The following is a 72,089-nucleotide window of genomic DNA, read 5'->3' on the forward strand; positions in this document are numbered from 1 at the left end:
TTGTTCCTTTAGTAAGGGTTACAAATAGAACACAATTTTTGTAGAATACTGTCATATCCTCAAGAATAACATTTTGCATTTGAATTTTAAAAAATAAAGCATTATGTTGTGAATATCCTTTCATGATGATAAATATTTTTTCTATATCACTTTCATGTAACAGTTTCCAAATAACATAACATATTGAACTTGGTTAGCTTGAAAAATAATGCCCATACTCCATTACAAGAAATTATTATTTAATTGATATGAAATATGACCTGGGCTTTGGAATTTTCAAAAGATCCTCAGGCGATTCTAAATTACAAATGTTTGGAAACACAATATTAATGGTTACAGTGTCATGGAATGGATGCACAATAACTTATTTAATAAATGGATATATTTCAAGCTTTTTGTTAAATTTTTACTGCTTTAAACATTAGAAAGAACTTCCTTTTAGCAAAAAAATTTAACATAATCATGGTTACTTACTTTGGACTAATTCCTACTTCTGTAATTATTGGATAAGAAAGTATGAATATATCCCAACTTCCCTCAAAAAGGATTCACCAATTTACACTTTTATAATTTAAGAATATTTTTCCTATTCCCACCTAACATTATTTGATTGTTATCATTTTTATCTTCGATAAGCAAACAATACTATGTTTTATTTTAATTTTATTTCTTGCATTACTTGGAAGGTTGAATTCTACCCATTCCTCAGTTTATCTTGCCCTTATATTTCTTCTTTGAATTATTTACACCTGGCTTTGTTGGTGTTGCTTTCTCTCCAATGTAATGATGTTCTGTTTGATTTATTTTTCCACCCATACTAAAATGATAGATCCTTTATCATATATGTTGTTCATATATTTGAGATGGCTGTTTGCCTTTCATTATTGCTTTTCCATGCATATTTTTTATGAAGTCAAATAATTCAGTCTTTTTTTATTGTTTTCATTTTTTGGTGACAGTTTCTCCACTTAAACAAACAAATACAAACTTCCATTATTTATTTCCTAGCCCTCAAAAAATAACCCTTATCAAGACTAAAATTGTCTATTATTTTTAATGGAAAAAAGGTTAGTAAATTGAGTGTTGTAGTCTGATCTTTATCACAATTAAATGAGACCATAAGCAATATAACTGGAGTGTGTTGTTGAACTATTAGTTGCATGTAAGTCTTACCAGAAATATAAGATAAAAAATACAAAACACCTGCAAAAGTGAAACCTGGCCTAACACGTTTTTCCTTTTTTGCAGCACTCCTTCAGTTGGAATTTTCTTAAATGTCCTGAAGTTTAGAGAAATGCTCATGGCAGAATAAAACCAGATGATGTCCATCCAAAGATCCATTTGCTCGTTTTATTTCATTATCAAATTCACAAATATGAAAAGTTTTAAAAAAAGTTGGTTCCTCATACTGATCCTCTGACATTTGTATTTGTAATGCAATCTGTAGATATAGCTCTCAAGTTCTGTGGAAAGTTAGCATTAAATTACTAGCTAATGTTACTCTGGAAGAATTGTGTTCATTACAGCATGTATTTGAACCAACTCAAATATCCTTATAGTTGTCCTTCAGTTTATGATGCTGAACGTATGGCACTCTAGCACTATAAGAAAATAGCAAAGATGAGATTGCCTTGTTGTCTCATTTAGACAGTTAATTTTATCTTTGTTTTCGTAAGTCACATTTCATTGTGTTTCTCGATCGTGCAAAACTAATTGGCTCTTATCACAGTTACATTACCTTCAAAGGCAGATAGAATTAATGCAAAGTAAAAGATCACTACAATCAGAGATATCTGGTTAAAAGGGAGACAGGCTTGCATAACGTGGCTGCACAATCCACAGCAGACTCTGGCAGAATAATAAATCATGACTTTCTCCAGGTTATCATCTTGTGCTCTAGTTCATTATTTTGTATCATTTGTTTTAACCTTGGATTGTCCCTACTACATCTGCTCTGCTGTGATTAATTCTGCTGATGGAAATAAACTGTCGAAGGGCAATGCTGTACTGCATGACTAATTTGCCTACCGAATTATGTTCATAAATTAACATTTTGTTTTTATTCATTTAAATAAATCAAAGTTGTCCAAAATTATTTTGTGTAGATTACTTTAATATCAATTTATAGTTATAACCTTTCAGCTGGGTTAGTTTACTTTCTTGTTGGTTAACTAATTCTTAAATGGCTTCTACCTTAACTTTTCTACATCTCATAGCGAGATTATTGTCTCTATTTATCCAAGTGGAAGAAAGACTTTTTTCAGTTAAGTTGTTAACTTTTCAGTTAAGTTAAGTTTTCTACCAGGCTCTCTGCTTTGACTTCTCCTTTTCCCCAGACTTGGCCTAAGCTCCTCATCCTCTGTTGCTATTGGTTATATGGAAATGGCTATTATTACAAAAAGCTAAATCATCTCATGAGTTTCTAGGGCCTCTACCAAAGGGAAGACTTTTTTAGATACTGAAGGCAGGGACCAAGCTGCATGTTTTTGTTTGTTTGTTTTATAATAGTAATAGTACAGGGAATTGAACCCAGAACTTGCACTTTCCAGGAAAGCATTCTATCATCCCTAACCCCTTTTATACTATTTTGAGACAGAGTCTCCAGTTTCTCAGGGTGGCTTTGAGTTTGTGATCCTCCTGCCTCAGACTCCTGAGTAGCTGGGATTATAGATGTGCACCACCACACCTTGCAAAGCCTTTCAATGTTTTTAATGCTTTCATCTTTAATAGTAGTTAGGACCAAGTAGGTTCTCAGTAAATTTTAAAAATCCTTTCAAGAAGTCTACATGAAAGAATAATATTAATTATAAAACTGACATTATTTCAAGATCAGAAAAAAAGTGATGATGATAAATGTTTCTACATATCCTGCAACATTGGGTTACTTGATTCCAAAGACTATTTGAAGAATAGCTCAGTCTTTCTGAGACTTTTCAAATAAGTGGCTCACTGTTTGTCCACTCACAAGACTAAATTATATGAGAGAAGTTACAAGACCTCAAGTTAATTTCAGAAAGTTTTCCAAGTGTCTGTCCTTAACTTTAAGTAGAAGTGTACTGGAGCCAACTCCTAGTGAGTCCCAGTTCTCAGGTGTGCACAGCTTTCCCAAGTCTGTGTTCAATGAGGGCATGTTGGTAACTGGATTGGCAATGGGAGTATTTAATTCCATGGAAATCTGCAAACTCTACAGATCAGGAATTTTGATTTCCAGAGAGATGTTTGTTAAACATTTACCAACACTTTATTTATATGCAAGGAACAGGATGCTAGGCATAGCTCTCTTCCATTACCTTCCTGATCTAAATCTTAGCTGGTTCTTAGAACAATCTTTACATTTATATTCTCTCTTTTTCTATCACTTTTTATTGGAATCACCCGTCACCTTTTCTTAGTCCTCTGCCCTATTTGAAATAAGCATTCTAGAAATTAATGTTTGAAATAAATATCCTAGAAAAACTCTCCAAGCGAAACAATGAGGAGGCAGTCCCTCCCAGGCCTTTAACTTAGCTGGTCACTTACCACTGCAGACAGGTTTCCACAATAACACCTGCTTCTGCTTTACAAAGGCCATAGTCACCTTATGTTTTCCCTGATACAGTGTCTTACCTGAGAAATGCACACATAATTGAATCATCATATCATATACAACTGAAGCACTCTTCAGTTTTGTGACCAATGTGTTTTCAATGGAAATAAAAACATTTTTTAAAACCAGTTGTACTTGTTTTTTTTTTTTTCAGTCTGTTTCATGCTTCCTATCACTGTACTAAGCATTGTAAGAGATAAAAGTGGTCATTTCTTTAGAAATTAAAAAAATAATTAAATACAAAACTGTTAAAAACATGGACAATGTATGGAAGAACTGAAGGAATCAAGAAAGACTTTATGTTGGAATTTCTACTGGAGCTTTGTCATGCAGAAGTTCACAGCCAGAAAACAAGGTTCAGGGCTTGGCAGGCAGAAAAAGATGCAAGATGTAGTTAGGGAAGTAGACATACTTTATTCAGAGGTGGCCACAGCCTGCAGCCTCCGACTTTAGTTTCAGCCCCCAGCCAGTTTCCTTTTAGTCCTTATTTTGCCCCATTTTGTTCCCATTAGCCCCTGAGTCTTTTCCAAAGGCCCTTTTTATGTTTAGGCCAAACAAAGAAGGCACACTGACAACAGGTTACATAGGGGGTACATGCTCACAAGTTAATGTTTATGACCTTGAGTATATATGCTGAATCAGAGTGTTTCTGACCTTGACTAACCATAACATAGCTAATTCTCAGCTCTGGCTGCACACTAAAAACATAATGTAACCTACCAAAAGTCTCAGTAAGGAAGCCTAACTGTAGACATTTTGGGCCTGGGCCAACAATCTCGTCTTTGAACAATGGCCAGGCCTGAGACATGCAGAGAGGAGGAAGGAAGACAGTTTATGTGGAACCAATAGCATGAACTTGACCTGTGAACAAGTCATATCAGACTCTTGGGAATTACTAAGCAATTTGACTGGATAGATCCTGTGAGGGTCTTAGAAGCCATGCAGAAGAACTTAATAAAGTTTAAACAGAATAATAAAATTAAAAGAGTGTCATTGAAGATCAATCTTTCAGCATTATGTAGGAAAAATTGTGCAGAAGAATAGGTAGAAATAATGGGTCAGCCTTGTTGGAAACCTTAAGGGAATTTTAGCAGGGACATGTCAGGACCAAAACTGATTGGAAAGCTGCTTATTGTGGCAGAGATCAGGGTATAGGAAGTAGAAATGTGACCTGGTGAGGTTAGATGGGAACTTCAAAAGCCGAGTGTCCAAAAGGTACAACAAACTTGTGTACGATACTGGCAAGTACTAACATTAAAAAAAATGTATTTGATAATCAGAACAAAAATATAGGAAATCTAGATGATGGTGCAAAAAAGCTGACAATGGTGTGACAATGTGGCAGATGTGAGAGAAACCATTTCAGGATTCTTCTCAGGAAAACATTACCAACACCAGGACTAATAAGCTTCTAGACTTGACATCACCTGGGTGCTCAGAGCAGGGACCAGAGCACAAAATAGAATAGTATACAGAGGAAAGACAGAATCAAAGGAACAACCTGGTCTAATGGCTAAGGAAAGAGGTGGGTCAGAGTGTGCCATGCCTGGGAATGTCTAGACACCCAAGGTTTGATTCTTATAATGCAGGCCTTGGGCTGAGCCATTTGGTGGTATAGGAGAAACAGGAGTACACAGGGACCCAACCTCTGTGAATAGCTGTTGCATTGCTGTGATTAATTCTAAACCTATACCAGATTAAAGATTCAAAACTTTTGTTAGGATTGGTTAAGAAACTTGCAGATCCTTGTGAGTGTAGCTGAAGGAGAGTTAAGAGACATAAAATAGGAGTTGGCCTTTGCAAATGAGGCAATTATACAGGTAATACCAGTCTGCAACTTAACTTTTTGATATTTTGTCCTACTGGCATGTTTTGAATAAGTGTACATGTCCATGGGGCAAAAGATAGGTAAGATAATCTGTTAGGAAAACTTGAGATGTATTTACATTCAACTTCAGAAAATTTTTGAATTATTATCAGGTTTAGGAATTGGATTGTTTTTATTCACTTAGGTTTCTAATTATTTGAGTTATTTAAAATTTTTAGGGACATACAAATTTATCTGTATTTTTAAAATTGTTAGCTTAACTTTCCTAGCTTAATGATAGTATAAATTCAATATTCCTTCAATAATTGAAATCTGAACATACCTCACAGTCATTACTTTTTACTGAAGAAACAACAAGCTTACTTTTAGACATTCTTTCTTAACTCCAGGACATACATATTTGTCAGAAGCCCCAATTTCAGCTTATTTTCTAACCATTTGCAGTAGAGTTCAGCACATTATACTAATGATGTTGAGATCCCACCTAACGTGAAGGGACTATGATTCTAAAGTTTACTTAAAATCTAGGGCATACACCCATTACCACAAAAAGATTAACTAAGGGTTTTGCTTGTCTCAATACATTAATTATTAAATTTTGAATATATAACCATTTAGAACATTTTTGTGCTATGGTACAAATTCCATTACCAAATAGAGAAACAGGAAATTTCATAAGCCAGTCCATTACTAGAGTGAGAGTTATGTTCGTAAAGGAGAGAAAGAAATCAAGGCCTTAGTTTAATGTACATGTCATGTGGCCAAACCTGTTCTAGCTGTTTCACACGTTCACATTAAATGTTCATATTATAGTAATTGTGCGAAGAATTTTATTTCTATAATGGAGATAAAGAATCAGAGGTTCAAAGGCATGTATTAACTGGTTAGTACTATAACTGGCAAGTAGCAGGATTAAAATTAAGGTCAATCTAATTATAGAGCTCACTGTTTTTGTTTCCATTGCCTCATCATAAGTATATTTGTATACATAAACTTAAAAATTTTTTTTAGCTGTAGGTGGACAAAATAACTTTATTTTATTTATTTGTTTTTATGTGATGCTGAGGATTGAACCCAGTGCCTCACATGTGCTAGGCATGCACTCTACCCCTGAGCTACAACCCCAACCCCATACATATGCTTTTAAAAAAGAAATTGTTGAAATTAATTTTTTCTGGATATTGCAGTTATGAAATCTCATCAATATATATTGGTGAATCAATAAAGTACAGTTAACCCTATAGATCAACCACAGACCTAAATACATTTTACTGGGTAATAATTCAATATATGCCCAAATACAAATTGACTGAAAATTTCCCCTGATCTAGTGATAACCCTGCAAGAGAAATGGCATTTTAGTTTCATGTCCTAGGAAATGATGGTTACTGGGACTCCTGCAAGGAGAAAGAATCTGTGGTCCTGGATAGAGTCAGCAGGAAAGAGTCGTGAGATTCATTAGAGATGAAGACCATAGTTATGAGAAGGGCAAGTGGTTACTCACATGCCCTGTACTGGCCAGAGCTACCAAAAACATCAGTAAAGTAGTAAGTGATTTGGGGAACTACTGCTCAAAATTGTCTTTTGCATTCAAAATTCTATTAAACTTGATTTTGAGGCTTAGAGTTTTCCTAAACTTGCCTGATCATAAGAATTATTAAAGGTAATTTCCCAAGTCTCTCATCTAGAGATTCAGGAGGTCAATGATGGGAGGCCAGATGTTTATAATCTTGCAAATTTTAGAATATGAGAGTTGTTATTGCATTCAGAAAACCTCATTGAAGGACAAGTAGTAACTTATTGAGTAAAAATTTAAGACATAATCTTCCTAATAGAGACTTGAGCATTTACTGGTAAGGGACAAGCAAAAGACAAACAATCAATATGATGATGACTGGTGATAAGAGCATGTGGTAGTTTACCTACCTTTTCTGACTCGGTCCATTTTTTTTTTTGTTGTTTGTTTTGGTACTGGGGATTGAACCCATGGGCACTGATCACTGAGAAACATCTCCAGTCCTTTTTTAAAATATTTTATTTAGAGACAGGTCTTGCTGAGTTGTTCCGGGCCTCACTAAGATGCTGAGGCTGACTTTGAATTTGCAATCCTCCTGCCTCAGCCTCCTGAGTAGCTGGGATTACAGGCACGCTCCACCATGCCCTGTAACTCTGACCATCTTGTTGATTTAATTACATTTGACTTTTTTGCTTGCTTACTCTGACCACAATGGTTTTCTTTCAGTTGCATTAACACGTGTATGATATAGCTCAAAGCCTTCACTGCTGCTATTCTTCCTGCATCTCATGCCATTTCTAAAGACCATGGGCTAGTTTCCTTTTTTCTCCCTTAAGTGGTAGGGCAATTAAGTAGAAAAGCCAAATAGTAAACAAGGAGAAAGAAGAAATGCACAATTTTCAGACTGTGACATTGACTCTACTCACTGATAAGCCCACAACCAGAAATTATTTAATATTGTGAAAGGGAGGTTCCTTTCCCTTGCACCAAGGGATGGGCTATACCAGTCATTACATGGCATTTCCAATGAAGTCAGGGTTAAAAATTAGTGGGTTTCTTAGAAAAGAAAGAAACAGAATGACAAGCATAAAAACAAGAGAACAAAGTCACTATTTGCATAATAATTAATCGGCATAAAATGTATTATTTAAAAACCATTCAATCACTGCCTTATCTTTTCTAATTCTTGCAGGGTACTCATAAGTATAATCATCTGACTGCATCTCTGAAATAACATTAGGATTTGGGAAGCATCTTAATAAACACTAACTGAAGCCACTCTGAAGAAAACATCATTAATCATGTCATCTGATAAGAGATACCATCAGTGTTACATTTAGAAATATATACTCATGCCAAATTCCCGTAAACAACCCTTGTGTGCCTGAGGGATTAGGAAAATGAAGTCTTCTTTGTTTGTGATACATTTTAAAACACTATCTTGTTTAGGCCTAATTTCTCAAAATGGAACCCACCCAGATACATTTGGTCTCCCAGTTGTAGACTCTTTCCAGTACAGTTCACTTTGCACATTGCTGCTGAAATCTCTCCAAAAAGTACTACTTTCATCACATCAGTGATCTGCTGAAAAACTACTGAGAAAGCTAGAGGGCTCCCCATTGCTTTTTTTTTTCCTCCCCAGTAAATGAAACATCCTCAGGTTAGTTAGTTTGGTATTTAAGACATTTAGTTATTTCTAGGCTTATCCTTCATTAGGTAAAATTTATGCCAACTTTTAAAAAGCAATCAAAGCATAACTGATTGTTTGGAACTATATTTAGTCTTTTTAGTCTCCATTCCTGCCTTGTGTTGAGATGGTTGATTGGCTCCAGGAGTCACACACCTAATTTCTTGAGCAATAGGTTATCCAGTCACACCTTTAGGCTTCTATGTAGAGCATGCTTTCTCAACAATGAATTTCCTAATTTTAGCATCCTTGGGATCTAGGTAGACTGAGAACCTCTCAAATTATCAAGTGCTAGCTCCTCTTTACTGTTCCTTTGACGATTTCTTACTTCCCTCTCCAATTTTACTATAAGCAGCAAGAAGGATCCAAGCCATATCCCCAACATTAAGCTTAGAAATATCTTCACCTAAATATTGGGGTTCATCATTTGAGAGTTCTGCTTTCCAACACAACACAATTCAACCATGAATTTCGTCACTTTGTAACAGTGGCTTTCCTTCAATTTATAATAACATGTTTCTCATTTCCTTTTGAGACCTCATAAGAACCTCATATCTCTGTTCAGGATGAAATTTGAATTCTCTAAAATGACAGAGGTATTCTTTATCATCCTCTTTCTTTTAAGTCCCTTTCGCAATCTCCCTTAACAGCTATATTTCTACCAATAGTCTCTTCAAAGCAATCTAGGCCTTTTCTATTATGTATTTCAAAATTCTTCCAGCCTGTACTCATTGCTCAATTTCAAATCCACTTCTGCACTCTTTAGTATTCATTAGGGCAGCAGCCCACCTCCTAGTCCCCAAATCTGCATTAGTTTTCTAGGGCTGCAGCAACACATTACCACAATCTAGATGGTTTAAACTGTTGTTTAAACCATCTCTCACATTTCTGGAGGCTAATTCCTTCTGGAGGGTCTGAGGCAGAATTTGCTGCACAATTCTTTACTAACTTCTGTTGGCTCCTGGCAATCCTGTTTGCATATCTTGATTTGTAGACACATTACTTCAATCTCTGCCTCCATCTTCAATCACCTTCTTATCTGTGTCTCTGTCTTTTTAACCTTTGTTATATTTAAGGCCCACCATAAATCTAGCATGATCTCATCTCAAAAGCCTAAACTTAATTACATCTGCAAAGATCCCAATGAGGTCATGTTCACAGGTTCTGTGAGATATTTCTTAGATATAACTTTTGGTTGACCACTATTCAACCCAACCAAATCTGCCATCCAGGCTCCCCCCTTCATGTCTGCCCACGTGTAGAACACATTCATCCTATGCCAGCATTTCCAAAAATCTTAGCCTACTCTAAGCTCTAAGTCCAAAATCTCATCTAACTATCATTAACTCAAAAGTCCTGTATCTCATCATCTAAATCAGGCATGGGTTTGACTAGTATATACCAGAATGGCATAAGCCATTCTGGGAAAAAAAGATATTCTCCATTTTGGACCTGTGAATATAGAACACAAGTTATCATCTTCCAAAATACAATGGAGGGGCTAAGCTACATATCCTTGTACTTGTCTATGATAGAAAGTGTATATCCTTATGCATTCACGTTCAAAAAGGAAGAAAGTGAAAGGAATAATGCTGTTTTGGATCTTAAATATTCTCCCAAAGGCTCATTAGTTGAAGACTTTTTCCATAGCTGATGAGGCTATGGGAGGTGGTAGAACCTTTAGGAGGTGGGGCCTATTGGAAGAAAGTTAGGTCTCTGGTGGACACGCCCATGAAGAGGTTATGAGAACCCTGGCTGTTGGCTCCTCTCTCTTTTTGCTTCCTGGTCACCAGGAGGTGTGCAGTTTTTTCCACCACATGCACCCTACCATGTCTTGCCAGTGGCCCAAAGATAACAAGGTCAAGTGACCCTGGACTGAAATCTCTAAAACCATGATCCAAAATAAATATTTCTTCCTTATCAGTTGATTTTGTCATAGCAATGGAAAGCTAATACAAATGAAGAGGTTGCTGGTCTCAACTTTGAAATTTAGTAGGAAAAAGTTGGGTTTCAAGATCCAAGAATAATCCTCTGTGGCTTAATGATTTCTATAGAAGGAATGCTCATATCTCCCCAAATTTCATGTATTGAAATCCTATATGTAGGATTTTTCATGTATTTCATGATTTTCATGTATTGAAAACCAATATGATGGTATTAGGAGGTAAAGCCTTTGGTAGGTGATTAGGAGCCCTCATGAATAGGACTAGTGCCCTCAAAAAAGAGATCCTGAGACCTCCCTCACCCCTCTGGCATGTGAACCTGTCCTCACATGTTATCTATGAATTGGAAATAATAAGTCCCTCTCCAGATATGGAATCCACAGCAACTGGATCTCGGACTTATCCTCCAGAATCGTAATAAAAGTTTCTGTTATTTATAAGCTATTCAATTAAGGTACTTTGTTATAGCAATCTGAATGGACTAGGATAATCCTCCACTTGCTTAAATCCCAACTCCAGCCTCCGGTTTTGCAGCAATGTCTCCATCAGTCTCTGTAGCCATGGAGGCAACTCAGTTTCTGGGCTACCTTTAGTGGCCTTGCTGGCCTCTGTACCAGTTCTATCTTAGGTGTCATTCTTCTTTTCTCTTAAAGGATAGCATGTATCTGCAGTTGTGTAGGTCTATAAGCCCATTTCTGCATGTAGAATTCCAGAAGTCATGTTTCATCTTTCTGAGTTCTGAATTTTTTTATCCTCCTTAAGGCAGACTTCTCCACTATAAAAGTGTAAAGGTTATTTCTCACTTTCTTACAGGGCTTGAAACTCTGTTTTATTGTAACCATTCCTTCTAAAATTTTCTTTGGTACATTGCTTAAAGACGAAAATTGGTTTCCCAATCAAAAGCCAGTTATTCAGTACCATTGATCAGGGCATCATTTACCTGTGATATACCAGTTTTGTCACATATGTACACATTTAATACCATTTTTACAACATTCTATGCCTCTGTCTCTGTGTATACACACACACACACACACACACACACACACACACACACGAGACTCTGAGAATATATATGTTCTTCCAGCCTCTAAGTACTCTTGTGAGCTCTCACTCTCAGCTGATAGCTAGAAAACTGCTACTCAGCTACACTGGTATGAATGTATTCTGTAGCATGTGATATTTACTCAGTAATCACCACTCTTTCAATTATTTTGTGTTCTGGAGGAAACTTTGTCCCAAATGACTGATTTAGTGTGTGAAAATAATAATGATGGACAGGCTTCATATAAATAAGAAAATAGTGTTATAATGGATCTTAGAGGCTTTGAAGAGGTTTTTGTAAAGGTACATGCCAGTGTGTGTGTGTGTGTGTAATAAAGAAAGCAGAACATTGAGATTCATCAAGAATCTAGTTATTGACAAGTGACATCTGACATTACGAAGTCCATCATAAATAGCACCATGATCTGGATAGACTAACCATTATGTGAAGATACGGGGAAAAAACATGGCAAAAGCTCATTCCCCACTTTAAGAATCTGAATAGACTATAGGAATGATTGCTAAGGCAGGATATCAGGAAAATATGTCCACAGGGACTCTGTGATAGTCATTCTCCTGCTAAGTTGATTTAGTTATGCACATTTTTCCAGTAATACTGTCAGTCCCTCCATTAGATAGGGTACATATACACTACATTCCTGTAAGTATACACAGGTCTATTTCAGGAATCAAAACTGTACTATTATGTTCTGCATCTATCCACATTTCAATACTATAGCTTTATGTTTTAATATATTGTAATGAAAATATTTTCAGGAAGGTTGCAACTATTTTTGCTCACATATTTTCCGAGATGAACTTTAAGAAAAGCTTTTCAAATTCTCTTTTAAAAAATCCAGTTAGGATTTCAGTTAGGTTTATACTGACTAGATGATTTGAGGAAACTGTCAGGATTGCAATATTATTATTCCTATCCAGGTTCCAACTGTATTTACTCAGGTCTGTCCTACATCTTTTAGTAAATGTTTTATCATGTAAGTCCTACAGTTTTATGGTTTATATCTAGTCATACACTTTATTGCTTAAGGATGTGGAAACATTTTTTCAATTATGTTTTGCTGGTATTTAGAAAAGATGATTTTATTTATCTTACATATAGTCACTGTACTGATTTCTTTTATGAATTTGGCAGGTTTTGATGCTTGGACTTTTTGTTGACAGTCATGGCATCTGCAAATAATGTAAGATTTGCCTCTTTCCTTTTTCTACTAATACATCTAACTCTTGCTTTTTTAAAAAAATTGTTTTGTGCCCATAGGCTTGGAAATTTAATTTTAATGAAAATATTTTCAATGTTTCATCATTAGGTATGTCTCTATAGGTATCTACAGGTATCTATAGGTATCTAGTCTCTATAGGTATCTAGTAGATTTTTTATCAGGGCGAGTACACTTATTTTATTCCTGTCTTATTAAGAGTTTTGTTTTTCTCTATATTTTCAAGATAGTTATAGAAAATCTACTATACATAGTACAAATAAATTCCTTTTAAATATTTATCATGACTTTTGTGACCTTCCAATATTTTCAATATTTATATATACTTCATGCTTGAAATGTGAATTAATTTCTATATATTGTCATTTAAATCCTAGAATACCTTTTTATTATGAGCTTTATCAAAATTTTCATCTATGATTATGATTATATTCTGTTTTTTCTCTTTATATTTTGATAGTTATTATGCACATAAAGATTGATGGTAGTTGTAACTTATTGATGTGTTTAATCAGCAACACATTCTATTTTTGCTTTGATAGTATCATTCCTTGTTTCTCTTTGTTAACACTTGTTATATTTTTCTGTATTCATTTACATCTAAATTTTTGTTTTAGATGTGTCTTTTATAAACACCATATTGTGAGATACTTTTGCTAACCAATCTAATTATTTATCTTCTAAGACATTAACCTATTTAGTTGTAATAGCATATATTTGGTACTTTTTATTTGTGATATTTTCTTATTTGTTTCTACATTCATCTGGATTTCAGGTTTCCTTATGCCGCTTTTTCCTTCTTCTGTTTAGGAGTTTGGAAGTTATTCATCCCATTCTTCCCTTGCTTGACTCTTGCCCTTGAATTTTAGAAAATATAAACTCAGGTTTTTCTACAATGGCGGTAATTGGTTCCAATAACTTCCCTCCCAACTAGATAGGATCCTTAGCATACCTAGCATACTACTAACACCTTCTAGATATCTAGAATTTTATTTACATATTTTTAAAATTTTTGTTTTACATTGAAGCTCAATTTTTATATGAATTGTATCTTATTGGCTCATACTCTTCATGAAAAAAAATTTTTCTTTAAGTTTCATTTCTTTGCTTACCACAGTGTTTTTCATTTCATTAATTTCTATTGGTCATATACATGTTTTGTTTCTAATAACTTTAAATAGTACTTTCAAAAAGCATTCATTAAAAATGTCTAAATATTGCCTTCAAATTTGACTGACAGTTTGGACACAGAACTTAGGTTAAAAATATTCATTTAGAACTATAAAGAAATCATTACATTTTGCTTATTTGCTCAAGAGTTCAAATGAGAATTTTATAGCAATTTGGATATATTTTTTAAAAGCTATTTTTTTGTTTCACCCTTTAGAAACTCTTGGAGATTTTCTCTATTGCTTAGAGGTCAGAAATTTCACATAGTACATCCAGCTCTCCACCATATACAGATATTTTACTGTTTTCCCTTACCAGAGTCAATAGCATCATTTAAAAATATCTCAGGTTGAGAGGCCAACCAAATTACAAAGAAGGAAGAGAAAAATTATATGTTTTAAATTAATCAAAAGGCAATACAATGTCACATAAAATCTACTACTTGGTGGTATTAGGCAAAAGAATATTTGAGTAATGTGAGTGTTAAGAGATTATACAGCAGGGAGTGTATGATCCAGAAGAATATGATATACCAACCATTGGGCCCAACTAGGAAAAGGTTAAGATGGTTGGACATAAAGTTAAATTGCAAGGAACAGGTGTAACTAGAATCCAAGATAGTCTGCAAATAGATGGTAATTAGTTTCCTCATAATGAAACCCATTATTTTGTATAATGAATATGTGCTAATAATTATGAGTATTTCTAAAAAAAAAAAAAGATGCATTTGCTACAACTGCTGCCTTCTCTTGTGATACCAATGGCTGGTTAAGAATGAAAACTGTTTGCTTTTTGCCTTTCAGCGAGTTCAGCAACCAGGAGAACTAGTTTGAGATTTGCCCAAGGCTCTTGCTATAATTTAGCACAGACCTTGGAGAACCTGTGACACATTGGAGTGTGTGTGTGTGTGTGTGTGTGTTGGGATGAGAATGGATTGATTGGCTTGTTAATTGTTCTGAAACACCTTTATAGAGCACACTGAAAGGCTGCCTAACATCTCGCACCACCTGGGCTATATAGTTAAAGCTGTAGGGTTCACAAAATTGTGAAAAAAGCCAGAATGAGAGAAGTCAGTCAGGAAATTTCAGCAGTTCTCAATATAGCTCTCCCCAACTTAAGATAAACCCTGGTATAATATATACAGAAATGTAGACAGTCACACTGGAGAGAGCTAGGTCTTCTGCTGAACTTTTTTATCAGATAGTAAAGCAAAACAATGGGCAGGATTTATTTTTACTATTATTTAAAAATAGACTAACTTGTAAGCCATTTTGTTACAAAGGAACGTGGCTGAATAGGTAGGAAACAGATTCCCCATTGTGAGTTCTCCTGATGGCTTCTGCAAGAATCATGGAGATGTCGATCACTTGTATTTTGGAGCAATGCTTCATCTTATCCTCCTGAGGTATGGTATTGGTGACTACTATGGCTTCAAAGCATGCACCGTTGATGCGAACAATGGCTGGGCCAGAAAAGATTCCGTGGGTCAGGATCGCGTAAACTCGGGTGGCTCCCGCTGAGAGAAGTTTGTCGGCTGCATGGCAGATTGTACCACAGGTATCAGCCATGTCATCCACAAGGATAGCCACACGATCCTTCACATCTCCCACAAGCACCATACGGTCCACCTCATTGGCCTTCTTCCGTTCTTTGTGAATCAAGGCAAAGTCCACGTTCAAATGGTCCGCAATGGAAGTCACTCTCTTGGCCCCGCCAGCGTCCGGTGAAACTATGGTGCAGTCCTTCCATTCCGAAATGTTCTCCCGGATCCATTTCAGGACCGCTGGTTCTGCATACAAATTGTCTACTGGGATATCAAAAAACCCCTGAATCTGCGAAGCATGTAGGTCCATGGTGATGATGTGATCGGCGCCTGCTATCGACAGCATATTCGCTACAAGCTTAGCGGAGATGGGAGCCCGGCTCTTGTCCTTCTTATCCTGCCTGGCGTAAGGGAAGCACGGGATCACCGCAGTAACTCGGTTGGCCAAAGCAATCTTGCAGGCGTTAATCATGATCAAAAGCTCCATTAGACTGTCGTTGATTTCACCACAACCACTCTGAACGATGTACACGTCCTCTCCACGGACGCTCTCGCCGATTTCCACGCAGGTCTCCTGATTACTGAATTTCTTAGTCACCACCTTCCCCAGTTCCAGGCCCAGGCGGTCGGCAATTTTCTGGGATAATTCCTGGTGGGAGCTGCCGCTGAAGATTTTGATATTTGGCATCTTGGCCAACTATCCTAACGATTCCTTGTCCACAGGTCTCCCCTGGGTCGGAAATTGAAAGGGAAGTTGGATCAGAGACTCTAACGGTTTCCGGTTTCCGGTGGTTACTCAGCGGTTGCAGTCTGTTGTGCGCGTGGGGCTAAATGGACCTCAGGTCTTTTGAAGAATTCTTGATTGGCCTGTGCCTCACGCTTTTAAACTACAGGGTCAAGTCTGCTTAGTGCATGGAATTTACACTACTCTCATTATTAATGCTCTTATTATAATGTTTTCTTTGGCTGATTAACCAAATTTGAAAACAAAACAAAACAAAAAAAACATAAAACCTCTAAATGCCCAAACAAATCACAAGTTTAAAAGGAACATTTACAGAGAGAAGAAAGTATATGCACAATTATTTTTGCACCATGTTCCTCCAGTACAGTGAAAAAATTTAAAAAGTTGGAAAATGCTATAAATAGGCAATTCAGGGTAAAATATAAGTGGCCAATAAATGTGAAAAGCACAACTGATCAAGAAAATGCTAATTATTTTCACACATCAAGCAGGCCAAAATTATAATACGGACAATGGTTTCCAATAGAACGTGTAAATGTGTGTGTTTTGCAAGGGTAATTTTGTATGAAAACTTTGGCTCATGTCTGCTTCTAGGGATCTATTCCAGAGAACTATTCACAAGCACCCTCAAAATATATCAATGATAATTACTGATGTATTAATTCATTCAATAAATAGTCTATATCTTCTGTATGTCAGGTGCTACTATTTCTAGAGCATAAGATGGTGACAAAGATTAACCACCCTAGAACTGTTTACAAAAGCAAAATCTGCAAACCAACAAGTATTTATCAATAAGTGAATTATCATGAAAATTTTTTTGGTCATTTACTTATTTACAAAGCATTTCTTCATAAATGATTGTGATACATTATTCTAGACTTTGGAATAGAGAGTATTTGAAAAAATTCTGTTTTGTAGACCTTATTTAATACAATTATTGGTCAGTAAATGCACCCATTGAGGGAATTGATTTATGTGTAATCATATGGAAATGTCTTCAGGGTGTTTTTTACAGGTATAAAGCTAGTCACAGAATGTATGAATAAGTTTATATTTATGTATTTAAGATTATGTAATATTCAAAGTATCAAATAAGTATGAATGTGCCTTTGGAGAGGGGAGTTGAGAATGAAGGACTGTTGTATTTTGATGCCATCCATTAATATGGTATTGAACTTTTATTGTTTTTATAACAGAAAGACAAAATTTATTTGGTAACTAAGTTCTTATTAGAAAATTTTAAATTTACAGCTTCCACAGTGTATTGCGGGTTGAGATAGTGGGACAGGAAGTAGAAAGGACCATAGATACTAAGAATTTTAACAATGAAATGGCTTTTATATAAAAATAATGGAGGCATCAATAGCAGATCATACATTCAAATCATGTTAATGGTTGCCAGACATTTAGATTCTGGAATGTTTTTATTTAGCCAAAAATCAAATTGTCATCATTCACATTTTAAAATTACCAAGTTATTGTTGAATGTATCTTTTCACCCAACTTCTGAGTTTCCCCACAGGGTTGGATTCATTGATAGGATAAGCTCAGGGATGGAGTAATGCTGGGGCAGGTAACAGAGATGAACAAGATTCAGCAATACCTGTGAAACACATTAGTTGACTATAAATAAGGTGCTTTGATATTTTGAATGAGCTATTGTTATAAAGCCATACAAACAGCTAAAAAATGCTACTTATTAAAAATGCAACTTCAAAATGATTTGCCAGGGTTGGGGCTGTAGCTCATCAGTAGTGCATTTGCCTAGCATGTGTGAGGCACTGGGTTTAATCCTTAGCACCACATAAAGATAAATAGAAAAAAATAAATAAGTAAAGGTATCTGTCCATCTACAATTACAAAAAATATTTTGTTTTTTAAATGACTTTCCAATGATCCAATCACATCTCTCATCACGTGAAAATGCTTTTTTTCTTCTTAATTCAGTTTCTTCATGGTTGACAATGCACATAGGCTGCTTTCTGTCTGCCACCCTTCATTTACATTCTTTCCTATCACAAAAATCAAAAGAACCACCTATACCATACAATTCATTCTAAGTCAGAATATATACAATGATTTATAAAGAAAATTCTGTCGCTTAATTTAGAAGCACTAAAAAATACTTGTAGCTTCAATTAAATGGATTTTTCTCTTAGTGTTCTTAGTGTGTCACACGTTTTCTGTTTTTAATGAAAAACAAAACAGATTTTTAAATAGATTTAATATTACCCAAATAGGACTGAATGCTAATGTAAACATTTAAAAACCATAGTTGGTTGCATTTTTTCTTGAGGTGTTAAATAGGAGACATTTTTGTCTTACTGCTATTTTTGCTCCAAGCTCTGGCTGTTCCAGGGATTTGTCTAGAATCATAAAATGTAAAAGATGGAAATGGACTTAGAGACCACCCACTCATATTAATATTCCAATTCACAGAAAGGAAACTGAGACCCAGGGAAATGAAGCAACTGGCCTGTGATCTATTGGATAATTAGAGGCAGAGTATCTATTGCAATATGGAATTCCTGAATTTCCAAATATGGTCTTTTTTTTTTGCTTTTTCACTTTAGGCCTTTTTGAAAATTTATTTTTGAAGTTTATCAAATTGAAGAAAAATTTTAAAAGTGGTGCAGAAATATTTGCATAAAATATTTCCTCTTTTTTTTGAGTAACCATAACAAAGAACAAACATGAAACCATAAACAACAATTTTTTTTTTTTGCTTAAAAACAGCAGCAACAACAAAACAAAACCTACAGAAAGAAAGAAATCATTAGTAGTGTCTTGGAATATCTTTGTTATTTTGACATTTTTATTACCTGGATAAGCTGCCAGGGGATTTGGCTCCTGTTTACTTTGTTCTCTGCAGATTGAGAGAGACATCTGTCTTATCATTGACTGTCTCTGACAAAAGTTACAGGTAGGAATAATGCCTATAGAACAACACATTGTATTTGGGGCCTTGTTTCTTAATAAATTGCTCTGGAAGTGAAAATTGCGATAGAAAGAAAATGCCTTATCTTCCTCCTTCCCAAGGCAAACACATTTAAATACCATGTCTATAGATCTATGAGAATTGTTGCATTTTGAAGGTCTTTTGAGTCAATACCCAGAATATATATATTACCTTGGTAATAGTTTCTTGCTTTACTGATTATTCTTTTACCCTTTACAATTCCAACATACATAATTCAAAGAGAGCCCTGATGCTTGATGGGCTAAAGAGAAAAAAAAATTCGGTTAGTTCTTTCAGAAAGAAGAGAAAAATGGTTGTATTTTAAGTGAACTAAATGCTTTCGCTAAACATACTTGCAGTTGACAAAATGCTAGATGTTTAGGTGGCAATTATAGTTCTTTGATAAACTGTCAAATCTTGTCACAACACATGTTACAAACAAGGACGGATTTAGATGTCCTTTATGGCAGCTTTGTGTAGGTTGGGAATGTTTGGCAGTTAATTTCACACAAGGAACTTATTTTTCTTTCCAGCAGTTATCTGCATGTTTATTAGGAAGGGTTTCTTTGTGCCTTTAATCTTATTCATTTGACTCTTAGTTCCAGATCATTATTGTAACATTACCTTACCTCATTTATTTTGTTCATAATAATCATCTGCAATACTTTGAGAAAACAGTTTCCCACAGAGCTTCACATTGGTATAAATCCTTTAAAGTTTGTTTTGTGATTGTTTACAATTGAAGCTGACTACTCTGCATGTTTACTGGGCTTTTCCTTGGAAATCTGTCCTTTTATATAATAGATGTGTGGATAGCAACTAGGTAAACAAAGCTGAGTGAAACAAATAGGAGAAAAGGTTGTGATTCAGAAATATGACTTTAATTTTGAGTGTTATGTTAGACTCCAGAGGGTATTTTTGAAATGTACTTTGGGGAACTTAAAAAAAATTGTGATGAGTTTTAAAATCCTAACATAAAATAATAATCTTGGAGCAACAATGAAATCACATGAACTGAATGTTACCTCATTATAATAATAGACAAAGCCATATAAAGAGATTTCATAACAAGTTGCAAATAATATTTACAGGAAATATTTGAAGGCATTTTAAAGTGCTTGTTGGTAAGTGATATGTTCCTTCTCATGCAGACTATCAATTTCATTAAATTAGTGGAAGGTTGTTAATTAGGTCCTGACAAAATACAAGTTCTATCTGAATTGTTCTTGTGTCTTTTAACAACTTGTTCCCCCTTCAATGGTGACCGTTTATTTAATCCTGATAAATGAGAGACCAGTTATCCATTTATGTAAGCACAACTGAATGCCTTGTGTTTTGGAATGGTTTTGCAGTTCTCAAACTTCAGGGCCATCAAGATCACTGGAGAATTTTTTAGAACACAGATTCTTGAGTTTCATCCCCAGAGTTTCTGATTAGTAGACCTGAGGTGGAAGCCTAGAGTTGGTGTTCCTAATAAGATCCCAGGTGATAGTGGTGTTGCTGTTCTATTAACCAAACTTTTGAAAATCTATTTTATCTCTCAAGTTTATTGTCTAGATACTTTCCACAATATACTGTTATTGTATTTTTTATTATATATAATATCTTTAGTATGATTCTGTTTGTCATTACTAGTATTAGATTTTTGTAATTGTTCTTTTTTAAAAAATAAATTTCAGCAGAAGTCCATTAATTTTTCCAATATTTCAAAAAAAAGAAAACTTAATATTTGAAGTGGTTGATTGATGTAGTTCATTGGCTGCTTGAACTTTGTTGAATTCAAGATTGTTTCTATTATTCATTTTGTCCCCTCTTTGAGTTATTTTGCTATTCCTTTTCTAACTATTTGAGATGTATGCTCAGCTTGTTACTTATTACTCTGGAAGGCGATACATTTTTCTTCTACATGTGTGGTTTAAGTATCAAATCCAGGACCACATACATGCCAGGAAAGCACGCCACCACTAATATATACCCAACCCAATTGAAGTTCTACATGTAGTATTTTTGTAGTGTTTCTGTTATTGTTCAGATAAAACCGTTTTCCAGTTTTGATGGTGATTTCTTCTTTGTTGTAGGAGTTATTTATTTAGAAGTTTATTTCTTAATTTACAAATATATGGGGAATTTCTAGTTATGTTGTTAATGTTTTTGTTTTAGTTCATAGCTTGCTCACACTATTATCAAAAAACAAGTTCTATGTGATTTCAGTCAGTCCTTTGAAGTTTGCTGGTGAGTCTCTGTGTCTTCTATTCTGTTCCATTGGTCTTCACGTCTGTTTTTGGGCCAATACTATGCCATTTTTGTTATTATAGCTATGTAGTATAATTTAAGTTCTGGTATTTTGATGCCTCCTGCATCACTTTTCTCACTAAGGATTGCTTTGGCTATTATGGGCCTTTTATTTTTTCAAATGAATTTCATAATTGCTTTTTCTATTTCTATGAAGAATGTCATTGAAATTTTAATTGGAATTGCATTAAATCTGCATAGGGCTTTTGGTACTATGGCCATATTGACAATATTAATTCTGCCTCTCCAGGAACATGGAAGATCTTTTCATTTTCTGAGGTCTTCATCAATTTCTTGCTTTAGTGTTCTCTAGTTTTAATTGTAGAGGTCTTTTACCATTTTTGCTAGATTAATTCCCAAGTATTTTACTTTTTTTGAGGCTATTGTACATGGGATAGTTTTCCTGATTTCTCTTTCAGCTGATTCATCATTGGTGTATAGGAATGCAACTGGTTTATGGGTATTGATTTTATAAGTGAAAAATCAATATGTCACAAAATGAAATTGAACTCTTATCCCTCACCCTGCACAAAACTCAACTCAAAGTGGATCAAGGACCTAGGCATTAGATCAGAGACCCTGTGGTAACTAGAATAAAAAGTAGGCCCACTCTCCATCATATCAGCTTAAGATATGACTTAGAATATGACTTCCTCGTATAAGACTCCTAAAGCACAAGATGTAAAATCAAGAATTAATAAATGAGATGTTATCAAACTAAAAAGCTTCTTTACAGCAAAGGAAACAATCAAGAATATGAACAGAGAGCCTACAGAATGGGTGAAAATCTTTACCACCAGCTCATCAGATAGAGCATTAATCTCCAGGATACGTAAAGAACTCAACAAAAACTTAACACCAAAACAATAAAAACAAAAACAAAACCCAACCAAATAACTCAATCAATAAATGGGCAAAGAAACTGAACAAGTACTTCACAGAAGAAATATGTATGGTCAAAAAATACATGAAAATATGTTCAACATCTCTAGCAATCAGAGAAATACAGATTTAAACTACATTGAGATTCCATCTCACTCCAGTCAGAATGATAATTATCAAGAATACAAGTAACAATTAATGTTGGCAAGAATGTGGGGGAAAAGGTACACTCATACACTACTGGTGGAACTGCACACTGGTGTAACCACTCTGAAAGCAGTATGGAGATTCCTCAGAAAACTTGAATGGAACCACCATTTGAGCCAGTTTTCCTACTCCTCAATGTATATCCAAAGGACTTAAAATCAGTATACTACAGTGAAACAGCCACATAAATAATCATAGCAGCTCAATTCACAATAGCCAAGCTGTGGAACAAACCCAGGTGCCCTTCAGTAGATGAACAGATAAAAAACTGTGGTATATATACACAATGGAATATTATTCAGCCTTAAAGAAGAACAAAATTTTGAAGAATGAAATGGAACTGGAAAACATCATGCTAAGTGAAATAAGCCAAACCCCAAAAAACCAAAGGGCAAATATTCTCTCTGACATGTGGATGCTAAACCACGACAAGGGAATGTGAGGAGGAGAGGAATAGAGGTCCATCGGATTAGACAAAGGGGAATGAAGGAAAGGGGAAGAGGGGAATAGGAAAGACAGTAGAATTAATCAGACATAACTTTCATATCCTTGTATATGAATACATAACCAGAGTAACTCCACAGCATGTACAACCACAAAACAGGATCCTAATTAGAATAAGTTACACTCCATGTATATATAATATGCCAAAATACACTCTTCTATCATGTATATCTAAAAAGAACAAATAATAAAAATAAATAAATAAATAAAAAGAAATTTGCTGAAATTGTTTTTTTTATGGTCCTCAGTAGTTACACTTCATAAATATTCCTTGTGTACTGAAAAAAATATATACTCTTTACTGTTTAACTGCAATATTCACAAACATATATCATCTATGGAATCTGGTTTGCTTGTGATATCACCTGCATCTTCTATAGCTTTTCTGATTTTGTTTGGCCTGTTAATTTCTCATTGTCACATCTTGAGCAACAGTTTATTCAGGGGTAACCCAACTGGTCAATGAGGGGATAAAGAAAAGAGAAAAAGACACAAAAGTCGAGAAAATGCTGGGGCTTGATGGTTCAGGCTGCCTCTGGTAGAGGAAGACTGACCAGGAGAAAGTCCGGCACGTTTATTGTATAGGCTTAAACATCAGAAGGATTTATTATGAGAAAGCCTCTTCAAGATAAACAGAGCTGAAGCTGAGGGTAAAAGCAGTCCAATTAGCACTTATGAGCTTGTGCCCATAACTCTTCCTCCGGGCAGCAGGCATTTGAACCGAAGGCCATGAACTAATAAATTCTGTGGCTGGCACAGAATCCCCCTTTGAACAAGGTATCACCGTATCCATTAGGTGATCTTCGTTGGCACCTTTGTATTGAAATTCCCAAGGGAGGTGTCACCTCTGTCTTTAGGTAATTCAAAGATCCATATTTCATTCGCTGCTTTTGACATCTCCTATATAGGCTTCTTTCTTCCTTCCTTCCTTCCTTCCTTCCTTCCTTCCTTCCTTCCTTCCTTCCTTCCTTCCTTCCTTCCTTCCTTCCTTCCTTCCTTCCTTCCTTCCTCTCTCTCTCTCTCTCTCTCTCTCTCTGTCTGTCTCTCTCCTCTTTATATTTTGAGGCTTAATTGTTACCTAAAACTTTAACTTGTTATAACTTTTGATGAATGGAGATGTTATTTTAAAGTCACACATTTTTCTAGTTATGCTTTTTGTCTTAAACTCTATTTTGTTGGTAATAATAAAGTTTTATTGGTTACCTTTTAGAAATATTTGTTTTCCCGTCTCTTAGTTTTTTTTATTTATTTTTTTTTAAAGAGAGAGTGAGAGAAAATTTTTTTAATATTTATTTTTTAGTTATCGGCGGATACAACATTTTTGTTTTGTATGTGGTGCTGAGGATCGAACCCGGGCCGCACGCATGCCAGGCGAGCGCGCTACCGCTTGAGCCACATCCCCAGCCCCTGTCTCTTACTTTTAACCCTACTATATTAAATGTTTTGTGTGTTATGTATTGCTTATAAATCAGATAGAGTTAGATTTTATTTGGTGAAATCTAGGTTGATGAGTACCCTTAGCTTCCTCTCAGGAAATGCAGACTTTCATATTATTTAACTTTGTTTTTCTCTTCCAAACAAATAGTAGCAGCCAAAGATGATCATTTTGGCTCCTTCCTTACTTACTTGTTTTCCTCTTTTACTTCCACAATCACATTATTATTTTTGTTTTACATAATCAATGTTATATGATACATATATAATACACACATATGTATGTATATATACCTACCTATGTTTCTCTTTGCTCTTTTTTATTCTTCTATATTAAAATTTCCATTTGGGATAACTTTCCTTCTGTTTAAATTATACCCTATATGTTTTTGAGGCACTAGTGGTGGAAAACTCTTGTGTCCTTTGGCCTGATAATATCTCAGTTACACCCTCATTCTTGAAGGATATTTTTGCTAGGTATACTATTCTAGTTTGTTAGTCATATTCTTTCAGACCAATGAAGACATCCTTTCCCCTCTTTTTGGATATCATTATTGCTGTTAGAATGCAGATTTCTTTCAAGTTGCTTCTTTGAAAAAATTACATTTCAGTCTAGCTGCTTTTCAAGATTTTTTCTTTCTTCTTCTCTTTCTTTTTTTAAATGTAGATTCAATATTTGTCTAGATGTGAAAATTTTTTTTCATGTAATGCTTGAAATTCATTTTTGTTTCTTGAATTTGTGGATTGGTGTTTTTCATCAGTATGGAAAAGTTCTTATGATTTATCTCTTCAAATATTGCCTTTTTTCAGTTCTTTTTCTTCCTGCAGAAACTGATGAAACATAATATACTTCTCCTTCATTTTCCATGAACCTCTCATTTATATTCTCCATCTCCCCCTTCTCTTTCTAAATCTTTCTGGGCTGCATTCTGCATTCCTTTTACTTACTCTCTTTTCACCTGACTCTGTTGGTATATATCTAGCCTATGGGTTTTAAATTTTAGTTACTATAGTTTTCTTTTGAAGACATTTTGTTGAGTCCTTCTTCAGTTGTACTGGGGTTCATTATTCTCTGCAGATATCTTCAATCTTGTTCTTATTTGAAATTATTTTAAGAACATAATGTAATAGCTGTTTATAAGATGTGTTCAATTTTCAATCTATTTTTCTTGCTCAAGATTTTTTTTTTCATTTTGTGCTTGTTTTTCTTTAACCCTATGCTGCCATATGAATAAAATTTATTTGTGGAAATTCTTTGAAGTTTAGAATGAAATTTTCTTCTTCTACCGAGAATTTGCTTCCAACTCCTTCTTAGAGTTACTACTAGTTTGGGACCACCTTAAACCAACACAGTGCTCAAGTTCCCCCAGATTGTCCTGTTGATATGTCACCAGATGGCAGACTATGTAAGTCTGGCCTAAGATCACAACTTCACAGATATCCCCACCATCATTTTCATTGGCTGCTAACCAACTCACCTGTCCTGTGTGCACTGTGTAGGCATGTTTCCTTCTGGTTCATCATTCCTCTGAAGACAGAATACATCTTAGGTCCCAATTTAATGAACAGAAGGTCTCCTTCGGGCTGCTTACCTTGGGCAGGCTCTGGGCCTTAATTTCTATCTCTCTTGACCAATGAAGTTTTACAAAATGAAGCCTGAGCTTCATTACTCAGTATTTCATTACTACTACAGCTAGTTGTAGTTCTTCTATCAAGACTTTAGGATGAGCCTAAGTTTATATAGCCTCCCTGAACTGTGGGGGCAGTAGGCAGCAACTGTCATTGGCAGATAATACATGTACCCTGAGGAGAAGCAATCTCTGAATCTTAGAGGTAGCAAAGGCTGTACCATGGTGGCTAATAAAATGGAGTGCATGAGTCTGTGGAATCTTGTACTAAGTAAAAGAAACCAGTAGTCTAAGAAAACACCAGAAATAGATCATTGTGGGGCACTTGGAGATAGGGCTAGTTTTGGGAATTAGCTAGTGTAAGCATGTGCCATGAAATTTAGAAAAATATTTATAGTTCTGATTTGATTTTCTCTGTCCTATGGGACCTTGGTAATTAGGGTTACACTTGGATTTATGAAGAACTCCGGGTCAGTAATAACAGACATTAAATTCATATAATTCTATATTCTACCTTCTACTAATTCATCTTTTAAAATGTTACTTGTGATTGTTGTTGACTTTAACAGTTTACTTCACCGACAGTCACTTTTTGTGTAAATACATTCTGCTTCATATCCTTATATGTTAATTTACTTCTTATCAATTCAATTCATGAGCTCTCGTTTCAAATAAGCTACAATGAAAAGCAAGAAACAGCTTATTAGTGTCAATCTGTTTTATTTCTTTTGTAGACATAAGAAAAACAGGCTTTGCCAGTGGTTAAGTGAATTCATAACCATCAGTTAATATTTTATTTCTTGGAAATTGCAAATTTTTAAAGCAATATTTCATTTTTGCTAATTTTAGGGGCTTCTTCTGTGTGTTTGGGGCCTAGAAAATGGTGATTAATGGTGATTAAGTTTAATCTTTCTGCAGAGGAGAAGTTTGGAGTTGAGGATATACATAAAGACTCTGGTGCTACAATAGCCTGAGCTTGAATCCTGGTTCATAGTTTGATATCCGAGTGACTTCAGGCAAATTTCTTAACATATCTTTGCCAAAATGTTCTTATCTGTAAAGTGGATGACAGTAATATTAATAATCTGTTGGGGATGTTAGGATGAAATAAGTAAAACAAATGTAAACCATTAGAACTTTTGGTATTACCTATATGTAACAGGTACTTTATATGTATTAGTTATGTTTGTACCCAGGAAACAGATGTTAAAAATTTTGAAAAGTGACAGCAGAGTCCTGGTCCAAAGTCCAGACCCACTCCAGGTTCACCTTGGTTTTTCGTTTGTCTTTCTTCTGGAGGGGCCAATAACAGTGCAGTGGATCAGACACATTATCACTGTGTCCATTCCTCTCCTTGATGCTGAAGATAGGCCTGTTCCCAAGAGCACATGGTTCACTCTGCCACCCTTCATCCAAGGATCTCTCTGTCTTTATCCAAGGATCTCTTCAGTCAGATGAGAGTAGGGAAGGCACTGTTCAATCACTATCCCAAGGACAATGTGAGGATGGAAAATTTGGACTCATCAATAGGGTGAGTGCTGTGCAAAACTGCAAGTGGGACAGAGTGACCAGAAAAAGAGCAATGCAATGAACACGGACGGTGTGCTGTGAGAGCAGGAGGGGACTTTTTCTGTGGTGTCCAGGGAGGGTTTTCAGGTGAGTGTGGAGCTGAGATCTAAACGTGAGCAGGATTTTATTTCCTTACACCGCGGCCTGAGGTGTGTGTCCATTTACTTACCATCTTAATGCATCCTTGTAATAGCAGATCTTCTTCACATGGGGCCATGTGGAAAATCACTGGTTAACCAAAAGACAATGGTTTCTCCCCTTTTCCCAATGTTTATCTGACAAGGATTAAGTGTAGTTTAAACTATTGATCATAAAAATATTTTTTAATATTTTAATGTTTAATTTTTATAGCTATATGTTATTTTTCTTCTCAGTATATTTTATAGTAGTAAATGGTGATTGGCAAACATGATCTTCCTATCTTGACATTCTGTAATAGTAGATTATTTTTCACAGCAAAATGAAAGCATTTTGAACCGGCAACTATATGCCACACTTATGAATATCTCTGGGGAAGGAAATTCCATGGACCCTTTTAATGATTTGCTCTTTCAAAAATATAAATCTTTTGGGAAATTCTCTTATATCTTACTTCAGTTTCTCTGGTGACGTTTAATCTCCTTTCCAATTGTCCTCTCCTCAGTGAAGATGGAGAGCCACAGATATGGTACTCCTTGGATACTTGAGAACCATCATTGAAAAATTTCTTTGCTGAATGATCTCATTTTGTCAAGGCCTTAATTTTGGTCCTAGTTTACAATATTTTGGTCTATTTATTGCTCTCTACGTCTCTCTTGAATGTCTGAAGCTAAACGATTGTTCTCCTTGGGTCTGGCTGGATCTGTTACCCCACACCCTCAGCACATTACTTACACACCCCAATGTCACACTTGCATCTTTAAGAACAGTGAAAGCATTTCAATGGAGCTGATACATTATCTCCTAACATTTATTTATTTGTGTCACAGATAAACACCAAGACCCTTTGGAAAGAAACCCTCCCTTTACACACCCACAGGGAGAAAGGGGGTGGGGGGCAGAGAAAGAGAGAGAGAGAGAGAGAGAGAGAGAGAGAGAGAGAGATCTTTATTGTGAATTGTTTCTAATTAAAGTTCTTAACAGTAGTTAAAGAATAGCAATACACACAAGAGTTATTTGGGATTAATTGCCATTTATTACATATCGAAAGAAACACACACAGAGCAAAAAGGATGAAAAGAATGGATTTTTAATGATTAATTGAATAATCTTTCTTTTTTAAAAACAATCAATGCATTTGGAATAAATAAATAGCTCTTAAATGGAACTGTTAGATTTCACCAGTGATATGCTTTTAATCTATCCACTTTCAAAATGGGCTGCATGCACAGTGTTTGTGTTTAAATTCTCTATCTGTCATTAGCACAGTTAAATAAAATTGGGATAATTACGTTATAAAACTGGCACCAAAATTGAAGGTAATTCAATGAAATTTAAGAATCCCTTGATTGGTGTATTAGCCTACCAGGTTCTTTCTTGAATTTATGATTCATTCCAAAGTGCACACGGCACAGAGTTTCTTATTTTAACTCTGTGTTTACATGGCAGGTGTGTGTTGATTTCACTGAACAACAGAATTGTACTTCTTTCACTTGTGTCTTTGTGTTTTTAAAGAGCTTCTACCACTCTTTAAAAACATTGCTTAGAGGATTTTCATTAATCCTTCTTTCCATATTTACCCTCTTGTTTTGCAGATGAAAACTTTGTTTACTTTTCTTTGGGATGTTTCGATTATGGCCATCATTTTAATATGTTCATAATTTATTTATGAATCGAAACAAAATAAGACCCCCCAATTAGTGATATTTAACATTTGAAAGGTTCCATTTATTTGAATAGACTCAGATTATTATTTGTTCCTATAACTAAGTTACAAATCACTGAGAGATAACTTATGTGCAAGCCCTATATGGGATTTCATGAATATTTAGTGCTTTGTTTCTATTTCTAAGTCTGTGAAGTTTCATAAATCAGCACTGTTTTTCCTTGGTGCTACATAGCTGTGATTTTTGTATTATCTCTTCTGAATTACAAGGACTGAGTTTCACACAGTTTTTATATGAAAATAATTTATGGTAGATAAAAGACAAACTATCTTTGTTCAAGGCCAAGGTTATTATTTAAGTAGAACAGGAGAAAGAAAATAAATATAAAGCTTTCCTTTAACCCCAATTACTGCACGTTGTTTATAACCTAGTAAACATACCTTAAAAACCTGTTTCCAGTTTTGTGATCTAGGGCCCAAAATGTTATCATGTGTTTTTTATCTGAAATTTCTATTGGTAATGTATTTTTACATTTCATAATGGTAAGCATGGACTCTAAGCTATTTTATTGGGATGTGGCCAGTAATTGATGTTTCTGATTTATAGACCCAACCCCAGGAATTTTTGTTGTTGTTCAGTGGCATTAAACCAATGATTCTCTTGACTGCATATTAGAATTACTTGGGATCCTTAAAGAGATGCCTCAGCCCAATCCTAGAGATTCTGTTATTGTTAGTTCTGGGTTGCCCTAATCCTAACCCAAAGAGCTTCCCCAGGTAATGTCCAGCCATGTTTGAGAACCACTGATGTAAATAGTACATTTCTTGATTAGAAGTATGATAGAGTTTCTTAGTGAATATTGTTTTTTTTAAATTTTTTATTGTTGGTTGTTCAAAACATTACATAGTTCTTGATATATCATATTTCACACTTTGATTCAAGTGGGTTATGAACTCCCATTTTTACCCCATATACAGATTGCAGAATCACATCAGTTACACATCCATTGATTTACATATTGCCATACTAGTGTCTGTTGTATTCTGCTGCCTTTCCTATCCTCTACTATACCCCCTCCCCTCCCCTCCCCTCCCCTCTTCTCTCTCTACCCCCTCTACTGTCATTCATTTCTCCCCCTTGTATTATTTTTCCCTTTCGCCTCACTTTCTCTTGTATGTACTTTTGTATAACCCTGAGGGTCTCCTTCCATTTCCATGCAATTTCCCTTCTGTCTCCCTTTCCCTCCCACCTCTCATCCCTGTTTAATGTTAGTGAATATTGTTGTGATTTACAGTTTGAAAATTTCATTACCATCCTCAAATATTTATCTTTTTAATTTATAGAATTATACGGATAACCTCTGAGAGAAGCAGTGATTGACACCTATAAGCGAGTTCTACCATAGAGAGATGTCTGAGCCTGTTTGGCTCAGCAGGAGAAACACAGGGCTTCTTTGAGACTCACTGTGAGAAGCACTTCCTTGCTATACCCAAGAAAACCAGGAGGTCTATTTTAGCTTGATTTGGCTTCTCAATTGCTAGTAATACTAGCTAACATATATAGAGTTACTCAATATGTGCCACTTTAGACCAACAAATGTTCAACATCCCTAGCAATCAGGGAAATGCAAATCAAAACTACACTGAGATTTCATCTCACTCCAATTGGAATGGCAATTATCAAGAATACAAATATTAAACGCTGGCAAGGATGTTGGGGGAAATGTACACTCATACATTGTTTGTGGGACTGCAAATCGGTACAACCTCTCTGAAAAAGCAGTATAGAGATTTCTCTAAAAACTAGGAATGGAACCAACTTATGACCCAGCTATCCCATTCCTTGTTATTTATCCAGAAGAACTAAAACCAGCATACTTTAGTGATACAATCACATCAGTGTTTATAGCAACCACAACTCACAGTAGCCAAGTTATGGAACCAGCCCAGATGCCTGTTGATAGATGAATGGATTAAGACAATGTTGTATGTATACACAATGGAGTGCTACTCAGTCATAAAGAAGAATGAAATTATGGCATTTTCCAGTAAATGGATGGAACTGGAAAATGTCATGCAAGGTGAGATAAGCCAGACTCAGAAAATCAAGGGTCAAATGTTTCTCTTATATGCAGAAGCTAGAGCAAAGTAAGGGAGAAAAAGTGGACAGGGGCTAAATATCATAAAGATAGAAGGAAGATTAGAGGAATAGAAGAAGGAGGTTAAGGGGGATGGAGGAGGGATGGGAAAGGGGAGCAAATGCAGAATGAATTTGACAAAATTATGCTATGTGATGTATAAATATACCATAGTGAATTCCACTTTTATGTATATCTATAAGCACCAATTAAGATAAACAAATAAATGAGTGAAAGAAAGACCTGTAGAGTATAAGAAGAGGAATTGAGGGAAAGAAGGGAAGAAAAGGGGATGTACTGGGAATGGAAATGGAGTTCATTAAATTCCATGCATATATGATTATGTGAAAATGAACTCAACTATTATGTGTAACTATAATGCACTAAAAAAAGAAAAAAATGCCATTTTACATAAAAGGTAATGGGAGGCACAGAAAAGTTAAGTAATTTTCCAGAGTTACACAGCTGGTATGCAGAAAAGCTTGGATTTGAACCAGTCTCATTTTAGGGCTCTCATGACTGCTTATGCTGCCACTCTGACTAGCTAGAGTGCAAAATGGTTTAATAAATATAAATAATAAATATCAATGAGATATGGAGGCAGGTTGAAATGACAATCAATGCAAACATATATAACTTACTTGATTTCTTCCAGTTTCCCTGATCCTATTTGTAAAACAAGACTAACCACAGTTGCTTCCCAGGGTTATTACAAGGCTTTTAAATATATAGTTGTTTTGGGTTCCTGGATTATAGAAGTCCTCAAGAAATTACTTCTATTTTTGTAAGTCAGCAGTGCTTCTGAACCTAAGTCCATGAAAGTCTTCATCTTGAGGTCATTGCCATCCTTCTGGTGGGCAGGATACATGGCCACTCCAGGCTAGGTATGTGAATGAGTTAAGATTTATTCTAATCCTGAAGTTCTCCAACTTTCATAAATGTATCACTCAGATGTATTGTCTTTTCTTGGCAAAATTCCTTGGTTCCCATCCTATGGTTAATCATTAAATTTGTTTCATAAATCTTTTCATTGATTTACAAAAGAAAAACAAAACTTTATTCTTATGAAAAACACCACTTTAGATACTGAAGTTTTATGAGGGAGTTTTATAGTGGTAGTTCACTTAAAATTTCCCCATACCATAGTGCCACATAAAATTACTGACATGAGTCAGAATACTTGGATTCTAATCTCTATGCCTTCCTTCTTTAAGTACTAGGTAATTTCATGCATGTCACTCACCCTCTTAGTCTTCAGTTATCTTACATGTAAAATTTAGAAACTATATTATGTGATAGGAACGGTTTCTTCTCACTCTAATATTGTGTGATTCTCAATATTACAAAATAGCAACAAGGATATATTTATATATGTAAACTGTACATATACTGGGAACTGCAATTCTCACCCACCAGTTCATCTTTTTAGTTCCAACAATTTCTTCCTTATTTTGGGCTCATCTGTCAAAATGAAGAAGTAGGAATATATGATTTCTAACTTTTTATGATTCTATTAATCTTTCTTCTGTTAAAAAGCCATTTGCTAAAAATGCAATGGCCTCTGTGCCCAGCAATTTTTCATGTATTAGTTCATTTTATACTACTATGATGAAATACTTGAGGCTGAGTACTTTATAAAGAAGAAAGGATTATTTATCTCACAGATTTAGAGGCCAAGAGGCCAAAAGTCCAAACAACATGGTACTGGTTCTAGCATGGGCACCTCTGACTGCATTGTATTCTGTACATGGCACCATGGCAGGAGTATATCCAGAAAGGAGGGGTCATTCAGTGAGATAGGAAACCAGATAAAGGAAAAGTGTTGAGATTGGTCTTTCTATAATAATCCTCTTGTAAGGACTAACTCAGGGTCCCAGGAGAACTATCTTAATCTTTTGCAAAGGAATATGCCCTCCATGACCTAATGACCTTGGTCTTATTTCTTAAAGGTCCCACACCACCTTCCAACCACACTAAGGACCAAGTTTCCAAAATATATAAACCTTTGGGGGACAAAGCACATCTAAACCATGGCACCTCATCTACTCTCTACCCTTGGAAATTTGTTTTTATCTTTGATCACCTAGATTTTTATTACCAGAATGTTATGTTTCTCAAATATTGATTTCTGAATATATATTTGATATGTGAAAATATTCATTTTAATAAAATATTTTTAAAACCTCTGACACCAAGTATCATTCATTTATATTAGAATAAAATACTATAGCATGTTCTATTTAGCACAAATTCATTTATAAGTTTACACATAAAATATCTACCTTAGTTATCCCCTGTCCTCTAGAGAACAGATTTGGAGTTCAAGGCTAATTAGGCTAATATTTTGTTGAAAATGTGTAAACATATGGCAGCATAAGTGAAAGAAAAGGGAAATTGAGGCAGAGAAAGATGGTTAAGTACAAGGCATGGTTTATCATTCTATCATTTCCAATAAGCCCAGAAATGACATGGTAGGTACATCTGCTCAACCACAAAAGAAATCTTCAGATGGGCTGTGTGGGAAAAAAAAATCTACATCTTGGAACAGTATTATCAGATGGAGAAAAGTAAATGACTTTATGTACTGATTCTCTGACTGGTCAAAATGTACTGTCCAGGGGTGAAGCAAGTAAGTTTCAGAAAGTGGAATTATCTCAGAAAGGGCACAGAAAAGTTCTCAGAGAATCAGTTACTATGATGCTTAAGGTGAATCAAGAATCCTAGGACCCTGGATACAGAGGAGGCCCAGAGATATCAGACAGTACTTACCAGTGTCCTGCATCAAATATGACACAGTGCTCCATGGAGTGCCACAAATACTCAGGATTTCCAGATGCTGCACCTTTCCAAAATTCTGGGCATTATGGTCCATCAATTAGCATCTTCAGGATGTCAAGTTTATCAATAGATGCTACTGCTCCACTCCCAATAAACTCTAGAACAGTGCTTCTCAAACATTCAGGGGAATCATCTGGGGGAATCTTATTAAAATGCAAATTTGATTTAATTATACAAGGACATTCAAAGTGTGGTCTACGATCATCTGAATCAGCATCATTTGAGAGCTTATTAGAAATGCAGAAGTTTGGTCCTTTCCCTGAACTACTGAAATAGAATCTGTTTATAGAAGATTCCCAGATGATTTGCACACACTTAAGTTTTGATAAACAGTGCTTGGTCTAGTAGAGTACTTCTCAAATTAACTGTGGTGATGAGACAATTCTTCTAAATTTTCTAATCTTTTGTAGACCAATGTTTTTGCAAAACACAATAAAAGTAAATTATGAGGAAGAATATTTTAAAACTCATGTAACAATAAAAATTCAAGGATTACTTTATGCAGTAGACATAAAATTATTTTTGTTAAAGTGCTCTACAATTCTTTCTGAATTTGTGTTCTCAGTGTCTACTTGACATAAACTGACAGCAAAGAGTTCATAGAACTGTACTGGTCTGTGAAAAAGACTTTGAGTAGCATTGGTCTTGAAAAGCAAGTTGATCTTTGTATCTTTGTAAGCTTGGAGCACTTCAGCAAAAGTAAGTATATTATAACATCTACAGTGAAGCAATGTTATAGTGAAAACATTCACCACTTCAACTGCAGAAAATATTTTCCTTATAAGAATAAAATGTAAACTGTAATTTTTGAGCTTGATTCCTATTACTTCCTTCTCCTTTCATCTTTCCCTCCTCTTGGAGCATTTCATTAAAATGCTGGGTCTGGCCAGCTTCACATAGACCCTATATTCTGGATCCTTCAGGTTCTTTCCAAGTGTTAGGGGGAATGAGTTGTTTATCTTTCCCCGGGCAACAGCTGCTAGGGGGACAGAGTGCTATAGGTGTGGAGAGCAGACACACATGGACCATTTCTGTCTGGTGGTATGACTGGTCATACAGCATGAGAGATTTACTGTTGATTTTAGTAGTAGAATCATTGTCTGAGTGGAAAACAGTACAAAAAGTTGATGAAAGACATACTTGTAAGACAATTGCCTTATAAAAGTACATGATGCGTCAAGTTTTTTTAAAAACATGTATTTATTCTAACAAATAATTCAAAAATGACTATTCTTAACGTAAAATTTTTACTGGAATTATCAAATATCAAATTAGGTATGTTTTAGGTATATATATATATATATAGTTTTCTTTATGTATCAACCTATATGTAGATAGCTATATATAAATGTAAATGTGTTATAGGTATGTGTATATGTGTGTGTATGTATATGTATACATAGTATATATAATATAGATATATAAAATATATAAATATAAATATGATTATATAATTATATAAATATAAATATATAGAAATATAATTATATAAATAAATATAAATATAAACATAAATATAAATGTATCGCCAACTAGCTGGGCTGACAACCTGTGCTGGGTTCACAAGAGCTGGCTACATCAATAACTAAGAAAATGGCAAAGAAAGCACGCAATACACAGAAATACCTTTTGCAGGAATCAGGGACAGCTCTTGAGATCTCTGGGGTCTGCTGGAAAGAGGGCTGCATCTGGATTCTCTTTATTTTTGCAGGGGAACACACAAAAGGAGGTTTGATGGAATGTTCTTTCCAAATAAGGCAAGGGGTAAGGTTTCAGGGAGTTGAGTCTAGCTTCATAATGTGTTGTGGTCAGTATCTTGTCATCTTGATAAGTCACACCCATCTCAGGTAGGAAAACAGGCCGAGTGAGAGGAAAGGGCACACATTCATCACACAGTCCAAAGAGCACACAACGACAGGCCAGTCCTCCCATACACCTAAATGTGCATGGCTCACACACACTCAGCCCATGGATGGCTTGTGACATATATGTATTTCAAATATAGACACGTGTATATGCTAGGCAAGTAGATTTTCCACTCCTCTTTGAAAGATTGATTTCACAATCAGTTTAAGACTGTATTTTTAAAACTGGAAACTCTACTCATCTGGCAGAGAAAAGGATCAAAACTACTAAGAAAAAAATACAGAGTTCTTACAGAGCATCCAGATTTTACTCTTACACTTTATTCCTCATGGACTTTTCCATACACTTTAAAAAAAAGTCTTATTTATATACCATGGGATTTTCTGAATTATTTAACAACCAAGTTAACTATTATAGCAAAATCTACTTTATGAAATCAAGATACAGACTTTCTTTATAAGGACCCATGAGAGATACCTCTCTCCTAAAAATGTATTAGGAAGACTTTGTGTCCCCTGAGCTGTTCATTTGTTTTTAAACTTTTTCTTAGAGCTGTCACTTATTAGATGTAAGATGTGAGTAATTTAGTTCACTTTTAGGGGTGCCACTTCCTCATTTTAAAGGTGGAGATGAAGCTTTTAAGCCCTTTACTGAGCTATTCTGTTGATTAAGTGAGGTAATATAACTCAAGTGTTTAGAACAGGGCTTGGAAGATAGTACTTAATGATTATGAGTGTTTCTTCTTATATGGAATTGGTGATTCTTGTAATTATTCATGTTTTCCTTCTTTTTTCTCCTAGGAGCATCAGAATTACACTGGCTTCTTTTAGTAGCTGATCACTATGTTTCCCCCTCTTATTTCTAATTGTTCATCAATTTATTCTTTATCCTAATACTTCACAGGTGTATCCGCAGGCTGCTTCAAATTATTTTATGGAATAAAGTGGTATACCCATCATCTATCAGTCTCTTAAAAATTGAATTGAGTCCACCTGTGGCCACGTCTCAAGGAGGTTTTGAAACTCTGATTGGCTTAAATATGGTTTCCTGAGCCAACCACTTGAGAGACGGGGTTACTTTATTTCATGTGATTGAGGTCCATCCTTAATGATAATGGAGAATCAATCTAAACATCAATTACAGTAGAGCATCCTAAATAGAAAAGCATTTTACTCATCTTTGCATTGCCAATGCTTAGTATAGTTTCTGGCTTATAGCAGTGCTCAACAAATGAGGGATGAGTCAGCAGACAATTTTTGCCTGGGTGCCACATTTCCATTTGGCAACTTGACCTAAACAAAGGAAACTCAGTTATAACTAGACTTCTCCCAAATCAAACTTTCACTTTCTGGAAACAAGACCTTCTCATCAAGCCAGATTCCAGAAAGCTTTTTATGGTTTCTTCCCTGCCTAATTCACTTTGGGTCATTCCTCCTATGCTTGCTTTGTCCTCTAACATTGTTAAATCACTGGGACGTCTCTAAAAACCTCCTGCTTTACTCCTCGTATTCATCTTTGAACATGCTGATCCCTCTATCTAGTGAAGCACTTAATCCTCTAAATCTGGACCTACATCTTCGCCTCTCTGTGGGCAGATTTCTTTGCTACTGACTCCATTAGACAGACATTTATGACCCTAACATTCCCAGGAATCCCCTCTCCATTGTGTGTGTGTGTGTGTGTGTGTGTGTGTGTGTGTTCCTTCTTGAACTTGATGCCCAGGCAACGTGTGATGGAGAAAGAGCCCAGGTTTTGTAATCAGACAAAACTGGGTTAGGTCCTTGCTTGGCCACTTTTTAGCTGTGTAACTCAGCCCTGTTACTTAACTTCACCGACAGTTGGGTGACTTGTTTTGAAATGAGGACACTAAAGTCTACCACAGGGGGTTGTTATGAAGTTCAAGTTGGGTAACATGTAAAAGTCAAGCACATAATTGGTACTCAGTAAATAAATAATAGAGGGGGCATTAACTAAAACGTATTTAGCATTATGGGGCAGGGGTCTTGCAATATGAAGATGGTGTAACAGTTTTTTAATGATAGATTAAATATCAGTATGAGTTCCTATTTAAGGGATTAGATTTTTTAGAAGTAAACATAGTTTAGGGTTATAAATACAACATTAACTTCCTTCTAGATAGCACATAGTAATAATTTTGATGAATAAGCAACAAGCTATTTGCTTCCTTTCTTCACATTTCCTTGAGTATCTATCATAGAGTCAAATTTAAGAATGATTATTAGCATGATATTAGAGCAATGGTGCTCTAAATCCTCACCATAAGCACTGGTTTCCAGATGAGACTATTCTTGAAAGACTTAATTTAAGCTTTACCACTTAGCATTTAATGTGACTTATTTTGTACAATGACAAAGCTGCAGGTGTTAACAAAATCTAAGAGTTTAAAAATGTGCCTGTGGTATATTTAAAGTGACCAAAATAACTTTTTTTTAAGATTCAAAAATAAACTGTTGACATAAATCACAGAAATACCACTGCTTAAGAAATAAGATTTGTAACATTTCATCATTTTCACTCAGAAATAAAAGTTCTCTCTAACCTAGCCCCCATTTACCTTCAAGACCCCTCCAATGCTCAACCTCCTCTCAGAACCTCTACATTCAAGTTTTACCACAGGATTTTTCTCCTTTGCCTTGAATTTCTCCTGCCTCTGGCACACTTTCCTTTGGAGCCATGCCTTTTTTACATCTGTGTAGTCCAACTAAATCTGAAGCTCAGGTCTCGGGAGGGGTTGATCCTTAGAACCCATCCCATTAGTGGTGGGTGACTCAAAGAGAGGCCTAAATGGGGCAGATATGGAGAAACCAGACTCATCCAGTCCGTGGGATGGACTGGGACCAGCCTCATGCAAAAGGCAGTGAATACAGACAGAGCTGTGGGAGTAACTGGCTGGTCTCTCCAAAACTGATAGTAAAAACTGCTCCCCAACTGCCTTCACAGTGTGTCTGATGGAGAAGGAGCACATCCTTAGTGGAGCAGGGACCAAGATTCCCAGAACTGTCCCAGAGATAGAGGCTGAAGGTCAGAAGGGAATTTTGAATGAAACAAGAGGCCCCACTCTTCTCTCCCCAACTCCTTTCTTCCTCAAGACTTGTGGAGGAGCCTTTGGAATAGGTCTCTTAAGTGGGAAGTTAAAGGGACACACAACCAAGGCCATCAAATGGGTGGTAGGCAATTCATTGGTTTGGTCGGAAATGTTGAAAAGATGAATATTGGAGCCTGTATTTTTGGCAGCACAGTTAGAAAGCTGAATGAGAAAAATGGTACTCTTAAAAAAAAAAATTATTGGTATCTCCATCTCTCTGACTCTTTATACTTTCAAACTCCTAAGGCTAAAGAAATTTCTAGAACCTGGACTCTTTCTTAGGAAAACAAGGTAAATGCACTTAAAGTGCTTAGTAATTCCTGAGAAGAAATTATTTTTCTATAGGGTGCCCCAAATGGAAGAAAGCAAATGTGATATTTTACAATATGGGAAATGCGAAGTACCTCACCAACTGAAAAACATCATTAGTATGGATTTAGAGTCTACTGTCCTCAGATTAATTTGTGTTCTTGGAAATGATAACATGATTAAATCCAACAAGTCCATTTTGTCTTAATGTGTCTGTGGAAAAGAAAATATAATCAGAAAACTTCACGACCTGGTGATTATAGTAACTGTTCTTTTACATAGAATAGCTTATTTCCCCAGAAGGTGATATGAATGGTTGAATATTAATCTTAAAATGCTGAGTCATCAACAAGAAGATAAGAGTCTAAAAATCCAACATTTGGTACGTTCGTGTCCTTCGCCTATAGCTTGGTACCTTCTAACTCCCTGCAAGATGTGGCCTATGATAAATATTATGTCCACTATTGAATGCAAAATAATTTCCTGAGCATAGCTGGGTGGTGAGGTGTTAATATTCAACCCTGTTACACATTAATGATGATTACATGAAATAATTTCCCCATCTTAATAAAATATTGCCCAACTTAAATCCTACATATATTTACCCCCCTTATCCTCCCTAGTCCCAGTTTATTAAACTCTTACACCATAGTAGCACCACCTTTTCAGCCTCTGAATTTGAAGTATTGTCATTTATATTTTATATTTATCAATGTGCAATAACACATTATGCAATGGTTAATCTTTCCTCTAAGACTTAAGTCACTGATTTTTTCATGTTTTACTAGGTTAACCACACAGAGCCCCAGAAGCTAGAAATTTGGGTGCTCTAGATTATGCCAAAGTTTTAAAGATTCTTTTCAAAAGTGAATAAATGAACACTTGGCAGAAAGTGCCTGTCACAAACACCATATGACACACTGAATCACATGGTTGTGTAGTATGTATACCCGAACCTATTCTAGTGGGAATTTTTCAATGATGAACATTAGTTTTAAGTATTTTTACAATGTACTCCATACTCTGTTTGTCTATTTCATATTTGCAATATGGAAAATGTGAAAATGCGAAAGTGAGTAGAAAATAGTTATCCAAAACCCCACTACTCATTTTGGCATGTTTTCTATTTTTTGTTTGTTTTACAAACTTAAGACTTTACATGATAATTTTATATCTTATTCTTGTGCTTAATTTCATAACATAAGGATTTCTCCTAGTTCTTTAAAACACCTAACAAGCATATTTTTAAAACCAAACATGAATATTCCTTTGTTTGCTCTTCTTATGAGATGAATAAATCGTGCTAGTTATAGAAATTCCAAATAATATGTAAGTGTACATAGCAATTATAATCCACCACACAGAAATAACTGCTGTGAAATTTAGTACATATCTTTCCAAATGTTTGCCTATGCATTTAAACACAAACTTTTATGCATATATACAGATAAAACATATATATATATATATATATATATATATATATATATATATATATAAACATGCAATGCTGGGATCACACTTTTTATGTAGTTTGGCAACCTACATTTTTCATTTAATACATTTGGATATCTTACTCCTTATCATGTACATCCCTATTTCTTACTTACCCTTTAAAAACCTGCATAGTTCTATATTATATAAAAAGAAGAATCTTAATAGTTAACATAAAGTTGCATTGAATGAACATCTATTTTCCTCATGGCCCACTCCCACTCCCCCATTGATGGAGATTTTGTTTCTTAACTTTCAAGACTAAGACTAATGCTAAACTAAAAATAAGGGTGTGATGAACATCTTTGCCCATAAATAGTTGTCTACATATATAATTATTTCCTTGGGATAGAGTCCTGTTGCTAGAATTATTGATGTAAAACATCAGAAAGCTTAAGCCTCTTGACACATATTATAAATTTTCTGTGATTTTATTTTAAAAATGTATTTGCTATTCCTTATTTCATGTAAAATTCTTGTATCTAATCCTCCCTGTCACTTTTTAATATACTATATCCTAAAAGCCTTTTAAAATTTAAATTTCAGTTCTATCATTAGCTTTGAAGACATTTGACATGTTTTAATAAAATGTAGTTTGATGTTAAAGACAACTGGGTAGATAGCTGGTATTTGGGTGAAATCTGCTTTTATATCAAGTTAATGGTGCTTTCTAGCTTTATCTTTTGTCCTTTGTCAGAGCCTTCAGGAAAGTTTATGACACTACATGTAGGGTGGTGCATCCAGGAGTATGAAATTAGTCTCCAGGAACTGCATTTACTGCTTTCATTCAGCAACAATATATGATGTTAGATGAAGCTTTACTTAGAAACTTGCTCAGGTCTGAAGTCACCTGCAATCTTCAGTGACATGTGCATTCAGAGTTAAAATTTCATGAATCTTTGCTCAGGGAATTACTTTTCACCTCAGTTCAATGTTAATTTACTTCACTTGTAAGCAAACAGAATGTAGCAAAACTATTTCTATCCTAAGAACATATGCATGTTGTTCCATTAGTAGTAATATTTTCATCAGAACATTGTTGAACAGTAGCAAGTGATAACATTTGTAGGCAGTAATCAGAGACTTGACAGCTTTCCTCACCACTAACATTCTTCCTTCTAGGAAGCGAGAGATGTAAACCGAATGGAATACTTCAGAAAATGATTATTAGCTGATGCTAACTCAAGTACCAAGTTGAAGCTGAATTACTGGTTTAAAAAGAGACAAGTGATCTTCTGACATTGTCATTTCCTAGTGGCTAAATTTTATAGGCAATAGTCATAATAAAGAGAATGAAATGGAGTTATGCAAAATTTCTTATCTTTCACAGAGGAAAAAAAAAAAGAGTTATCCCGTGTGAATTTCTTCTACTTCTTGGCATGTACCTAAATTTACCAGCGACCATTCCATTTTTGTCTTTCTTCATCAGTTGTGAAGGAAGAAGTACCTGTCTACCTATCTAACTATACCCTTCCTTCTTCCCTAGAAACTCGGTTCATCAGTCAGACCTTCAACTTCGGCTCTTGAGAGTGAGCTATGGAAAGCTTTTGAAAGATGCAGTTTCTGCACTTCTTTCTATTTCTTTAACATTAACTTTTACTTTGCTATCCAACCAAAAGTCTTTCTCAACCGGGGTTGCATGAGAGAATTCAGCCCTACAGAAAAGGATTTGAGTGACTATTTTCTTCAAATTTCCCATGGATGGTAGAGCAAGTATATCTTTCATGAGGCAAAAGATGGAGGCTAATTCATAACATCTGGTTAATATTTTAAGGCATTGAGCCTCAAACCTTCATTTTCTAATGGAACATTAGTTGAGAATGACCTCCCCACTATTCCTCCCCCACAGAGGCAACCAACTTTCTCCTTTTTTACTGATTCTTTTGGGATTGACCTCTATGTCACTAAAAATATGCTTGATTTTTCAGTTTTGGTATTTTATATTAGTTTTCCACAGTGGAAGAGGAGACTGTGGTAGGCAGAATTTTTAAGGCCTGCCTAAGGTATTCATGCATAATCCTTTGAATTTACAAATGTTACCTTACTGAGAAAAAGGGCTTCTCATAAGTGATTAAGTTAAGACTCTTTAGATGAAGAGATTATTTCTCATTATTGGGGTGAGCCCTAAGCACCATCCTAAGTGTCCTGACCAGAAAGATGCAGAGGAAAATTACACACACAAAAGAAGAGATGCTGTGGCCACAGAAACGCAGACTGTAGTGATAGGGCCATGACTGAAGGAGTGTCCCCACAGCTGCCGGAGGCTGAAGAGTCAAGTCACAGGTTCTGCCCTTCAGTCTCTGGAAGCAATGGCAACACCTCAACTTCAGTCCAATCGAGGTCAGACTTCTGCTTCCACAACTGTGAGAGAATCATTTTCTATTGTTTCAAACCACCAAGCTGGTGGTGATTTGTTCAGCAGCTCTAGCTGCTAACAACCAACTCTGCTAATTCTCTATCCTCCCTGTGCCACCACCACAAATAACTAATTGCACCATCATCTTTTTCATGGTTACTCTTTCTCATATCTCTCTGAAGATATTGAGGTTGTGTTTATGAAGTGTCTTCCCCCTGCATATTTTCTCTAGTGCTTTTCATATCCCTATTTAATATTCCCCCCCTTTTAATGTTAGAAAGGGTTTATGTGACAGTATGGAGATACCACAGAAAATGTAGAATGGAACCACCATTTGACCCAGCTATCCCACTCCTTGGTTTATACCCAAAGGATTTAAAAGCTCAAGTCACAATAGCTAAACTATGGAACTAACCTAGATGCCCTTCAACAGATGAATAGATAAAGAAAATGTGGTATATATACACAATGGAATATTACTCAAATATCTGTCTTCTTTAATTTGACTATGTATTTTCAGTTTTTCCTAGTTTCAAATATGATTAAAAATGCAGTTAGAACAGAATGCAATACAAACTTGATTGTGTCACTTCTGTGTTTGAAACATTTCAGGATTATCTGTTGCACTTGAGTTAATGCTAAATTCCTTAGCACATGATAAAATGCTTTTTCTTATCTGGCCTCTATTTTTGTCTGTGGCTTAATTTCTTGGTTTGCAAATTATATTCTAGCTATATTGAGCTAACTGGTAGCAATATGAATATCCCAAATTCTCTTTGATCATGGTGCTAGTTTTCATTATGTGGAATCCTCTTCTCACTTCCTTTATTTGCCCTAACCAACCTCATTAGCTAAGTACTCACTTTCAGCATTCTTTTACTTATAAAGCCTTCCCTGGACTATCTAAACCAGTTTAGGTATCCTCCCACATGCTCCAGTGGCATCCTGTGCTTACTGATTTTTGTTCAATGCTCCTAGACCAACTTGCTCTACTTTTTCTTGAGACATCAATCACATTTGTTTCATTTATATGTTACCAAGTTTCTTGTAAGTTCTATGAGGGCAGGACTGGCACATCTATACAATTCGTATCATTAATGGCAAGTACAGTGTTTGACACATAGGAGGTGTGCTGGTTGTTTGGCTTGTTGCCTTGCATCCAGTCCTTCTTTCCTGCAGTTCATTATTCAGCTTATCTGTTTAGTTACATGCTAGGGAAGTCGACCTTTGCAGATACCTGGGGTCCCTTAACTTCTGACCTCTGATTGGGTTTTGCCAGTGGGCATGCAAGAAAATATAAAGATTAGGTCATTTATTCTCTATCTCTGACATTTTCTGCCTTACCAAAGGTAGTTATCTTCTGTTGGCTCTTCGGTTCCACTCTTCTCCATCCTCTTCTATGATTTGCAAGGATGGTCTCTATATACTACATCTATGGGATATAAGCATATATCCCTTATAGATGTAGTATATAGAGAACACCTTGAACTCTTGCTCTCAGTTGTGTTCAGCCAATAGTAATTTCATCAGAAATTATTACCCTATATGAATATATGATTACACGACCAGTGTGTAATATTGGTGTATTTATTGTTTGGGCTCATCACTCCCTGGAACATTACCTGGGTTTGCTTATATTCCTCAATCAAAGGTTACAGCTCCTCTCAAGGTGACTCTTTCTTTAGGACTCTTCTGGATTCTGTCCATTGCCTCCTTACCTTGGTTCTTTGGGTCTCAAGGTGGTAAGAGGGCCTCTTAAAAGTTCTGTGGAACTGCAATGTTCTATCTTTGTAAATCATGTAAATTTCCTCTTCGTGGTATACGTCTCTATTGGTATCCACCATCACAAACATGAGGGATAATTCTTTCATCACCCCCACAAATTCTCTTAGGCAGTAACCCTACCACTCTTAATCACTGACAATCACTGTTCTGCTTTTAGTACTGAGAGTTTTACATTTTTCTAGAAATCATATAAACAGGAGCATATAGTATGTAGCCTATACAGTCTGGCTTCTTTCACTTAGCAAAATGACTTTGAGATTCATTTATGTTGTATGAATCAATAGTTCCTTCTGTTTTATTGCTGGGTAGCATTCCATTGCATGAAAGAACCAGAGCATATTTATAAATTCGTTAATTTAAGGACACATAGGTCATGTCCAGTTTTGGGTGATTATGAATAAAGTTGCTACAAACATTTTATACAAATTTTTGTGTGAGCAAAAGTATTCATTTCTCTTCAGTGAATACTTACGCTTTGTTAAACCTAGTTTTGTAATGTTCTCTCACTTGATATAATATTTTGTGTCTTATGTGTGAGATGATTGTAGCCTGAACAAGTGTGTGTCTGATAATTGTCTACAAATTGACCAAGTTGAGGATGATATTGGTATACCTAGGGAATTAGAGATCAAAGGTATTGGTTCATACACCAAGATTGGAGGATGAGATAGATCAAAAATACCTAGTCAGTGGCCAAGCAGCAGCAAGAGAGTAGTGAAAAAGGGGGAATAGTGAGGTTTAGGGCAGGCAAGATTAGATTCTTAGGTATTCCAGCTATTGTCTTTTACCTGCAGCTTTAGAAACAGGTCCCCAGCCAATGAAGCATGTGAACAGCCCCAATGTAAAGATCAGTAACCCAAGGATTAGTTCCTTCCCCAACCTTGAACTCTTCACCCTTAACCTATTCCCCTTGGCCCTGTTGTTTAGATTTTCCTTCTAACATCAGCTGCTCTGCTCTTCTAGTATGTGTCTATCTCTCTGTATAAGTTTTCTGTACAGCAACTGATTATTCTCTTTCTTCTGTTACCACTGAACTGAGTCCTTAGACAGCTTCTTCTGTGCTCAAACTGTCCCCCATGAACTTTGGTGATATTGCCAGCTTGGTTGAAGGGTAAGTGTGTGACTGGGTAGTTATCTACTGGGTGGATAAGTTATCCACCCAGTAGTAGTTATCCACCCAGTAGATAACTACTAATAGTAGCTATTGAGTAAATTACACATACATATCACAGTTACAATGATAATGGTGGTAATAGCTAACACTTATTGAGCATATATTTTCTTCCAGGCAATAAATCAAGTGCATTACAGGCAATAATCATTTAATCTTCAAAACAAATTATTAAGCATGTATACCTCTTATGCTTGCATTTTATATTTCAGGAAACAAGCACAGAAGGGTTGTGACATGCCTATTGAGCTAGTAGGGGATGGAATCAGAATTTGAATCCAGGGTATCTGCCTCTAGAGCACTTAAACATCTATACTAATGTTGCTCCTCAAAAATGATAACTGGAAGTGTTTGGAGTAAAACTTCTGACTCCAGGTACTCTGCTTTTCTTGGATAATGATCCTTAACTATACTCCATGTCCAAATGTATATATTAACTGCAGATAAAAATAATGCAAATTGCATGGTCCTCATGGTAGGAAAATGTACCAGACTAGCAATAAGTAGACAAATTGTCTTTATTTGGAAGATGAATTAAAGATGGTAGGACCGGTTTAAAGAGGGCTTTGATTATTCAGCTGAGTAGTCAATTCAAATTCAACTTTAGTGGAGTGTGAATTAAAGAGGCATTTTTGCCTTTACAATTTTCCTCATCCCAACTGTGAAAATTAAGGAGAGTAAGGAAAGCACTGTATAAATCTTTTTAAATGCAATGCAGTATCCGGTGTGAGCAGTGGACACTCTCTAATTATTGCTGATTGATGGGGGATGAAAGGACAGATGTGCCCCAGGAGTGTGTTTACCAACACAGATGGTCCCTTTTGGGAGATGAAATCACAGGAAATGGAAGCCCTTTCACAAAAGGAGAAAAAGAAAAACAGAAATTTGGGTTTGTAACATCATATTTTTTTGATTGTTTTAGAATTTCCATTTTTAGATGAATTTCTCACTTGTGTGGATTTATGAAAGGCAAATTATGACTTCCAGTATTTTTTTCTCAAACTACCCACTTAGTTTTCCATTTTACCTTCCCAAATGATTCCATTCTGTTAGAAATGTTATATGCAACTCTTTGTTTACACAAGGAATGAACTGAAAGAGAAGGATGGGAATTTGGGGGTTTTGCATCATAAGCATCTCTTATAATGTCTCCCGCATATACTCACAGTAAATTATATCCTGCCTTCACAGAAAACCCAAGTAACTTGGATTTTAAAAATACTAGAAGGTAAAAGAACAAAATTAATCTCTCCTATTTTCAGAGGGTGGACTAGAGGATACACAGACTGGGACATGTTGAAATCCTCAAAATAAAGATCAACATGAAGACATCAGTATTCTCAAATACATAGAGTAAGGTTAATTCACTGAATTCATTCAATCAATCAGATTTATACTATGCCTACTGTATCCCAAGCACTGTTCTAATAACTTAGGAATATAACACTGAGTGGGATAAAAATCTCTAGCCTTCCTTGTGGAATTTGTATCTAGTGGGTTGAAGGAAGGTATATAATCCAATAAATAAGTAAAAAGTATGGTACATCAGATGGAGAGATGGAGGCATGTGTAGGAGAAATAAGCAGAGAAGGGGATAAGAAGTGACAGCATCCTGGGGACAAGGTGGAGCTGGTTTCCAATTGTAAATACTGAAGTATTTACAATTAGTATTAGAGGGCATATGTTGTGTACATATTTGGGAGAATGTTCCTGCAGTGGAAACAGTGAGTACAATGGATCAGGGCAGGGGTGTGCCTGGTATGTTCAAGGGATTGTCAGGAGACTAGTGGAAAATGAGAGAGAGCTATAAGATCAGATCAGAAAAGGCAAGGAGGAGAAGGTCATTCAGCGATCTTGTAGGACTTTGCCAAGACTTTGCTGTTATTCCTGTAGGCTTCTGTCTTGAAAATAAACTGTAGTGGAAATGGGTAGAAGCAGCGAGACCAGTTAAGAGGTTACTACAATAATCCAGTTGGGAGGTAATGATGGCTAAGGAATGAATGATGAAGGTGGTGAGATGTGGTTAGATTCTGACTACGTTGTGAAGATGAAGTTAACAGGATTTGCTGATTACTTGGATGTAGTTTGTGAGAGAAAGAGAGATTTAACATGCATCTAGACTTTAGGCTTGACCAGTTGGAAGTTTGGAGTTATTAACTGAGATGGATAGAAACTGGTAAGTGGTGCTGAATTGCAAAGGGGAGATTGGATGCCTGGTTTTGGATGTCTCTGGATTTATTGGGTAGCAGACCCAGAACCAGGAAAATCTAGGCTGGGAGGTATCTTTGGAAGTTGTCCACATGTAGGTGGTATTTAAAGTGATGAAATTAGGTGCACTCACCAAACCAAATTCTCATCATAGTAGTGCTGTTTTTCTCATGGTGGTAGTACACATAGGTTGATTTTAGGAGCTTTGACATATTTGAAGTTTGATGATAACATTAAACACAGGTATTTTCTCTACTTTTAGCTTCCAGTTTGACTATCCTTTTCACCGTTTGTTGCCAAATGGGGCAGGTCAGCAGCTGGCAGTCCAGAACTTCCAACCTCAAGCCCACTGGAAGACAGTACTCACACTTGAATATTATTCAAAGCAAAAAAAGCAGAGTTGAAAACATTCAACTCTGTGATGTTATGGTAAATAATGAACAACTTACTGTAAATTTTGTGGTTTGACAGATAAGAGAATTGACCTCACACCCAGGTAAATATAACAAAAATCTTTTTACTGATTCTTGCCTCTCAAAGTTACCCTTCCCTCCACCTACTGTAATACTTCTCCAAAGCCCCCTTACTACTGGAACAATTCATTTCTGCTTTCAGGCTTGTTTACTGACACGGTTTGAATATGGTTTGTTCCCACCAAAACTCATGTTGAAGCTTGGTCCCCTATGAAGCAGTGGTGGTAAGTGGGCCCCGGTGGGAGGTGTTTTTGTTATGGGGTAGAGCTCTCATGAATGGATTGATGAGTGAATTGATGAATGGATTGATGAGTGAATTCTTGCTTTCCTGGGACTGGATTAAATGCCTCAGAGCAGGTTGTGATAAAGCAAGTTCACCCCTTGTGTTTTTGTTTCTTTTGCACTTGACCTCTTGTCTTTTCATTTTCCACTATGAGTGGAAGCAGCATGAGACCCACATCAGAGGCCAAGCAGAATCTGGCACCATGCTTTCAGTCTTTCCAGCCTCCAAAACCAGGGACCCAATGAGTCTCTATTCATTATGGATCAGCTAGTCTTAGGTATTCTGTCAGAGCCACAGAAAATAGAGCAAAACACTTACTGTCTATCCTCCATGAAACAGACCTTTCCCTTACATTTAACCAAATTCACTTTTCTCCTAAAGTTTTAATAAACTTCTACTACAATTTGTCTTTTAAGTGACCAGCCACTTATAGCAAAGCAATTATCCAACTATTTACCCAACAAACAGATATCTTTAAGGATATGTGTATACATGTGTGTGTATGTGTGTGTGTGTGTGTGTGTGTGAGAGAGAGAGAGAGAGAGAGAGAGAGAGAGAGAGAGAGAGAGACAGAGACACAGAGAAAGAAAAAAGGAAGAGAGACTGGGTCTTGAAGAAGGGACTTTCCAAATCAACACACATTTATTCTCAAGTTGGTATAAGGACTACCAAAATGTATTATTTTTATTTGGTCATAATTTGCATAAAGAGCAATATAAAATGCCAAGAAAAATTTGATCCTATCTTCACAATCTTTATACTCACCTTTACCATCTGATTACTTATTCATGTCAATATAATTATTTTCAAACTCTCTTTCCCTGCCATATAAATCTGCATCATTGGATAATTGGATATAACCAGTGTATTTTTTTTTAACATCTTTCCATATACCAGTCTTCTTCACTCTTGTGGATACTATACTGTTCCATCCAAATCCTCTGTTCAGAACTGAGGGACTCTTGCCCTTGGCTGATGGGGACAGTTGTACTCTGCTGAGGACAGCCTCTTTAGCCAAATCCACACCCACTTCTCTGGGCAGCCTGCATCCAAGTGTTGCAACAAAGGATAAAAATGGATCAGGCTGCTCACTCCAACTCAGGACAATTGCAAAGGGCCATCCCAGCCTCAGAGCTCCCATGGGGTCAGCTGAGGCACTGCTATGGCTGCGTTGTAGCCCAATGGCTAACTCTGTTTAATCCTGCTGTCTTCCTTTTCCCCTGCAGGTGTTGATCCTCAGAGCTTTGCTTGATGGAGCTTCCTGAACACCAGTGTTCATCTCAGAGTACTTGCTGGGGAAACCAACTGCAATGCACATTGGCTCCCTTTTCTATGATATTCTAGAATTTGAGATTGAAAAAACTTTTCTCACACTGATTCTTGAGATGCCCAGCCCTCAGAGGTTTCCCCTGCTTATACATTCCTCTCTGTCCCTCACTTTCTTGCTCAACATGTCCTGGAACCCAGGGATTCTGCTTTCTCTTAGCAGAAGCCTCTCTAGAGCACTCTGTATGGTACAAGCACCATTCTCCACAGTTCTGTCTTTAGCCCCCATACTATCACCATTCCAGGCTACAAGTATCTATCAGAATTATTGAAGCATTGCAGTCAACTGAAGCAATTATAACTAAAAATGACTGACTCAATAGCGCAAAGAAGAATAGTACAAAATGTTAAACCTCTGACTTTAGGAACCCTCATGAACAGATCCTAGGTATTTGTTACATTATTTTCAAATCTCCTCTCACCCCAGAAGCATCCCCTTTTCCAAACTCCCACAGTGTACCTGTTCCTTCTCTTACCGGGAAATCCTAACCTCAACCTACAAGATTTCTAGGATAATCCTCCTCATTCCATCCCAGGGGTTGTTAATACAATTCCTAAAATCTGGGCATCAGCTGGACAGTGCCTTGGGGCTCTAATGTTTCAAGTCAGTCCCATGTGCTCTTGTTATCAACATAATATGCTAGTATGTCTCCTCAGTTTCCCCAGTTATTCAGTGATTCACTATTAAAACATCTCATGTGAGCAAATGAGAATTCTCAGAGCCAGTATTATTTATTCAACTCTGTACTGTCTGATACCATATCTACATTGTGACTATTGAGAATTTGAAATGTGCACAACTGTTCAGGGTGGCCCTGCATTATTTCAACTCTTATCTCTTCCCAGCTCCACTTTTACTGGTACTTGTTATTTCCAGTTCTTGAACTGTGTGTTGACTTATTTCAGGATTTACCTTCATCTTGTCTTCTAAGTCAGTTTCATGTATCCACCTAGTTTTCCAAACTCTAAAAACTTTATAGTGACATCATCTTCTTCTTCCCCATTCATTTTGTTTTTATGGATTTATGCTTTAAAAAAAGAAAATTCATTGCCATTTTAATAGGGTTTTAGGACATGCCTGTATATGCAAGTTCAATCCATTATATTTAACTCAAATTTCCAAATAAAGTATTCTCCAAACACCTGAACTGAACTTTTTCTTTATAGACTAGAAGTTTTAAAAAATTGTAGAAAAGTCATAATTATGAAATATAGAAATTGATCTCCAAAAGTACTCTGGTATGGCATTAATATTTTGGCTACTATTGAGGTTAAATCAGGTTGAAATAGGAGTAAAGAGGATTTCTGATAATTCCATATGAAATATATTAAAATAGCATTTTTCAATACAAGGATTTTTTTAATATAGCCTACCAGTTATCCTATAATTCTTTAGTTCTTTTTGGGTAAATTGCTGCTTCATACTTTAAAAACTTCTAAGTGAGAGAAACAAGCAGAAAAGAGTATTTTCCCGAATAAGCTTTTTCTTAACATTAATTTATGTATTCCGTGTCCTATTTTTTACCTCAGTTTTTGTCAGGCTATAAAGTCACATTTTTAAAAAATCATGAATGCATTTCAAGTTTAAAGATGATAAAATATTCCTTTCTTACTAGTAAGCCAAAGAGTTAGGGAAAGTAGCACTTCATTCTTGAGTATTAAATGGATAAATCTGAACCATGCACCAGGGTAGTAGAGAGAAGAAGACACATTTAAGAAATATATTATAAATATAAAATGCTTTTTTTAGAGTACTGAAGTATGCAACCATTATGAGATAATACCTTGCAAAATACAGTTGCTGGATTATATTTTCTAAGGATATTCAAGAGATAATAGAATTTTTTTTTCTAAAAACAACCCCACCAATATCTCTTTTTGAAGAGTAGGAAGACATTGTTGATGCTACTGGGGACTTACAATACCCTGGATTCATTTAGAGAAAGTTTTTTTAAAGTATGAAAATAAATGCACTCATAAGGGGTACAATGTCTACATTGCCTTTAAATTTTTCAAAAATATACCAACACTGGAGGAATAATAAAACATACAATCCCAAACCGAGATAATTAATTTAAACTTTTCCTTACTGCATTTAAGGGACTAATCCCTATTTACGGAGTCATCTATATTTTGCTGATTATCCTTGCAGTCATTAAAGACTACTTTTATTATTTTGTACTTTAAAAAACTCGGACTACCTTTTTTCAGTTGTTTGCTAGTTTTGAAATGAACCACCAGGCTAATGAGACAACTGGGTGAAAAATGTACTACATATTTTTTTCTTTTATTTATATATAATGGTTAGCTTCAAATTCAAAATTTCTGGTTCTTCCAGTTCTCTTAATATTTCATTATGGTCTTAGATGATCTATTCCAAATTTTTGTGGTTGGGAGTTATTGAACACCTTCTCTTGAAGACTGATAAGAATATCATTTCTTCAATTGTTGGCCCCTAAGAACACATTATTGTGCTTTTCTGGTGGTGCTACTTCAAAAACAGATTGCTTTTTGGTCTGTAAGTTACATATTTTATCTAGAGGCTCTCCTTCCAGGTAACTTGCTACTTGTCATGTTAATACTATTATTATTGGTGTTAGATGTGACCATGGAAGACATATCTTAAGTACATAAAGTTCATTTTAGTGAAATACACACACACACATACACCCCCCCCACACACACACACATACACATACAGAAGCAGTGATCCTTCTCTCACCAGTGAGACTATAGAAACTATAATTTGGAGAAATATAAACATGACCTAGATATCTTGAATTAACCTCAGTGGAAAAATCCATTATTCTTGAGAAAACTAGGAAATCTTGGTTCTGGTATGCTCCCTGATGTACCTTAAAGCAGTTACCCAGTTTTATTCTGGTAATGGTGATAGAGCCATGTGGCAGCTGCAATCTGAGCATTTTGTGGTTGACTGATTCAAAGTTTTATTTTTATTACAGGTGATGTTAGCCTATATTACAGTCTGTTGTAGTCAACTTTTTCACCATTGTGACCAAAAGACCTGACAAGAACAATGTAAAGGAGGAGGAAAACATTTATTTGATGCTCACAGTTTTAGGTGTCTCAGTCTATGGAAGTCCACCTCCATTGTTCTGGGTGAGGGAGAACATCATGGTGGAAGAGCATGATGGACGAAAGCAGGTCAGGACATAACTGTCAGAAATCAGAGAAAGACAGTACCTCAGTAAAGGACAAAATACAAAGGCATACCCCCATTGACCCACTTCCTCCAGCCATACCTTACCTGCTTACATTTACCACCCAGTTAATCCCTAGCAGTGGATTAAGGCTCTCATAACCCCCAAATTTTGTGTCTAAACTTTTCTTGCATAATCTCACCCAGGAGCTTTTGGAGGACACCTTATATCTAAAACATAATAATGTCCAAACAGGAAAAAAGATGATAAAATCAAAGGGGTAAAGAGATTTGAGTTACTACTTACAGTGGCATGATCAGGATTAAAGGATTCAACAAGTAATACACAGGAATATGGGAGCAGGTACTTCTGGAATTCTTAAAGCAATCGTAGCAAGTCCTTAATATCTCTAGGTGAAAAGAGTTGAGGAGTGAGAGCACATTAGCAGAACCCTTTGAGAGCTGAAGCTGTGAGAACTTCTGGATGAGCAGGACCAGAGTCACTGCCATGCTTTTGTCCAGCAGGCAAAGCTCTGAGTGATGCTTCTAAAATATATGATGTGACCTCTCTCTCTGCCTCTCCCTCTGGTCACACCAACCAGGAGCACAAAAGCCAGGAAACCCAGGTGAGGCAGGGGCCAGCCCACTGGGCACAGAGCCAGGCTGAGAAGAGAACACACCTGGAGAGGGTGGTGGAGGAACTTTCTTTTTAAGCTGAAAATGTGACCTGATTACTATGAAACTGAAATTACATTGAAATTAAATTGAAAATGTGACCTGGTTACTGGTTATCAATTACACAAATGATGAAGGACTGAGAATTAATGAAAAGTTACGGTGGGAGTCCAAAATGAAATGACACATTTAATAATGTGTTCATTCAGTACTGTGTTCATTGCTTAATTCATTCTGTCACCTATTTGTCCATTCAAGGTAAGTGGTTTACCATAAAATGCAATTTATATTTGAAGTGTACCTTAAGATTTAATATTTAAGACTATAAAAATTTTAGTTTCCCCTTATTAGTGTATGAGAGGGCTAGGACGAGGAAACAATGACGTGATAAATATACAACATTTTTTTTTCTAATAAATTGATGTGGAATTAAGTTCTAGTTGCACATGCAGACATACCTGAAAACTATTTTATGTTGAAGGGCTTGAGAAAGAAGAAACTGAACCTGTTGGAGCAAGATGGGTGGGGGCACAGGGAGAGATAGGACAGGACTGAGTTAGGTTAGTAAAGAAAGAATATAATCAATTTACGTATTTGTCCACATTTAATCCCTAGAAACAATTCTACAGCAACAATGGCAGGCTTATCCTTACGCACACTAACGGGGAATTTATTTGCACTGGAATATAATCAATATCAAGTTCATTGTTCTTCTGATGGATGGGATATCATGAAAGAACTGATGTGATGAGAATGAGAGGAAGTTAAAATTGCAGATTTATATAATAAATTTATCAGTTAACCCATATGCCTTTATGCAGTCATAGAAATTTGCATTTCTATGCATTCTTGCCTACTTCTTTTTATTTCTGGAGTAATACAGGTAGGACAAAGGATGCAACTGCCTAGGCACAAATATAAAAGCTGCTCTACAGAGATGGACAGACCCCAAATTAATCAGGGTCCATAGACCCTCTCTGCCTCATGGTTGATAATGATGCATTTCTCCTAGGTTGTTATTTGTATTGATAGAGACAATGCAGGTAGAGAAAATGCATTTATTAAATCTCATTGAATGTTAGCTGATGTAATGATGATGATGACCACCAATGGCCATGTTAGAATGATTCTTTCTTATTATTGTCATTGCTAAAAGCAATATCTACTAAATTTCAGACTGACAAAGTGCCATAATTTGAGAATAAGTAACAGCAATGTATTATAAACAAAAACTGGATAAACAAAGATTCAAGATAAAACGTCACTATTAATACTTTTAAGCAAATAAAAAATTGGAGTAAGTTTACTTTTGACCACAAATCTCTCCTAACCAAGGAGATGTATTTCACTAGCCTGAAAAGCCAAGAATCCACATCTTACTTAATTTCCTTGGTCCTCTTGGTCTTGATCTTTGGTTTCTTTTAATAAGTGTAATCTGTCTCATTATCCTTATTGGTCTTCTTGGATGCAGTTCCTAAGAACATCTTTTTTTATGCTATTATGGATGTGGCAAGGGATGTATAGGTTGCAAGTAATCAGGTTTACTGAGTAAATAACTTAGTGCTATGAGATTCCTTTGTTTCTCTCTCATTTCTCTATATTACATTTTTTGTCTTCCACATTCATAACCATAGAATAGGACTTTGTGCTAATTCAGCACATTGGTTAGGAGCTGGGCTCTGCAGTCAGTTTTAGGCTTCTTTATCTGATTATTAGCTGTGGGATTTTGACTTGGTATTAATTTCCTCTTTAGTGTTGATAGTTATTAGTATCTAAGTTGTAGGGTTGTTGTAAAAATTCAGTGGAATGAGCTGTGTACTAGCTGTGTACTAGACTTTTGCTTGGTTTGTAGAAAATCCTTAATAAGTATTATTTTAATATTACTGATACTACTTAAGTCCCCTCCTTGTAGGTTTATACTCACCACCTCATTGAAGTGAGGTGTGGTCAAGGAACTTGCTTCAACTCATGGAATATGAGGTGACCTGATGTGTGCAACTTTCAAGTAGAAGCTTTTCTACCCAGAGCACTTTTCCACCACAGCTTTGTTCCCTGTGCCACAGGGAAGCACCTTCAACATAACGGTGCTCTGTATGTCCGGTCCAATAGGGACATCATGGTGGAGACTGGTAACTGACCCAGCAAGGACCAGTTTCTTGAGGATGAAATTAACCTTTCAAATTGTGGGGAGGGATGTTTGCAGTTGTGTATAACTTCAAGCAAATATCTTCTTTATGCCATCAGAATTTGTTGTTGGACTGTTACTTATTCATTGTCTTTCTCTCTGCAAATATTTAATTTTGTTTACTTTTTTTTTTTCAGTACTGGAGATTGAATCCAGAGCCTTTCACATGCTAGGCATTTGCTGTACCACTGAATCACATCCCTTGTCTCAATCATGTTTTACTTTTTAAAGAAACAAACACATGGCCAGTAAAAGAATTGACTCTTGAGTGCTGCCACCCTTAAGACAAATCCATGTTACCCTCTGTTATGCTCCACCATTGTCCTCCACACCAATACTCTATTCAGAGTAAAATGGTGATTTATATGAATTTAACTAGCATTTCTTGGTGTTTCCTCTTTTACCAATTTCTACCAATGATGCAACTTAATAGATGTTTTTATTGCTATTCTTTAGCTTAGAAGAAATAATACTTATATTTTTAAACATAAATCCACATGAATTAGTAAAAAAACAGACATAAATATGCATCTAGATTTTAAAATATTTTCTTGGATTAGATAAAAATTTGAGGTACATAGGTCATCTTAATATGAAATATGTATAAAATAGATATGAAACTATTCTCTTAATGAAACTCACCCTGAAAGTATATATGCTTATGCAAAGGTTTTGTTTTGATTGTTTCATATAATTCAAAAACTTGATTGATGGCCTGCTAGCAAACACAAGATAATAGCACCTCCCATGGTATTTGACTAATTTTAGTTCAGAATACTTTATAAGTGAGCAATGGATTGTGATTAAACTTTATCACATCCACACATTTTTTTGCATAGGAAAGGAATTATTAAAAATAGAGGCACCATATTCATCTAGTTTCCATTCAGAATTTAGCAAGGAATCCTTAATGGGTCACATTACAACCTCAGACCTTTTTCTTCAATGGGGAATTCCTGAACAGAGGATGAGCAGTACAATATCCATTGTTGCAGACCTAGAAACTGACAAAATTAATTGAGAATACTTACTTAATCCTCTGGAGAAAGTATTATCAGCAACCATGAGAAAAATTATTTTCAAAATGAAATGACTTCTAAGGAAAAAACTCCTAGTGAAAACTGAAACCTTTATAGAGAGGATGATTAATGTGCCCAAATATTTTCTTGTATAACAACCAAGACAAGAAACACATTTCAAAAATGCTACAATTGGCTTAGAGACTTTGACCTTGCTGGGGTAGTTTCTAGGGTCAAGAGGGTCTGCCTGCTGCTCAATGAATTTTCCTTCCTCAGGGTTAATGATGCACATGCTGACTCAGTATTAGGAAACCCAAATTTCAGGGCTGTCTTCAGTAGTCCTACTACTAGAAGGTTATTTGTACAGACTCTCCCAGTCATTCATATATATATATATGTAATATAAGTATTTTTAACTTTAGCAATTTTTATTTGTGCATACTAATTATACAGAATAGTGGGTTTCTTTGTGACATATTTGTACATGTATCTAACATGATTTGATCAGTTTTACTCCCCAATACCCCCCCATGTTCCCCCATCCCTTCTATCTACACTAATGGTTTCCTTTTTTATTCATAATGTTCTTTTTTAATTTTCCCCTCTCTCTCTCTCCTTCCCTCTTTCTTTCTTTTCCTCCTTCTCCCCTCCCTCCCTTCCTTCCTTCTTTATTTCTTTCTTTCCCCCCTTCTATCTTCCACATAAGAAAAATAACATTTGTCTTTCTCAGTCCGGCTAGTTTTAGTTGATATGCCAATCTCTAGTTCCATCCATTTTCCTGTAAAATGACACAATTTCAGTCTTCTTTATGGCTGAAAACGTCCATTGTATAAATGTATCATGTTTTCTTTACCTATTCTTCTGTTGATGGACATCTAGGCTGATTTCATAACTGAGTGAATTGTGCCATAATAAAAATATGTATGTCTGTATCTCTAAAGTATGCTGACTTTAATGTTTTTGGATAGATACTGAGGAGTGGTATAGCTGGATCATATAGTAGATTTATTTTCAGTTTTTTAAGGGAACTCCATAATGATTTCCATAGTTGCTGTACTAATTTATATTCCCACACAGTTCTTTTCCCCAAATCCTTGTCATCATTTATTGTTATTTCTATTTTTGATGATTACCACTGTAACTGAGGCGAGATGGAATCTCAGTGTAGTTTTTAAAAAATTTTTTTATTAGTTGCTCAAAACATTACAATGATCTTGACATATCATACATTTGATTCAAATGGGGTACGTAATCTTATTTTTCCATGTGTACAGATTGCAGGATCACATTGGTTATACAGATCTGCATTTCCCTGAAGACTAAAGATGGTGAACATTTTTCATATAATTGTTGGCCATTAATACTTCTTCATTTGAAAAGTGTCTGTTCAGTTCATTTGCCCATTTATTGAATAGATTATTTGTTTTTTTTTCTTTTTGGTGTTGAGTTTTTTGAGTTCTTTATATATTATGGATATCAATCTTCTCTTGGAAGAATAGCTGGCAAAGAGTTGTTTCCCCCGCCCCCTCCCCATTTCATAGGCTATCTCTTCATGCTGGCAATCCTGTGCTGTAATTTGATGTTATTACATTTAACCATTCTAGCTATTATTTTCAATATGCAGAAGGTTGTTGCCTGTTCCTATATGTTGAAGTGTTTCCCCTAAGTATTCTTTCTCTATCTCCTTCCTTCCTTTCTTCTTTTTTTCTGCATGTGCATGCAAGTGTGTTTAGCGGGTATGGTATGGGGGTTGAACCAGGGGTACATTACCAGTGAGCTACATTCCCCAGCCCTTTTTAGTTTTTATTTTGAGATAAGGTCTTTCCAAGATACTGAGACTGGCCTTGTACTTGCACTCCACCCGTCTTAGCCATCACAGTCTCTAAGGTTAAAGGTGTGTGCCAGCATGCCTGATTCCCTTATGTTTTAGTCTACCACTTGCAGATCCATCTCAAATTGACTTTTTTATGGTCTGAGAGATGAAAATATAGTATCATTTTTCTACATATGACTATCTGTATGTATAAGTTTTTCCAGCACTGTTAAAAAGAGACTGTCTTCAATACATGTCCTTGACACCTTTGTCAAATATTAGATGAATGCACCTATGTGGATTTGTTTCTGCAGTTTTCTATTCTTTCCCATTACTCTCTGAGTCTTTTTCTATGACAGTGATTATACTGCTTTTCTTATTCTGACTCTATAGTATGATTTGAAGTCAGATTTTCCAATATCCCCAGCATTGCTCTTTTTGCTTAGTATTACTTTCACTCTTTTGAGTTTTTTTCATTCTTCCATATGAATTTTAGAATTGATTTTTCTAGTTCAGTGAAGAATGCTATCGGTATTTTAATTGGGATTTCATTTAATATTTCAATTTCTTTTGGTAAAATGACACTTTTAATAATATTAATTCTGCTTATCTATGAACATGGGAGATGTTTCTATCATCTTAAGTTTCTTTTTTAAGCATTCTCTAATTTTCCCTGTAGAGGTCTTTTACTTCTTTGGTTAGGTTTATTCCTAAGTAATTTCTTTTTAAATCTATTTTGAATGAAATATTTTCCTGATTTTCTCAGGAAAATATGGGTTCATAATTATTGTATAGAAAAGCTATTGATATAGGTATATTGCTTTATTATCCTACTACTTTGCTCACTTTGATTATCAAATCTAAAAGTCTTCTTGTAGAGTTTTTAGGATCTTCTAAATATAAAATCATATCATTTGCAAACAGGGATAGTTTGAACTTTTACTTTTCCATTTGTACTCACTTTTCCCCCTTCTCTTTCTTAACTGCTCTGGCTAAAATTTCAAGTACTATATTGAATAGGAGTGGTGGGAGTGGACATCCTTGTATTATTCCTGATTTTAGAAGAAATTATTTCAACTTTTCCAATTTGGTAAGATTTGGGGTTTGAGTTTGTCATATATAGCCTTAGTTATATTAAGGTAAGTTCCTTCTAGTCCTAGTTTCTTCAGCATTTTTATCATAAAGGAGTGTTGATTTTTATCAAAGACCTTCTCTGCATCTGTTGAGATTATAATGTGATTTTTGTCCTTAATTCTATTTATGGGGTGTATTACATTAATTGATTTGCAAATGTTGAACCATCCTTGCATTCCTGTAATGGAACCATCTTGATTATGATGTATAATTTTCGGACATGTTGTTAAATTCAGTTTGCAAATATTTTATTAAGGGTTTTTATATCTGTGTTCATCAAAGATACTGGTCTGTAATATTTTTTCCTTGATATGTTTCTATCCAGTTTTGGTATCAGAGTGACACTGGCTTTATAGAAAAAGTTTGAAAGTGCCCCTTCCCTTTTTCTTTCATGGAATAATCTGAGAAGCATTGGTATTAGTTCTTTTGTAAAGGTCTGGTAAAATTCAGCCATGAACCCATCCAGTCCTGGGCTTTTCTTTGTTGGGAAACTTTTTATTATGTCTTCAATCTTATTACTTGTTATTGAATTGTTCATTTTTCTATATTCTCTTGATTAAATTTTAGTGGTCCTATGTGTCTATAAATTTATCTATTTCTTTGAGATTTACTAATTTATTGGAATATAAGGTTTTAGAATATTCCCTAATGATCCTCTGGATTTCAGTGATGTCTCTTGTAATATTCCCATTTTCATCTCTAAATTTATTAATTTGGATCTTCTCTCTCTCTCTCTCTCTCTCTCTCTTTGGTTAGTTTGATCAAAATTTTATTAATCTTATTTATCTTTTCAAAGTACTAACTCTTAGTGTCATTGATCCTTTATAGTTCTCTTTTATTTTCTCTTTCACTCATTTCAACTCTCATTTTTATTATTTCTTTACTTCTGCTGTTTTTTGATATTATTTTTTAGTTGTAGTTGAAAACAATACCTTTATTTATTTATTTATGGTGCCGAGGATGGACCCAGGGCCTCAACGTGCTAGGCAAGCACTCTACCACTAAGCCACAACCCTAGCCCCTCTTCTGCTGTTTTTGAGATCAGTTTGTTCTTGTTTTCTAAGAGGTTGAGATGCATGATTAGGTATTTATTTGAGTTCTCTCTGATTTTTTTCATGTAGACATTTATAGCTATAAACCACCCTCCTGGAACTGCCTTCACTATATTCCACACCTTTGGCAAGTTGTGTTTCTGTTTTTGTTTGATTTAAAGAAATTTTTAAATTTCCCCCAATTTCTTCAATGACTCACTCATTAGTTAAAGTGTATTGTTTAATATCTATGTGTTTATTTAGTTTCTATAGTTTTTCTTGCACTTAATTTCTAATTTCATCTCATTATGATATAAGATGCAAGAAAATATTTCAATTTTTTTTATTTGCTGAGACTTTTTAATGGCATAATTATATATTATATATATTTTGGAGAAAGTTACATGAGCAGCTGAAAAGAAAGTGTATTCAGCTGTAGGATGAAATATTCTAGATATCTGTTAGGTCTATTTCATCTGTAGTATAGCTTAATTCTGTACTGTGATATTTTTGTCTGAATGACCTATCTATTAGTATATTAAGGTCGCCAACTATTATTGTATTGGGACCCATCTGTCCCATTATGTTGAATAATATTTCTTTTATGAAACTGGGGTACCAACATTCAGGACATCAATATTTGCAATCATATATTTTTGTGGGATTATTCCCTTTATCGATATATCTTTACCTTCTTTGTCTCTTCTGACTAATTTTTGCTTGAAGCCTGCTTTATTAGCTATGATAATATATCTTCTTGCTTGTTTTTGGATTTCATTTACATGGAATACTCCTTTCCATCTTTTAACTTTCAGTCTATGAATGCTTTGGCAGTGAGCTCTGTTTCTTGCAGAAAGCATAGAGTTGGGTCTTGTTTTTAAATCCAATTTGCCAATCTACGTTTTTTAATTGAAGAATTAAGTCCATTTACATTTTTTGTAGAGATGTATGTATTAATTCCTGTAACTTTTATTTCTAATGTTTGATTCATTCCTAATTTTGATTTGCTTATCACTGTTCTAATGAAATATATTCTTTCCCATGATTTCTTAGTTATTTTTGTCTTCTTATGTGTGTAAGATTTCTATAAGTATTTTCTGCAATGCTGGCCTAGCAGTCATGAATTCTTTCAGTTTATGCTTTTCTTGAGAAATTTTTATTCCTTTTCAAATTCTGAAGGATAACTTTGCTGGGTATAGTAATATAGGTCAGAGGTTACTTTCTTTCAGGGCTTGAAAACATATTTCCATGGCTTCCTGGCCTTTAGAATTTTTGCAGAGAAATCTGTAAACCTCATGGGTTTACCTTTTCAAGTGCTTTTGCACATCACTTATAGCTTTTAAAATCCTTTCCAAATTCTGAACTTTTGGCATTTTATCTACTATACATTGTGGAAAACTTCTTTTGTGGTCATGTCTAATTGGAGTTCTTAATAGTTAAAGTAACTGCATGTCCATTTTTTAAAAAAAATTAGTTATAGTTGGACACAATACCTTTATTTTACTTATTTATTGTTATGTAGTGCTGAGGATCAAACCCAGGACCTCATACATGCTAGGCAAGTACTCTGCTGAGCCACAACCCTAGCTCCTTCATGTCCATTTTATTCCCAAGGTTAGGGAAGTTTTCTGACATTATTTTACTGGATATTGTTTTCCATGCCATTAACCTGCATTTTCACTCATTTTTCTACAAGTAGGAGTTTTAAATTTGGTCTTTTAATGTTATTCTACACCTTTTGTGTATTCTGTTAATAGTTTCACAATTTTTCCTTTGTTAGTTTCTGAATATTCTAGTTTATCCATTTTCTTTTTGAACCCCAATTTTCTTTCTTCTGCTCTATATAGTATACTGATGAGATCTCCACTAAATTTTTAGTTTATCATTGAATTGTTCATTTCCAAGATTTCTGTTTCGCTCTTTTTTTGAATCTCTCTTTATTGAAATGCTTGTTCATGTTCTGCCTTTTCTTTCTTAGTTCATTCTATAGTTCTTCTAATTCAATGATCATTTTATCAATCAATATTTAAAATTCTTTTCCAGCATTTCCTATATTTTGAAATATAGAAAATTGATAACCAAATCTCTGTATTTGGTTATCAGCGAGTTATGAACTTTTGGAGCTGTCTTATTACCTTATTTTCTCATTTTTTCCTGCACTGCTGTGTTGAGATTTGCACTTCTGTTCAGGTAGATATCTCTTGCACTATTATGTGAGAGTCTTGTTAATGTGCTAATTTTTTTTTACCATGTGCCTTAGGCTGGAAGTATCTCTCAATGTCAAAGCACCAATTCAATGTGTCAAAGTGGTAAGATCAATCCTCAGCACCACTTTGCAAGGGGAGAATAACCACCAGTAGTAGCAACAGTTTGAAAGCAAGCCATATACTAACATATAATAAAAACCTATTGAAAACATTCTCTACAACTCCACTAACCAGGGAGAAGAAAAAGGGAACAAGAGTATGGAATAGGCTTAAAAATATAAGTTATACTGAATATGAAATGAGTATTAACCTATATAGAACATTGAAGGGCAAAAGGAGGAAAAAAAAGTGATGAAAGGCAAAGAGACAAAAGAAGAAGAAAGAAGATGACAAAATAGAAGGGGAAAGTTTAAAAGTGAGAAAGAAGAAAGAAGATCTACTAAATAAACCCTACTAATAATTTTTTTTAAAGACATAAAGAATAAATTCAATTTAAGAATTTTTAAAAATGCATTAACATTGTAAAGTGTATATAATAACAAATAATGAGCAAAATCAGAAAAAAAGAAAAAAAACAACACAGAAAACCAAACAAACAACAACTAAAAACTAATATTAAAAACACCAAAAGTTCCTCTGTGTAGAGGTATTTAAGGTGGAGAGATTTTTTTAGGGACTTCCAGATTTGGCATTCACCAGATATTGTGGAGGTGGCTACCATTCAAGCCTCTGATGCGTATCCTCTGGGTATCTCTGGGTGTGGAGGTGGCTACTAAATCAACTGGTTTGGTGTTCTGTGTGAGGCATGGCATGTACCTTTTTCCATGTCTAGATGAGCATCTTGCTTTCAAAAACTATGGAGAGCTCAGGCTACAGCCTATCCACAGTCTTCTCTCTACCCTGCTCCAGTGAACTCCTATGCAGCTTTGGTAGCTCTGTGACCAGCCAGGGTACCAGTGTGTTCTCTGGTGGCTCAAAGGGGACAGTCCTGGAGCCACTGGGCACCCAGATTCCTCCCTGGCTCTAGAGGAAAAGTAACATAATTCTCACTCTGCCCTCTGTGGTGGAAGCAAGGTGGGTCTGGAAGCTCTGAGGACCCACATGCCTCAAACTGCCAGTTTCAACAGGAAGCAAGTTCTGTCTTCATCTGCTCTGTAGAGCAGCAGACTAGGCTGGCAGACCATACCTCCTGCTGCCAGGAGCTCTTAAAGGATCCATCCACAGTCTCCTTCCTGGTCCAAGACTGAATTTTAGGGCTGATGCCCACTGACCCAGTAATTGAATGAATGAATGAACAAAGCAGGAAATCTGCACCAGCAGCAGTGAATCCTTTGAAAACCTCTGGGCATGGGAGAGTAGTTGTATCTGAGAGGATCTGTGTTTTGATGGGGAGCTGTGGGATCCAAGCTTTTCACCCGACCCCAGATGGCCACTTCTAGTCGATGCTGCATCAGAAATCCAGGAAGAGCCAGCTGGACTTGCTCCCTGTCATAAAACTGCCAATTTTATATGTGAATGTCCTTCACTTTTCTCTGACCAGTAGACTGGCAGACTGGACAACTGGTCCTCCTGGCACTGAGAGTTTTCAGAGGGTCTATGTCACAGACTCTCCTGGTCCCATATTGCCTCAGGGTGAGCACAGCTGACCCAATGTCAAGAAAATTTGCCTTGGGGCCACAGAGATACAAAAAATGCAGAAGTTTATTTTCCACACAGAAAGCCTAGACAATGAAGCCCCTCTTAAGATGGCTTCCCATCACTGCTCTATGTACACGATAGGGCCGTTAATCTATTCTCCTGTGCATGCTCACTTTGTAGAATCCAAGTCTCCTTTCTGCTCATTGTATATTTGCTTTCTAGCAGAATCTGTATTTCTTGAGATCTGAGAGGTCTCTTTCTGCCCACCAAAGCAGAGCTTCGCCATAAACAAGGCTTCTGGTGGCCCAGAACTGGTGCCATCTATTTCTTTTATTATTCCTCTATATTATTCTAAAAACCAATATTTCTGGTTTCACCTCTCTTGAGTGTTTTGAGTTACATTCCAATATTTTTCCATGGCCCACCTACCTCATCAGGTAGCCCCACACCTGTTGGTTTGATTCAATCCCAAAAGCAGACCATATGCTTTCTCCTCCTCCTCCTCCTCCTCCTCCTCCTCTTTTTCCTTCTACGGGAGTGTTGCTCTTTATTCTTGGGACTCTTTGAAAAATATGGAGAAAGATCCAGCTTTGGTGGGTCTTCAGGCTTATATTTACTTGGTACACTTTTCAGTAAAATGGTACTAAATTATGAATTTAGGACCTTAGAAGGCACCTATGCAAATGAGGGTCACTGAAACCTAAGTTCTATTAGCTTCTTGGTAAAGTCCACCTCTGAGAGTTATTATTGCAGCTAAACTTACTTATCAATTACTCTCAAACATTATAACATTACTCTTATGATAACATCAAGCTAAAATTAATGTTCAGAAAAATGATTTACTATATCTGCCGTACTGTTCTGTGCACAGTGGTGTTCAGCTAATATTGTTAACAGTGTTGAAACAAAAGATGGATTTTTTTTTCATTTGTAGAGAACAATGTTTATTTTTAAACATAATGGGAAAACATTTTAAAGACGTACTGTGTCATAACCAAACACAAACAGACCCTAAAATGCTGTACCCCAAAAGTGATCACTGATGAGAATTGAATCAAGCACAGCACTTGGTGATCCAACTTTAGGAACTTAGAAAGGATTTTGCAATCAGACAGGAAAGGCTAAGTGATGTGTGGCAACAACAAAACCCAAAATCTCAGTGGTTTATTTATTGCTCACATTTATGTCCTTGGTGATTTGGAGGAGGTTCTGCTTCATGTGGTCTTCTTTCCTGGAAAAAAAGGGTTTTTCCTCTTCTGGAAAACAGTCAATTTATGGCTGAGGGCAAAGACAAACAGAGGAACCACAGGAAGGCTGTGAAAATGCTGCTTGAAAGGGCACACATTATTTCTGCTCTAACAATGTAACTCATGGGTAAGCCAAATATCAATGGGAAGGCAAGTATGGCCCCCTTGGGATGCCACAAATATTTCAAACAATACTAAAATTTACACAGTTCTTTTTCTTCTGAAGAGAACTACTAAACATCTCCTATTGTATGTTCAACATTAAAACAAACAAACAAACAAAACAAATTAGCATGAAGCTTTTGTTTCTTGCTAATATGCAGAGAATGTTATCAGGTTTCTTTTCAATGAATTGATTTAGTTTATACTAGAGTTTTATGTTGAATATTTCCCAAGTGCCTACATGTTAAATACTTGGTCCCTACGGTGGCACTCTTAGGAGGTACTGTGGATCTTTAAGAGGTGGGCCCCAATGGGAGGTCCTTAGATCATCGAGGTTATGCTTTCAAGGAGATTGGAGGACCCTGGCCCCTTACTGTGTAATGAGGTGAGCATGTTGCTCTGCCATACACTCCAGCCATAATGTGCTGCTTCACTAGTGGCCCAAAACAAAGGGGCCTATCATGGATTGGAACCTTCAAATCTATGATCCAAAATAAACCTTTCTCTTTTTAAGTTGGCTGCCTCAGGTATTTCATAATAGTGACAGAAAGTTGACTAATACAGCTTAATTAAACATACAATATATATATATACAAAGTGATATTTTGAAACATGTATACATTTTAAGTGGCTAAATAGAGCTAATTAACATATTCATTACCTTGCACGCTTATCAGTTTTTCTTTTGTGGTAAGATTTATAGTCACCTTATTGTACAATAGATCTCTTGTGTATATCTTTTGCAACTAATAGAAATTTCACATCCTGTGACAATATATCTCCACAACACCAACATCCCAACCTACCCTGCCTCATCCATGGTAACCACTATTCTACTGTCTGCTTCTATGAATTCAACTTTTTTAGATTTCACCTATAAGTGACATCATGCTATATTTATCTTGCAGTGCTTAGATTATTTACTTAACGTAATGTCCTCCAGGTTCGTCTATATGATTGAAAATGACAGGACATCCTTTTTCAAGGCTGAATAATATGCCATTGTGTATACATGTCAGATATTTTTTATTCATTCAGCATTGATGAGCACTTTGTTTGATTTTATATTTTGGCTATTGTGAATAATTGAGCAGTAAACAAGGAATTGGAGTTATCTCTTCAAAACACCAATTTCATTTATTTTGGATATATACCCAGTAGTGGCATTGTTGGATCATATAGTAATTCTATTTATTAGTATTTTTCAGACACCATAATGCTGTTTTTCAAAATGGATTACTAGTTTGCATTCCCACCAGTAGTTTACCAGCTTTACTCTGTAACTCGGTTATCTTTTGTGTTTTTGATGACAGTCATTTTAACACGTGCAAGATGATATCTCATTGTGGTATTTAATTCACTTAAGGCAGTAAGGGGCCAGCATCCTAAAACCCTTTGAAAACAAAACCTCAATGACCTAATGATTAGATTTTGAGCACTTCTCATGTATCTGTTGGCCATTTGTCTTGTTTAAGAAATGTCTGTTAGGTCCGTTTCCCATTTAAGTATGTTATTTATTTTCTTGCTCTTAAGTTGTTTGAGTTCCTTTATGTATTTTGGATATTAACATTTTATCAATTTATAACTTGCAAATACACTTTCCTAATCCATGGGTTGTCTCTTTACTCTATTGGTTATCTTCTTGGCTATTAAGAGAGCTTTTGGTTTTATGTAATCTTGAGGTCTACTGTTTCTTTGGTTACCTATGGTTTTCAGTTCTTGCCCACAAAAACCATTTTTTAGACTAATATTATGGAGTTTTTCCTCTGTTGTCTAGTAGTTCTATAGTTTCAAGTCTTATATTGAGTAATCCACTTGAAGTTGATTTTTCATGTATGGTATGAGATAAAAGCCCAATTTCATTCTTCTGCATGTAGATATCCAGTTTTCCCAACACCATTAATTATTGGAAAAGCTGTCTTTTTCTCTTATGTGTTCTTAGCATTTTATCAAATATCAATGGACTATCAATATTTGGGTTTATTGCTAGATTTCCTTTCCTGTTCCATTGGTCATAGTGTCTATTTTTATGCCAGAATCATGCTATTTTGATTGTAATAGCCTTATATTTTGAAGTCAGAGAGTGTTATGACTTTGTTCTTTTTGCTTAAGTTTGCCTTTGCTATTTGAGGTTTTTTTTTGTGGTTTCATATGAATTTTAGAATTTTTATCTATTTATGTGAAAATGGCATTATATTTGATAAGGGTCGCAGTTAATCTGTAGATCTCTTTGGGTAGTATAATCATTTTAATGATATTAATTCTTCTAACAAATGAACATAGACTATGTTTCCTTTAATTTGTGTTTTTCAATTTCTCACATCAATATTTTATAGTTTTTTTCGGTGTATAGGTATTTCACAATCTTCAGTTAAATTTTTTCTTTTACATTTTAAAATTTTTTTATTACTGTTATAACTGAGATTGTTTTCTTAATTCTTTTTCAGAAAATTTATTGCTAATGTATAGAAGCTACTGATTTTTGTACATTGATTGTATCTTCAAACTTTACAGATTTATTTATTAGTTCTAAGAGTTTTTTTGGTAGAATCTTTAGAGTGTTCTATATATATGACCATGTTGTCTGCAAATAGGAGATTCAATTCTTTCTCAGTTACATGCATTTTATTTCCTTCTCTTGCTTAATTGCTCTGCCAGGACTTCTAATACTATGTTGAACAGAAGTGGTGAGAGTGAGTATCCTTATCTTGTTCCTGATTTTAGAGGAAAAATTTTCAACTTTTCACCATTGACTGTATTAGCTATGGGTTTGTCACATAGCCTTTATTATGATGAGATAAATTCTGTCTATACACAAATTTTTAATACTTTTTATCATGAAAGGATATTAAATTTTGTTGAATACTTTTCCTATATTTATTCAGATTGATTGTAGGTTTTTTTTTGTCCTTCATTTTATTTAGGTGTTGTCCATATTTATAAATTTGTGTATGTTGAACCTATATGTGTGGGTTAAACCCCAGTAATTAATCCCATTTGATTATGGTAAATAATCCTTTTAATGTGCTATTGAATTTGATTTGCTAGTATAAAATGTTGAGAATTTTTGCATCTATGTTTATTTGGGATATAGGTTTATAATTTTCTTTTCTTGTAGTCTGGCTTTGGTGACAGTGTAATGTTAGCTTTATGAAATGAGCCAACAATTTTTTGGGAAGCATTTGAGAAGAATTAAGATTTGTTCTTTTTAAAAATATGCTATAATTGAACAGTAAAGCCATCAGACCTGGTGTATCTCTTTGATCAGAAAATTTTACTACTGATACATTCTCCTAAATCTTAGTGGTCAATTCAGATTACCTAGTTCTTCAAGACACATACAACAGTCCTGGTGTGTTGTATGTGTCTAGAAATTTATTCATTTCTTCTAGGTTCTACAATTTATCAGCATATGATTTTTTTAAGTTACTGTGGTATCATTTAAACGTTTCATTTGATTTCTGATTTTTATTTATTTGAGTTTTCCTCTTTCTTAACCATTATAGTCAAAGGTTTGTTGCCTATGTTTTCCTTTTCAAGAAACCAAGTCTTAATTTTCTCGATCTTTTATATTGTTATTCTTTTCTCTTTTTCCTCCCTCCATTATTTCTTCCTTTTTTTTTTTTTTTTTGTCCTGGGAGTTGAACTCAGAGGCACCTCACCACTGAACTGCATCCCTATTTTTTAAAATCTCTATCTCATTCACTTCTGCTCTGATCATTACTATTTCCGTTCTTACAATAATTTGGGGTTAATTTGTTCTTCTTTTCTAGTTCCTTTAGTTGTAACTGATATTATTTGTTTGAAATCTTTCTTCTCTTTTGATGTAAGTGAATGCTATAAACTTTTCCCTCAGAAGTGTTTATGCTGTGTCCCATTGGTTTTGGCATATTATATGCCCATTTTGTTTCTTAACTTCATTTTTAACTTTTTCTTTGAACTACTGTTTTTTTCAGATATATGTTGTTCAATTTCTGTAAGTTTTTAAATTTCAGATTCCCCCAGTTTTTGGTTTCTAGTGTGGTTAGAAAGACACTTGATATGATGTTAAGGTTAAAATTTTAAGACTTTTTCGTGTCCTAACACATGATCTATACTAGAAAATGTTCCAAATGGACTTGATAAAATGAGTCCTCTGATGCTATTGGATAAAATGTTCTGTATTTATCTGTTAGGCACATTTGGTCTAAACGGTGGTTTAACTCTGATGCTTCCATACTCATTTTCCTTCAAGATGATCTCTTCATTGCTAAAAGTGAGCTACACTACTATTATTGTATTGCAATCTATCTCTTCCTTAAAAGATATATTTCTTTTTTTTTCTAAGAGTTTTTCTACGTTGCTAAGATTTTCCCCAAACTCCTGGGTCCAAGCGATTCTCCTGCCTCAGCCTTCTAAGTAGCTGGGACTATAGGTATGTGCCACCTTCCCTAGCTGTCCCCTTTCAGATCTAGAAATATATACTTTATATGGCAATATGTAAATCAATGGATGTGTAACTGATGTGATTCTGCAATCTGTGTATGGGGTGAAGGTGGGAGTTCATAACCCACTTGAATCAAAGTGTGGAATATGATATGTCAAGAAATTTGTAATGTTTTGAACAACCCACAATAAAAAATAAAAAAAAAGAAATATATACTTTATATATTTAGATACTATGATATGTAGTGCATTTATTTACAACTGTTATATCCTCTTGATGAATCAACCCCTTTATCATTATTTAATGACCTTTGTTATCTATTTTATCTTTTATAGGAATAATCATTCCTGGTATCTTTTAGAATATATTTTTTTCCATCCTTTCACTTTCATTTTATTAAATGAAGCGAGTCTTCCATAGGCAGCACATGGTTGGTCCTGTTCATTCACTTATACTA

The 72,089-nt window shown here is 35.4% G+C and overlaps 1 protein-coding gene across 1 annotated transcript; it reads right to left on the minus strand.

Annotated features, from left to right (window-relative positions):
- Window positions 1–15,286: 15,286 nt before the first annotated feature.
- Prps1l1 (phosphoribosyl pyrophosphate synthetase 1 like 1) lies at window positions 15,287–16,279 on the minus strand. Its single transcript, XM_015498159.2, has one exon. The coding sequence runs from the start codon at window positions 16,241–16,243 to the stop codon at window positions 15,287–15,289; it is 957 nt and encodes a 318-aa protein (XP_015353645.1). The 5' UTR covers window positions 16,244–16,279.
- Between the last annotated feature and the right edge of the window lie 55,810 nt (window positions 16,280–72,089).

Source organism: Marmota marmota, unplaced genomic scaffold (assembly GCF_001458135.2).
Source record: "Marmota marmota marmota unplaced genomic scaffold, marMar, whole genome shotgun sequence".
NCBI classification, from domain to species: domain Eukaryota; kingdom Metazoa; phylum Chordata; class Mammalia; order Rodentia; family Sciuridae; genus Marmota; species Marmota marmota.

Coding starts and splice junctions, on each gene's coding strand:
- Prps1l1 (XM_015498159.2), bottom strand. CDS start 16,243: ATGCCAAATATCAAAATCTTCAGCGGCAGCTCCCACCAGGAATTATCC.